General features: G+C 35.4%; 1 protein-coding gene across 1 annotated transcript; it reads left to right on the forward strand.

The window, feature by feature from the left end:
• Nucleotides 1–15,025: 15,025 nt before the first annotated feature.
• On the forward strand, nucleotides 15,026–33,397 carry LOC149558264 (toll/interleukin-1 receptor-like protein). Its single transcript, XM_089830719.1, has 2 exons — nucleotides 15,026–15,156; nucleotides 32,914–33,397. Exons 1-2 carry the CDS (start codon nucleotides 15,026–15,028, stop codon nucleotides 33,395–33,397), a joined length of 615 nt encoding a protein of 204 aa, XP_089686845.1.
• Nucleotides 33,398–72,089: the final 38,692 nt, after the last annotated feature.

Here is a 72,089-nt window from a genome sequence, read left to right on the forward strand (position 1 = left end):
CTTTACCATCTAACTGCAACCGCGCGCTAACCGCTACGTTGACTGCGATGATCACAATGACCACCATCCGTTAATCATCTTACTTACTGTGCTTCCAAAACCAAGCCCATTAGGACATGCGACACACGGGCGCTAACTCGCTATCATAAAATTCGCGCGGCTTCTCCATGGCGAGATAGCACCCGCTGCTGATCTTTGCAGATCTGACGGTGTAGAACTCGCCCCTGCAAAATGCTAGTCATGTCAAGAAGCTGGTCCCATGACATGTCCATGCCCTGACCTGGCATGTGTGGTGATTCTTGATTCATCGTGGACCTTCAAATCCACGACTGAACCCATCCTGTTTAGCACCACCTTAGCGACACATCCTGGCGAGACTTGACCCTACTGACACGTGGCAAAAGGGTGCCAAGTCATGATGCTAAAAACCCTGCAACTTCGCCATGGTGAGATGGCACCTGTCGTCAATCCTTTCCAATCCGACAGTCACAAAACTCCCCCTCCCGTGACCCTCCTTTTCTCGTGATTCGTCGAGCCTGTTGATACGTGGCGTCTACTTGTTGGTCTGTTGGTCACTTAAATCTAACTGCACTGGCAACATGGAATGTGGCCCCGCTAGGACACGTGGTGCACAGGAGCTATGTCGCCGATGTTAGCTCCCGAGCAGTTCTCGATAGCGAGACAACACCAGTCGTAGATCCTTGTGGATCCGACGATCGTGAAGACTTGCCATTTCTTCTGGAACTACTGGGCCTGCTGTATGTTGTGCACTGACTCATACACATGGCACTTCCCTGTTTGGTTCGACGAAACATCAGCTGGCAACCCAAGACCTAATCCGTAGAGTGACCACATGTCAGCTAGGCGCCATGTCGCTATGCAGAAATTGAGACCAAATTCCCATAGCACCATAGCAGCCACTGACAGCATGCCTTGAGATTTACGTGTGTCCCCATTCGATTCGCCACATCGACTACGCTTGCACAGTACCTGCTGGGACCCATCCATCTGATCATTTCTTGCCATGGTGAAATTTTCGCTTGGGCGCTATGTCGCTATCAAAAAATGCATGGGTTTTCCGTTGGCGCCATAGCGCCTCGCCGTGTTTTTGAAACCTCCGGGGCGTGAACTTATTTGCCCGTCGCCACGAAACCTCTGACCTGTCTACTCTGTGACCTGTGACCAGACCCATCCCACTCATTGCCATATTCGTAACTGCACCACACCTTGGACGACACCTGGCGATCCTTGGTGAGACCTGGTCCTATCGATCCACGTGGCGGATGGTCACCATGTCGCTATGATAAAATTTGCACATCTTCGCCATAGTGAGATGGTGCCATCTGTTGATGCGACCAAATCTGACGATCGTGAGGACTCATCATACCTCATGCTTCCGCCCTCCATGTTGATACACCTAGCATCGCTTTAAGACACGTCCCCACCTGACACACATCACCAGGGCGCGATGTCACTGTCATAACCCTCGTGCAACTCCTCCATGGCGCGATGGCGCTTACCGTTGATCCGAGCTGATCTGACGGTGGTGAACGTAAGCCCCGACTGTGTTAGCCGTGCCGACAGGAACTCTGACCTGGCACACTTGGTTTCTCCTGATTCGTCGCCGCAACACCTAACTCTGTCGGTCATCAACATTCACCACCGTGACTATTTCCACTCGGCACTATGTCACTATGGAGATTTTTTGACCGATTTGTGATAAAGACATAGCGCCAAGGGCGTTAAGAACCTTTTTCGACCCGTGGAATGCCGAACCCACCCCTGCAACGTGTCGACGGGGTGTCATCGCGCTATCATAAATATCGTTCATTTCCTTTATAGCGCGATGGCGCCAACCATTGGTACTGCTTAGATCTGACAGCCAGAAACTCGCGGGTCGTAGCATTAAATACTAATTCGAGACTAACCATTACACGAGCCACGCATTCAAATTTAAATCCTTGGTGGTAAAACCAGAGGTAACACTTCTGGTGACTCGCAGGGGGCATGAGCCTGCTCAATGCATGACCAGTGCATGAGAATGATCCATTGGGCCATGGAGTCAGAAAAGAGGGCCTGGAAGGTACAAAACTGAGAGCTGCAAGAAACCCTAACCCTTAATGAGAAATCAAAACATTAAAAAACCCTTGAACTCTGGCTCTGTCCCTACAACTTCGAAACAAAAATAGGACCTCCTCAGCAACCTGAGACTTGTCAAAACTTTGAGAACTGGTGACTCAAGAAGTGAGCCATGTGCATGTGCACTTATTGCAATAGGAACGAACGGGAAGCAGCTAGCCTAACTATGTACATGGATTCACAATCCTTCAGAAATAGGGCTTCAAATGGATCCCATTGACTGGAATGGGCAGAATTTCACCATTTGGCCTGCTTAGCTGGAACGCATTGGCCTATTTGCAACTGGAGATCAGATAAGGGCCACTCCATAGTGGATCAAATTTGGAGTCCCTTCCTGGTTTTGCTTTGTCTGAGTCCCACTTGAGAACTAAATCTCCTTCTCTGAAGATTCTAGCCCTTGACTTCTTATCAAAACTCTTCTTCATCTGCTGCTGGTGTATCTCCAGGGTTTGCATAGCTTTGTTTCTCTTTTCTTCCAGTTCAATCAACTCTGCCATTCTCACTGACATGGGACTATTTTCAACCAATTGTAGCTGATGAGCCAACTCCAAGGATGGGAATTCCAACGAGATTGGAAGTCTGGCCTCCCTACCATATACCAGCACAAAAGGTGAATTCCCAACAGATCTCTTGGGTGTTATCCTATCAGCCCACAGAGCAGTCCTTAATTTTTTATGCCAGACCCGCTGATTGTCTTCTATCATTCTCCTTATGATTTAGATCAGATTCTTATTGGAGGATTCAGCCAAACCATTACCCTACGGGTAGTAATTTGATGATGTGCTCAGATAGATATTGTGACTCATTGCCCATGCATAAATCTGGGTTCCAACAAAAGATTTGGCATTATCTGAGATGATAGTAGAAGGAGCTCCAAACCTAGATACAATTCCATCAAGGAATTCAACAACTGATGGCTCTGTAGCATCCTTCAAGGCAACTGCCCCTGTCCACCTAGTGAAATAATCGGTAGCAGCCAAGATCCATTTATGACCTATGCTAGATGGAGGATTAATGGGGCCTATGAAATCCAACCCCCACTGGGTGAAGGGTTGATCCACCTGAATGGGGTGAAGAGGAAGAGCTGCAAGTCTTTGTTTACCTGAGAAAAAGGCACATTTCTCACATTTTCTCACATACCTATAACAATCATGGAACAGAGATGGCTAGTAATATCAAGCCCTCATGATCTTCATGGCGGTTGTTCTTGCAGAGAAGTGGTCACCATCAGGGCCATCATGAAGTTCTTTAATCATCCTCTCAACCTGATCCTCTTCAATACATCTCAACAGGGTCCCATTAAAATCCCTCCTGAATAGGATATCATCAATCACAGCATAGGGAATGGATTGTAGTCTATATTGTCTTCTTTTAGCTCTGTCCAATCCCTGATGGTATCCATTCCCTGATAAAAAGTTCCTCATGTCATCCATCCAGCTCCTTGGGGCATTAACATTTCTTTCCTCCTGCTGCTCTGCAATTACCATAGCAGTCCCTTCATCTGAATCCTGACCTGATAACATTTCTTTACATAATCCTCTCCCTCTTACCAATTTGGTAATATGAATATCAACATCATATTCCATTACCCTAGTGATCCATCCAGCTCTCTTTTCACTAATGTCCTTGCTTAACAAGAAGTCTTTTACACTCACATGGGGCACCAACAAATGGATCCTATTGTGGGATAAGAGGTGTCTAAATTTCTTCAAGGCTCTAATGACTACAAGGGCTTGCTTCTCAACAAAGCTATACTTATCTTCATACTCCTTGAGTCCTTCACTAAAGAAGGCTATGGGCTGCTCCTCATTCTTGTCATTTGTCTGAGTCAAGACAACAGAAACACTTGACTCACCACCTAAAGTGTAGAGGATGAAATCTTTCTCAAAATTTGGGTTCATGAGAGTGGGAGCTGAGGCTATGGCTACCTTAATTTCTTCAAAACTCTCCTTCCCCTCCTTGGTCCATGAGAAGACCATATCTTTCTTAAGCATGGTTGTGAGGGGTTTCACCATGATGGCAAGATTAGGAATAAACCTTCTTACAAAATTTATCCTACCAAGGAAACTTTGCAGCCCTTTCTTGTGTTTAGGGAGAGGAAGGGCAAGTATTGCTTTTGGTTTTTCTGGATCAATGGTCAACCCATCCTTAGATACAATGTGTCCCATTAATTTTCCTTGGCTTGTAGCAAAGACACACTTGACTGGGTTGAGGGAAACCCCAAACTCTCTACATCTTAGAAATACCTATCTCAAATGATCAAGATGATCTTTTACATTCTTGGAATATACAGTTATATCATCAAGGTATACTAAGACAAACCTATTGATTAATCTTTTGAAAGCTACCTCCATCGCCTTTTGGAATGTGGCACCTACATTTGTTAGTCCAAATGGCATCTTGCAATAAGCATAGGTGCCCCATTTAGTAGTAAATGTTGTCTTATATCTGTCAGATTCTTTAACCAACACTTGGTTGTAACCAGAAAATCCATCAAGAAAAGAGAACCTCCTTGACCCACTGACCTTGGACAGAATTTGCTCCATAGAAGGGAGAGGATGGTGATCCTTAAGGGAAGCCTGATTAAGATCCCTAAAGTCCACACATAATCGGATTTCTCCATTCTTGTTCCTTACAGGGACAAGGTTAGCCACCCATGATGAGTGTTTGATAGGAAAAATTATGTTAGCTTCAATCAACTTGGATAGCTCCTTCCTCATTAAGGGTTCAATTTTGGGATTCACTAGCCTTTTTTTTTGCCTTACTAGTTTGACCCTATCAACTAAATCTATGGTATGCTGAAACAAACTAGGGTCAAACCCCTTTAAGTCATCATATGACCAAGCAAACACATCATTAAATTCTTGACATAGATGAATGAAATTTTCTTGCTCAACCTCAGAACATACCTTCCCCATGTTAAGAGATTTTCCATCAGCAATAGTAACCGAAGCATGATCATCCTTTTCTGCAGCTAGATTTATTCCTTTTCCCTTTGTCTAATCATCAGGATTAAAGACACTCTCCAAGGTAATGAGACCCTTGGGCAACTTGTTGGAACTAAGGTGAATGATCTGATCACCATACTGATCTTGCAGTCTTGACTGATTTCTTTCTGAAAATTCCACTTCATTCTGCAAGAAACTCACAATCTGCTCATCAGACTCAAACACCTGCCAATGAGTATTATTATTAGGAACAGCAGGCCTGATTACCACCCTTATTTGTTGCTTCTCCTCTTCCTCAAGACTCCCTGGCACATCATAAGATGCACCCACTACTGCAAGTCTATCAGCATATTTGTTTTCTTTCCTAGGAATCCTTTGGATATTAAATGCTTGGAAACCCTTAAGAAAATCCCATATATTTTTAAGGCTTGAATTCCCCTCTTTTGGGCAAGTAGGAGACCTTGGATCAAAGATTCATACTTGGCCACATTATTGGTACAACTAAATTGGAGCCTAAAGGAGAAGTAGTATCTTATTTGTGTAGGGGAGATCAACATAACACTGGCCCCTGCTCCATTTCTATTCCTTGAGCCATCAAAGTACATATTCCATATTCCACTCATGTCATCATTAGCTCCAACAAGATCAGGAACTTGAGCCTCCTTCTCTATTATCCAATATGTGCTAAGGCCTGTCTCAAGAGTTTTTGACATAGGTTCAAATTGACATGTATTTGCCCACTCATCTAAGAAGAAATCAAGAATCTCTACTATAGAGGTGGCATGCTCATTCACTATGTCATTTTCATCCATCTCCAAAATAGGGCAATTCATATTAATGAAGTTGGGGGTGTAGGGTTCAGTGTGATGAAGGGCTTGAGGTTCTGCTCTAATTGAAGCATTGGCCCCATATATGGTCTTAAATGACATATAAGACCAATCAGCAAATATGAATCCACCTATTTGGGCAGTGAAGTCTCTTGAAAGACAGATGGCAAAATAGGGCTTGACTTCAGCAACAGATATGTCTTGAATCATAGTACAACCAAGGCATGCATGTAGGGCCATTTCCACATTCTTAAGGATGCCTATAGTTTTGACAGTTCTCCCATCTAATTGTAACACATCCCTAATAATGGGCTCATATTTCATTCCTAAAGCATCAGCAACACACCTAGGCATTACTGAGCTACTAGCCCCTGAATCTATCATGCAATTATGGACTAACTTGGCCCCTATAATCAGAAAAACATAAAATGGAGGAGGTCTAACCTTTTTATTTGTCTCCACATCACCTGATGGTTGTACTAAACTAGTGTCACTCTCCATGGTAGATGACTGATCTTTGGGTTCAATCTTTTCCAATTCTTGCTGCAACATCCTTTTCTGCATTGGTATGGTGGAAACTGCATCCCACATGGAAATGCTTACATTGGTTTTCTTCATTTTCTCTACCACACTCAAGGGTGCATTAGGAATTTTAGCAGAAACTTTAGGGGCTGTACCCATGAGAGGTTGAGATGGAGCAACATAGGGATCACTTGCATCCTCCTTTCTTGGACCTTGCCTTTGCTGTTGTGAAGTGTTTGTCTACTCATTTGCTTTTTGTGTATGAGGTATAACACTCGAAGTTGAGGCCCGCTCAGGAGAAAGGGGGGTAGTATGTTCCATAACTCTCTTCTTGCTTCTTGTGTTATGAGCAACGGAATCCTGGTTTACATTACAATGCTCCTCCATCTGGTGATTCATAAAATAGCAATCACCCTGCCTCTGAACATATGAGGCCTCCTTGAGATGATCTTCCTTGTGTGATTGCTTTACTACGGACTCCTGGATAGTTAGGGCCAAATAAGATTCTTCTTTCTGACATAGGCAGTAGGTATAAGAATAGTTACATGAAGGACAGAAGTCTTGATCTTGGGCTAAGTTTTTTTGAGGAACTAAAGCTCTATTCTGATTTGAGCTTGAAGCAGCAGCATGACTATTTTTCCTATTCTGATCAAAAGGGCTATTCCAATCATTAGGAGGCCTACCACCACTTGGAGCCTGATGTTGTAATTGGGGAGGCTTTCCACTTTGGGCTTGCTGCCTTTCTAAGGCCACCACCTTGTTACTCATTTTTGTATTAGAGAAAAACTATCCTCTAATATCTTCCCTTGGTCCTTCAACTCCTTCCCCTGCTCTTGCAATTTTTTATCCAGAGTCCTCTCTCTTTTATCTATATTCAGCACTAGACCTTGGAGCATTTCCTTGAGTTCATCTATTCCGTTCGAGGATGTGGAAGCTTGGGGAACTGGAGTAAGGGCTTGTGATGTATAAATTGTAGGAAGGGGGGCTATCGCGGGTTGGTGGTCAGGCACATCAGGAAAGAAAGGCATAGGAGGCCTTGGAGCCAACTTTCCTCCTTGTATTAGGATGTTCTCAGCTTTTATAGTTGTCCCATAAGCATTCGGTGACGTATCTCCTCCCATAGTTTGGATTGTAGTGGCAATGTCACTGTTGAAAGCTCTAAGGTAATGCAAGAAGGCATTACCAGGGGTAGGTTTCACTATAGTAGGTATTCTATCCCATGTCTTTTGGAACCTGTAATTAAAATAGTCATACTTTCATGGGGGGCTCTTTTTATTGTAGTCAGCTGCTCTAGTAGTGACAAATGGTCACTCTTGTCCTCAAAATGTTTGCATAATCCTACTCCTAGTCCATCCCAATCAGTTATGGAACCATGAGCTAAGCCTCTGTACCACTGTAATGCTTTTCCTTTTAAAGATGAGGCTAGAAGTCTGACAGCAACATCGTCTTTTGTAATACCATGAATATTGCAGACATTCGCTACCTCTTGGATATGCTCTAAAGGGGAAATAGAAGTTTCACCAGTAAAATCAGGTATACTTTTTGGTGCAGATACTAGTATATCATGTCTTCGGGCTAACAATAGAGGACTTCCACCATTAAAGGTGGCAAAAGCATGAACTCTTGGCTGTGACATATAAACAAGTGTTCTATTGATGAGTGTTGATGGCAATCTAGGCTGAGTTCGAATAGTAGGGGGAGTAGAGACAAATCTTACAGGTATATCAACTGTTATTCTACCCCCAACCAGTGATAATGAAGTTCTAGTCCTTCTTCTCCTAGGATTTGAAAGAGAAAGCTCTTGATATTGAAATTTAACTCTAGAAGATGCCCTTGTTTCAGTTCTGGGCATGAATTACTGCAAACTTGGTCTGGAACCAGACTTTTGATGTTCAGAATCGCCAAGTACTTGAAGAATCAGCCTCTTAAAGGCTTGAAAACTGAAGCCAACACTACTTCTTCAGCATTTATCTCTAGAATTCTTTCTTCTTGACACCAGTAGACCTAAAATCTTTTGATATGCATCCCACCGAGCGTGCCAAAAATTGTTGTCACTTAGGTTTGCACCCTTGTCCAAGGCCTATGTGCGAGGAAAACCTAGTGAAACATGGAAACAACCTCCAAGCTATGGGACTTGAATTGTGAGGTTGAGTCTCTGGAGAAGGCCGGCTTCCTCTTACTGTCAGGGCACACCTATCTATTCTCAGAAGGAAAAGGGAGAAAGAGAGAACAAAAGCAAATCTACCTAGTCTAATCTAAGGCGGTGATGCACCAAAACAGAGTGTTCAGACTCATTTCTGCCCATATATGCACTACAGAACTAGGGTAACATCCAAAGTCATACATTCATTTAGACTTATATCAACCAACAACCACATACAGATCAGGAAACCAACTGAATAACACAAGGAACATAAGATTTCACTTGTATATTATTTAATAGGCCAAAGATAGATACAGTATGCAGACCATTGATCTCAACAATACGTCAATGAGAGGTAAAACAATACACATACACGTTGATGGCTAAAAGAGATGATACAGGATGCTTATCTAGCTCAGAGACAAAGGGATTTTTACCCTGCAAGTCTGCAAGCAGTAGCAGAGAAAATCAAGGAGAGTCGACCCTAAGAACAGATCACCAAATTGCCTTTATAGATCAGGCATAACTAAAGATTTCTGCATTACATTCACTTCTCACCTACTGGCATTAACTTTCCATCCTGAGAATCCAATCAAAGATCTGATTGAACATGGCCTGCATACCAAGAAATCTGATATCCCTTTGAGAAGGAGCCTCGAGAAGACAGCAACAGTGCCACAACATTCCCTGACATGGTAGATGGATTGACCAGATGGATGGAGTGTCGTCTGCACTTGGCATTCATTCTGAGTTGGTGGCAATTAATCACACCATCAGATTGTGGCAAAACCCAGATTTCTCATCATTCATGATTCGGGCATCCATCGAATCGATCAGTCAACAGGCTCGATGAGCCAACTGGGCCATCCAAGCTAATCACACCTTCGATCTCACTACCCTGGCAGTCTCTTTACATTTGACTGGATGCTTACCACCCTTTCTATGAGACTGGGTGCTATGTCACTATCGAAAAAGTCTTCGAAGATCTTGATAGCGTCATAGCGCCTAAGGGTTTCAACCTGACTGTGCCACCTTTACCATCTAACCACAACCGCATGCTAACCGCTACGTTGACTGCGATGATCGCAATGACCACCATCCATTAACCATCTTACTTACTGTGCTTCCAAAAACAGGCCCACAAGGACATGCGATGCACGGGCACTAACTCGCTATCATAAAATTCGCGCGGCTTCTCCATGGCGAGATAGCACTCACTGCTGATCTTCGCAAATCTGACGGTGTAGAACTCACCCCTGCAACGTGCTAGTCACGTCAAGAAGCTGGTCCCACGACATGTCCATGCCCTGACCTGGCATGTGTGGCGATTCCTGATTCGTCGTGGACCTTCCAATCTGCGACTGGGCCCATCCTATTTAGCACCACCTCAGCGACGCATCCTGGCGAGACTTGACCCTACCGACACGTGGAAAAATGGTGCCAAGTCACAATGCTAAAAACCCTGCAGCTTCGCCATGGCGAGATGGCGCCTGCTGTCGATCCTTTCCAATCTGACAGTCACAAAACTCCCCCTCCTGTGACCCTCCTTTTCTCGTGATTCACCGGGCCCGTTGATACATAGCGTTTCCTCGTTGGTCTATTGGTCACTTAAATCTAACTGCATCGGCAGCATGGAATGTGGCCCCGCCAAGACACGTGGTGCACGGGCGCTATGTCACCGATGTTAGGTCCCGAACAGTTCTCGATAGCGAGATAGCGCCAGTCGTAGATCCCTGCGGATTCGACGATTGTGAAGACTTTCCATTTCTTCTGGAACTACTGGGCCCGCTATACGCTGTGCACTGACTCATATACATGGCACTTCCCTATTTGGTTCGATGAAACATCAGCTAGCAACCCAAGACCTAATCCATAGAGCGACCACGTGTCAGCTAGGCACCATTTCGCTATGTAGAAATCAAGACCAAATTCCCATAGCGCCATAGCACCCACTGACAGCGTGCCTTGATATTTACGTGTGTCCCCATTTGATTCGCCATGCCGACTGTGCTTACACAGTACCGGCTGGGACCCATCCATCTGATCATTTCTTGCCATGGTGAACTTTTTGCTTGGGCGCTATGTCGCCATCAAAAAATGCATGGGTTTTCCATTGGCGCCATAGCGCCTCACCGTGTTTTTGAAACCTCCGAGACGTGAACCTATTTGCCCGTTGCCACGAAACCTTTGACCTGCCGTACTCTACGACCTGCGACTGGACCCATGTCACTCATTGCCATATTCATAACTGTACTACACCTTAGATGACACCTGGCGATCCTTGGCGAGACTTGGTCCTATCGATCCACGTGGTTGATGCGACCAAATTCAACGATCGTGAGGACTCATCATACCTCATGCTTCTGTCCTCCATGTCGATACACCCGACATCGCTTTGAGACATGACCCCACCTGACACGTGTCACCAGGGCACGATGTCGCTGTCACAACCCTGGCACAACTCCTCCATAGCGCGATGGCGCTTACCGCTGATCTGAGCTGATCCAACGGTGGTGAACGTAAGCCCCGACTGTGTTAGCTGTGCTGACAGGAACTCTGACCTGGCACACATGGTTTCTCCTGATTCGTCACCGCAACACCTGAATCCGCCGATCATCAAAATTCGCCGCCATGACTATTTCCGCCGGGCACTATGTTGCTATGGAGATTTTTTGGCCGATTTGCGATAACGACAGAGCGCCAAGGGCGTTAAGAACCTTTTCCAACCGTGGAACGCCAGACCCACCCCTGCAATGTGTCGACAGGGCATCATCCCGCTATCATAAATATCGTGCATTTCCTTTATAGCACGATGGCGCCAACCGTCAGTACCACTTAGATCTAATGGCCAAAAACTCACAGGTCATAGCATTAAATACTAATTCAAGACTAACCGTTGCACGAGCAACGCATTCAAATTTAAATCCTTGGCGGTAAAACCAGATGTAACAAGTATCAAATGAACAACTCCTACCACAACCATTGGAATGTGATCAAGTACTTGGTTCTCTTCCTTATATGAGCTTCCTAAAAAAAGGTCATGAAGAGAAGTGAGTTGATAAGCACTGGCCACCTTCAACATCATAGACTAAGGAGAAAATTAAGTTTGGGAAATAAGTCAATTTTTATTATTTAATACTTTTAATATTAGAATGAAACTTAGTGTGTGATATTTAAACCATCCTACAACTATGCTAAGCATAGAACTGCTTAAAATGCCCCTCTTTCATACAGGAGTTACACAGGCTTTGAGGATAACTTTTGGGTTGCTGAAATGCACCAAATTATGCAAAGGTGACCGTATCAGCTTAATAGAAAGCTAGTATTGCGGTTCAAGATGGAATTGGGAGGGAGGTACATGCGAACTGCTTGAAGGAATGCCATTGAAACGTGATAGGTATTCCACAAAATGATGAATGCGGATATGCCAAAGGAATCAAAGAACGATAGTTGATATGGATATGTCATGTTAGACAAGCATGCACAAGTTTGCAAACATGTGTGAAATATGATTCATCAAATATGGATATGCCATTAATCGGAAATGGAAGTCATCGAGTGACTTCGTCCAAATATCGATAGACATAAATCCAAATGTTTGAAACGACAACAACATAACAGTGAACTGTTTGATCTCATGGAACTTGATGTTATTGAAAGAGGCACAACCTCATTGGAAGAGATGGGAGTCTCAAACTTCACCATAATGGACAACGAAGATGTTATTGGCAGGTCAAATGAGTTATGGGTTGTGGATATCCTTCAGGTGTACATTAATGGAGGGTTTGAAACATGAGAAACATCATCTTATGAGGGGAAAATACAAGCAGCAGATGTAAATCTCCTTTTCCATGAGCAGAGACATATCATACTTTTCCTTGGTGAATTATGATGCAATTTTACCAAATTACTCCCAATGATGTCATCTAATTGGTAATGATGAATAGATAGGAACAAGAATATGCATTTTGTTAGAATGGAGTGGAAGTATGTGCACACACTATCCAGGCATTCAAGACTTTCAAATAAATTTGATTGATTATAGTGAGACCAACGTTTCCATCTATGCCAGATAATTGAATGATCAATGTGGCAACTAACCATTTTTTTGGTTCAAGCAAGTCACTAGAAGGAAGATATATGAGTTCATTGGCTTGTATGATGAACGACTAAGGAGAAAGGTTTTTTGTCAGAAATCAAATCTCATTATTGTCATCAATATTATGCAAAATGTCATGAGAACATAAACGAGGTTATGGCTTAATTATTACTCTTTATGACAGGCAACAACTGCAGCCTATGTGTTCATTCAAGTTGATGAAATTTCAAACAAATATGGGTGAATGCCTTCAAAAGACACCACTTCATGAGGTGTGATGATGTTTTCTTTATCAAGAATTCACATTTAAGTTATAAATTATCAGGTTCGGATGGAAGTTCAGAGTGAGATATCGGCATTCGATTAAGGCATAAAATCATTTCGTAAAGGTGATTGCCTCTATGGAAGAATGATCAAGACATGACTTGTTGGTCAAGGAGATCTTCTCTCAGATCTAATAAAGTGATGAAGCACATTTAATGTGTGTTTACGCTAGTTTTACCGCCAAGGATTTAGATTCAAATGCATGGCTTATTCAACGATTAGTCTCAGAGTTGGTATTTTAATGCTATGACTCGCGAGTTTCTGGCCGTTAGATCTAAGCAGATCAACGGTTGGCGCCATCGCACTATAAAGGAAATGCATGATAATTATGATAGCGCGATGATGCCCTATCGACATGTTGCAGGGGTGGGTCCGACATTCAGCGGGTCGAAAAAGGTTCCTGACGCCCTTGGCGCTATGTCACTATCATATATCGGCCAGAAAATCTCCATAGCGACATAGCGTCCAGTGGAAATAGTCATGGCGGAAAATTTTGATGACCGATGGAATCAGGTGTTGCGGTGACGAATCAGGAGAAACCACGTGTACCAGGTCAGAGTTCCTGTCGGCATGGCTAACACAGTCGGGGCTTACGTTCACCACTGTCGGATCAGCTTGAATCAATGGTAAGCGCCATCGTGCTATGGCGGAGTTGCGCGAGGGTTATGATAGTGACATCGCGCCCTGGTGATGCGTGTAAGGTGGGGCTGTGTCTCAAGGCGATGCCAGGTGTATCGACAAGGAGGGCGGAAGCATGAGGTATGACGAGTCCTCACGATCGTCGGATTTGGTCGCATCAACGGATGGCACCATCTCGCTATGGCAAAGATGTGTGGATTTTATCATAGCGATATGGCAACCATCCACCACGTGGATTGACAGGACCAGGTCTCACCAAGGACTGCCAGATGTCATTCAAGGTCTGGTCGCAGGTCGCAGAGTACGACAAGTCAGAGGTTTCGTGGCGGCGAGCAGACAGTTTCACAGCCCAGAGGTTTCAAAACACGACGAGGCGCTATGGCACCAACGGAAAACCAATGCATTTTTTGATGGCGACATAGCGCCCAAACAGAAAGTTCATCGTAGCGAGGAAGGATCAGGCAGATGGGTCCCGTCGGTACTCTGCAACGCAATTTGTCAGCCCAGCATCAAGATAGCAAATCAAATCAGGACACGTGTAAATCTCAAGGTACGCTGTTAGTGGGCGCTATGGCGCTATGGGAATTTGGTCTCAATTTCTGCATAGCGGCATGGCGCCTAGCTGACACGTGGTCGTTCTGTGGATCAGGCCTCAGGTTGCCAGCTAGTCTTCATCGAACCAAATAAGGAGGTGCCATGTGTATGAATCAGCACACGATGTACAGCGGGCTCGGCAATTCAATAGAGAAGGTGGGTCGTGGGCGGTCAAGTTTTGTGACCGTCGGATTGGAAATGGATCTGTGGCAGGCGCCATCTCACCATGGCGAAGTCGTAAGGTTTTTTGCATAGCAACTTGGCGCCCTTTCACCACGTTTCGGTGGGGTCAAGTCTCGCCAGGATGCATCGCTGAGGTGGTGCCAGACAGGATGGGCCCAGTCGCAGATTGAAGCATTCGCGGTAGGTCGAAAGTCTCACGACGGGCAGATTGTGTCATCGAAAAAGTGTACCAACGGTGATTAGTTTTATGGTGAATCAAGAATAGCCACGTGCGCTGAATCAGAATGCAGACATTAGGTGGCACCAGATCTCAGCACGAATAGCAAGTCTACACGATCGTTGGATCTACAGGGATTAGCGGCAAGCGCTATCTCGCCATGGAGAAACTACGTGAATTTTATGATAGCGAGTTAGCGCCCATGCGCCATGTGTCCTGGTGGAACCATGTTTCATACAGCTAGCACAGTAAGGACTAAGCGATCGTCAGACCAATGGGGAAGTGCCACATGTGCTACGGCCCCAGTGATTTACAAGGGAAGAGGTTGCAGAATGACGAGTCTCCATGATCGTCAAATCAAGGCCGATCGACGGTAGGCACCATCGCGCTATGGCGGAGATGTGCGAGGGTTATGTTGGCAACACAGTGCCTTGTCGACACGCGTCCTGTCGGTGCAGTCTAGGATTGGGTTTGGCGGTTAGTGTAACCGTCACCATCATGATAGTATTCAGGGTGGCACGGTTAGTCTAGTGAAGAGTGGTCGACCGCGGGAGGACCTCCAGGTGGTGAAATAAAGAACTGTAATTGGCCCGCATGGCCTAGTTGATGCATAGGGAGCCCGGTTGACCTTTTTTCCTCGATGGATTCATGAACCAGGAGGTGAGGATAATCGATTTTGTCGTGCGATCTAATCTCCATGATCAATCTTGACCTACCAGAGTAAATGTAAAACACAGAATGACACTCCACCTACCCGTTGATCCATCTACAAGGCTAGAGCGCAGTTATGATGCCATTTTCAATCTTCTCAGGACATTATTGGTGAAAGAGATCAAATTTTCGGGAGATTTTTTCCATGATTGTCTTCCATGGTACTCAATGGCAGGTAGTTGCAGGGTCATTTCAGCCAAAAAGATCTTAGTTATGCCTGAACTATAAAGGCAGATTTTGTACATTTTGTAAGTCGACTCTCCCTGATTTTTCTCTGCTACTGCTTGCAGAATTGTAGGGTAAAATTCCCTTTGTCTCTGAGCTAGATAAACATCCTGTATCATCTCTTTTAGCCATCAACATGTATGTGTATCATTTTACCTCTCATTGACGTATTGTTGAGATTAGTGGTCTGCATAATGTACCTATCTTTGGCCTATTCAATAATATACAAGTGAAATCTTCGGTTCCTGGTGTTATTCAGTTGGTTTCCTGATCTGTATGTGGTTGTTGGTCGATATAAGTCTGAATGAATGTATGACTTTGGATGTTACCCTAGTTCTATAGTGCATATATGGGCAGAAATGAGTCTGAACACTCTGTTTTGGTGCATCACCGCCTTAGATTAGACTAGGTAGATTTGCTTTAGCGCTCTCTTTCTCCCTTTCCCTTCTGAGAATAGATAGGTGCGCCCTGATAGTAAGATGAAGCCGGTTTCTCCGGAGACTCAACCTCGCAGTTCAAGTCCCACAGCTTGGAGGTTGTTTCCATGTTTCACTAGGTTGTCCTCGCGCATAGGCCTTGGACAAGGGTGCAAACCTAAGTGACAACAGTTTTTGGCATGCCCGGTGGGACTCATATCAGAAGATTTCAGGCCTACTGGTGTCAAGAAGAAAGAATTCTAGATATAAATGCTGAAGAAGTAGTGCTGGCTTCAGTTTTTGAGCCTTTAAGAGGCTGATTCTTCAAGTACTTGGTGACTCTGAACATCAAAAAGTCTGGTTCCAGACTAGGTTTGCAGTGATTCATGCCCAGGATTGAAACAAGGGTGTCTTCTAGAGGTAAATTTCAATATCAAGAGCTTTCTCTTTCAAATCCTAGGAGAAGAAGGACTAGAACTTCATTACCACCAGTTAGGGGTAGAATAACAGTTGATATACCTATAAGATCTGTATCTACTCCCCCTACTGTTCGAACTCAGCCTAGATTGCCGTCAACACTCATCAATAGAACACTTGTTTATATGGCATAGCCAAGAGTTCATGCTTTTTCCACCTTTAACGGTGGAAGTCCTCTTTTGTTAGCCCAAAGACATGATATACCAGTATCTGCACTAAAAAGTATACCTGATTTTACTGGTGAAACTCCTATTTACCCTCTAGAGCATATCCAAGAGGTAGTGAATGTCTGCAATATTCATGGTATTACAGAAGATGATGTTGCCGTCAGACTTCTAGCCTCATCTTAAAAAGGAAAAGCATTACAGCGGTATAGAGGCTTAGCTCATGGTTCCATAACTGATTGCGATGGACTAAGAGCAGGATTATGCAAACATTTTGAGGATATGCAAATACTACATTAATTACGCCGATTTCTCATTCGTACAAGTTATGAATTTCCTTAACTTGGTAAGATGTATGACAGTTGATTGATCTCTTTTCCATTTTGGTTTCTTTCTATTTTCCAAATTTTTGAGGGCCGAGGGGAGGGTTGTGAAGAGTATTCTTAATGAGGTACTGAATGGCAAGCGAGGAACTATAATAAAAATGGCCAAATGTCTAATTAGATTGGATGTGTACAAATCTAATCTGAATCTGTGTGAGAAAAAAGCTCTGGTAATGGGCGCAGCCATTAAATGCATAGGGAGGGTTGATTTGGCCTTTGATGTGTGCGCAGATACAGTTGGGTGATCTTTAGGTAAGGTTGATCAGTTTTTAGATGATCCTGTACATGAGCTTGACGTATGTTTCAATGAAGTTGAAATGGGTTTAACAAGTTCATTGAAATGGTTGATGGATTAGGATTGATGAGTCATGTAATAATCAGTTGGCATATTTGTGTACTCCTGATACAAAGATTTTGAAAGCTTAAATTTTAAATTGTCTACGTTCGAATCAAGTTATCAATTTTGCTATTTTTGGTGAGCTGTTTTGCGCTGTGTAGATAGTATTGAATGGTTTCATTTCGTTCACTTAGAAACTAATTTCCGTTCTCATTTGAGATTTTTCGGTCTAACAGTATTGTTTATATTCTTTGCCAAATATTTTAATAACATTTTTTTTTCAGATTTCATATTTCACTGAGTGGGATCTCTGAACATCTTTCTTCCTTCCTTACAAGGAGATGAAAGTAGAAAAGATTAAAAAAAATGTTGAATGAAAAATATATGTATTTAAATGAAATACCTCCATTAAAGATCTTAAAGAGGAAATGATTTTAGCAATAACTGTGTGATTTGATTGTGTTGATACTTAAGTTTTTTATTTACATAGTTTCCTTTAATCACTTATTGATTTTTTTTTGTTAAATGAAAAAAACTTGTATAGGTACTCTCTGTAATCTGGGCAGGTGTTAAACTTTTTGGGTCACTCTTAAATATCACTTACTAAAGAAGAAATTAAGGTTAGAAATATAAGTCAACTTTGACTATTTAACACTTTTTCTTAAGAATTAGAGTTTTAGTATATGATATTTAAGCTGACTGAAATGATTATTATGCTTGATCACATTCTGAAACCTGATTCTCTTTAAGTGCATGTTCTTACAAACAACGCTGGCTGCAAATTGATTGTGTAGGTTTACAAATAAGGAGCATAGACTCCATGTTTCTATTTCATGGTCAGTTGTGATTACAAATTTATAAATATTGAATGAAATTTATCAGAAAAATGACTTTTTTGCAGTCGTTTTAAGAAACATTTATGAATTACAACATATATGGTAAAATCTATACACCATGATATTGTGAATATTATTCAGGCAGAACACAAGAATTTTCTCTGGATGCACTATGCATTTCAACACAGAGATATCCTTTTGAATATTTGTTATTAGATTTACTTATCCAGGGAAAAATAAAATAAAATTGTGTAATCACAGAAAAAGTACAAAGAGGAAAGATTTCTAAACTGGAAAGCATCACTTAGGTCCATTTGATTCATAGAAGCTGAAGGAATTGGGTTATCAGACTTCTCATTAGCAATAAAGAATAGAAAATCAAAACTTCATTATGCAGTGTAAAAAAATTTATTGGACAAGTTTTAAGAGTTTTCTTTCAACACCAAGCTTACACATAAAATATATCTTTCCACTTATCTTTGGAGTGAAACAAATACTACAAGTAAAATCACAAAAATAGGAATGAAGATTTGCAAACCCTTGATTTGGCTAAATCAAGATTTATAGAAATCTTGATTTCTACAATTTCATGAACCAAACAGACTTAAAAGGAGAGGCCTTGGTAATTAATGGCTTTCAATGGTTGTGAGGCTTGGTAATTAATTGCTTCCAATGGTTGTGATAGAAATTGTTGATTTGATACTTATATTTATTAATTTAGTATCCATACTTATTGAGTTATTGTCCAATTCCGTTGACAACATTGCACCAATGGTTGTGAACTCAAAGTTGTTGGTACAATGATGACTACTCATAATTGAATGAAACATTCCTTTAGTTGTATGAAGTAATCAATGATGTGATACTGCATGAGTTGTGTAAATATGTGTATCATATTTGTACAACCGTTGCTCTCACTTTTTATTAGGGTTGTTTTAGACAACTTGACAAAAAAAATACTGATATAGCATCATAATAATGACAGATACTTAAAACCTTAATTATAAGCATACAACTTATCAACTTATAAGCTACTAGTGATTTGAAATTTTCATTCAAAATTTTGATAATTTTAATAAGACAAAGTTGAGATATTCAAATAGTGAATAACATTATTTCTTACAAACTTCAATTCAACAAAGAAGTGGCAATGCACTCCAAACTCCACCCCAAGCTCCAATTGACACATTGCAACTGATCGAAACTGTTTAGCTTCTTCCGTACAATGAAAATGTGACCTGGTAATTCTTCTATAAGATCTATTCGTTTTGAGTCACATCTAGACATAGGCATAGACTTATACTCTCACACTGCTTTTCAACAATTCATCGATGCCCTGCAATTTTCACTATGGTCTATGATAATTATATTGTACTAATTAATCTGCTTCCTATCGCTTCCTCATTTGTGATTGGTCCTCATTTTAATTTTCTTGCTATGGCTTCCAAATTTGTGATTAGCCCTCGCTATTTTGATTGGTCCTCGCTGTTTTAACTAGTGGTTTATTTGATTTTCCAGTTAAGGAATTCCGCCCACCTATTTTATCTGCGATTCCACATGTTGCATACATATTCTTCTCAAAGTGTTTATTGGTGCTACCAACAACACGGGTGGAATTTCTAAACCAGTTTACGCATTCCTCTAAGAATAAATGTCTTTGCTCTCCTTCTTCCGCTTGGATTTTTATCTATTTCAAAATCCACCTGCGACCTTATATCAGAAGGGGCTATGTCTCAGTTCCTCTCCCAGTTCTACGTCTGAGAGGGATTGCTCCATTTAGACGTCTGAGTGTAGATGGCTAACCAAGCTTCAATTCTTTTACCTTGTTTCCTATGTCCGATAGATTGTGAAAATTCTATCTTCTTGAGTCAAAAACAAGTTTACGTGGTGCCAAAAGGGAGCAATCCATCCGCCGGTGCCATATTAGGAAAATGACGGACGTCTCAGTCAACTGTGGGAGCGTCAACGATATAATCAGATATTTTGATCAAATACTCCTTAGATATGTTAAATTGTGAGATCATCAATGAAAGATTTATCTTGTGGAATGGCCTGCAGATCATCTTACAAAGTGCCTAGAAGAAATGAGAATCTCAAATCTAATGAAATCCGCTGATCAAACCAATGCTATCTCATGGATTGCATGATTATAACATGTCGCGTGGATAATGAGGTTGGAAAAATTATTTAATTTACAGTATTCACTGACAAGGCTTGGAATATTGTTAAGGATATATGTAATGGCCAATGTTTTCCTATTGGTTTGCGCAAAACTAAAGCACATGCGGAATGCAGGAGGAGTAACATGGCATAATTTGCCTCAAGATAGTGTTTTGAAGAAGATACCCGCGGTACTCTCCACGCTAGTACCCGTCTCCTTCTATGCCTTAGCCGCCTCTTAATGTGAGGAAGTTGCAGATAAGTATGTAAACCTGTAATAGTTCAAACAATATGAAGATGAAGGTTGTGCTGCAAGTGTTTGACAGAATGCATACCGTGTGTCATACCATGGAATGTGAGGAGTGAGTTAATTACTATTGAATTGGAACTATGGCAACCATGGGACTGTTTGTAACAATGAATGTCATAGAGGAGTTGCGCTGTCTCCATGAGGATATTTCATGTAAACAACATGTATGAACATATATTCAAAGCACGCGGTTTGGAAAGTAGAGCTGCTAAAACACAAAATGCATGTTCACAATTAGAATATACTTAGAAGCATTCACCAGAGATCACACGCACAAGAAATGCACGGTGATGTTGTATTATCACGGGTCAGATGAAGCATATCCGTGGATCCAAACAAAGCTTCTATGAGAGAGGGGCTATTACTTGAGCACAAAATCTTATGTGGAATTTTTTTTTTTAAATTTCAATTTTTTTTATAGTCGTTTATTTGGCAAGTTGTATAACTAAGGTTTCAAGCCTACATCATCAATTATAATGCCACATTAGCGCATTTTTTGCCAAATTGTCCAAAACAACCCAAATAAAAAGTAAGACCAATAGTCATGCAACATTCTTACTCAGTTGATGTGGCATCATATCATTGGTTGCTTTTTATAATTAAGGATACATTTCATTCACTTAGGTTAGTTATTATTGTATTAACAATTTTAAAGTCACAATTAGTGGTACAATATTGTCAAAAAAGTCAGACTTTAAGATAATAAATATGGATATTAAATCATTAAGTGTGGGTATCAAATGAACAACTCCTACCACAACTATTGGAACGTGATCAAGTACTTGGTTCTCTTCCTTATATGAGCTTCCTAAAAAAAGGTCATGAAGAGAAGTGAGTTGATAAGCACTGGCCACCTTCAACATCACGGACTAAGGAGAAAATTAAGTTTGGGAAATAAGTCAACTTTTATTATTTAATACTTTTAATATTAGAATGAAACTTTGTATGTGATATTCAAACCATCCTACAACTATGATAAGCATAGAACTGCTTAAAATGCCCCTCTGTCATAGAGGAGTTACGCGGGCTTTGATGATAAATTTTGGGTTGCTGAAATGCACCAAATTATGCAAAGGTGACCATATCAGCTGAATAGGAATCTAGTGTTGCGGTTCAAGATGGAATTGGGAGGGAGGTGCATGTGAACTGCTTGAAGGAATGCCATTGAAACATGATAGGTATTCCACAAAATGATGAATGCGGATATGCCAATGGAATCAAAGAACGATAGTTGATATGGATATGATATGTATACACACAAGTTTAGGCTTCATTTTCAAATTTAAATTTTTGCGTATATCAAAATAAACATGTGAGGAGATAATTAAAGAATGCCTTTTTCCTGTGAAAGGTTGGAAATGAACTTTATGATGCAAATCTTTGGATCTCTTGATCTCTAAGTTCACGTATGTCCTTTTCCTCTTCTTTCCTTCTTGATTTACCAAGTTCTCCCTTGATGAGGTCTGTAATATTTTTTCTATTCAAAGTTTTGCTATAGTTTAGGCTTAATATTTTTTTGTGTATTCAATTATCCAGAAACTCCTTATGCACAGGGTTTTAACATGATTGCATTAGTTCATGCAGTTGCAACTAGAATCTCTAAACAAGGTTCAAATATTAATTAAATCATTTCAATTATTTATTTTGAGAAAATCCATGAAACAAAATCTTCACATAAGAAACACATTAATTATATATATCATAACGTATCTTATGCAAAATAGTGTTACATATCCTATCACTAACATAAATCCATGTACAAAATTTTCCAATCATGTTACCAGGGTGACACTACAATACTCATAATCATAATAATTTATAGCCATTCAAGAATCTCAATATGCAAATAAACAAGTAATTATACTAAAATTGCCTCTTCGGTCAAAATAATCACGACATAGAATGCAAACATGTGAGACACTAAATCTTCCCCCACTAGGTATAGGATTACTCCTAGAAGCCTATACAAAGATATGGGTACACATCTATCAACTATGTGACATCCTCTCATGTAGAAGAAGTCTCATCATTTATATCTTATTGGATCATAATCTACTATATATTCGACCCTAACCTGCTATATATCATCACCTATGAGGGTTATACTCTAATGTTGAAAAATACTTATGGGCCCCAAAAATGGTTTACATTCTCCATCTACAAAGCACCTCAATTAAGAACATGCATCACATCAAGAATATACTATCTCAACAGAGAAACATGAGAAACACCATGGTTGTGTAATAACATAGGTGGAAATATCAAGTATTAGTAAAAAGACCAATCGTTTATAAGATATCAAAAGGTATAATAAAATGTAGTATTATCTTAGAGCCTTTCTCATATTGGATGGGGCTCTTTTTTCGATGAACTCTTAGAAACACTAGTTCACCAAAAAAAATTGACGATCAAGCCTATAATCATCTACATAAGTCATTTGTGAATATTCTTGAAAAGTAACCATAGTCTCTATAATAAAAACAACCTAAAGCTCAAAATCCTGAAGCACCTAAGGACAAAAGACTAGTCAATCCTCCAACTGATCAAAACTCAAAGGAGTATGATATGGTTTACCATAAAAAGCCAAAAAAGTTGACATGCCAAGAGAATTATGGTACCTATTATAATAGAAAAACATGAGGAACAATAAATTAAATATTCCAGCTCTCCAATCCTTATCTTTTATGCTTTTTGATTGATTCAAAACATCAACTATGTTAGCCTTAAAAAATTATTATTGGACACAAACTATTAATCTTCTAAAACTCAGTCATCACTATGTTCTTTCGCTTAGTCATCAATAGGTAGATAAATATCTACTATTTTGTTTTGCTCGGCTTACATCGGCTTGCTTGGTCATCACTATACCTAGTTCTCTTCTTCATCTTGCTTGGCCATAACTATCACTCACCTAATAATATTTTCTCAAATATATCTTGAGATTCTTTGAAATCCTAATCTCCACATCTTCAGAGAGATCATTGACCACCCTAGTGTTCAATCTTCTTGGAGGCATATACAAAGATTTTTGTAAACTCTCTACAAATAATCCACCTTGGATCAACCAAATCCAATCTTCACTCTGATACCACCTGACATAGTACAAGGCATGAGAATCCACAAAGGAGATGTCTGAGCCCCTAACAATTAACCAAACAATAGAAGAATAATAGTAACACACATATTTAGATCTAGAAAAACACCAATTCTCATAATATAATCATAAGATTTTCATTCAACATGCCCGACTATAAGGCCTTCCAGGTTACAACCAAATACATCAGTAATTACAACAATAGTTTTGCATGACCTTGCAAGATCCAAACCCTAGCTAGCCCATATTGGCAATCTAGTAGGAAGCCTCAAAAGTAATCTAAACTTATGATCACAAGCCACCAAACAACCTCCTTGTTTCCTAAACCCTACCTACTACATTTGATAACAAACTTAGCTTCTCTCAATTACTCCACGTTGAACTAAATAATGACATTTTTTTGTAAATTGGGTTTGTGCATTAAATATTGGTGTCAAAGTGTTATTTTCATGTGTGAATGTGATGGTTATGCATGCTATATTTTTAGAATATTTTATCTACTGGAAGTCGACACATATAGGAAACAAAGAGATAAGTAACTACATGAAAAGTTTATTTGCTAATGATATGCTATATAGACTAGGTGGGTATCTGAGACTGGTTAATCTGTTAGAAATTAATGAAAGTCAAATTGGTACATCTGAACCTAAGGATAACATATTCACCCCCACCCCCCCCCCTCAATTATTTTAAATCATTATAAAAATATTTCTTACGGCAGTGCATATATTTAGAAGAGAAAGACGTATAATATTTTGGCACATCTCTTTAAACAAATGGAATATATGTTTAATGAAGATAGAAAAGCGGTTGATAGTAGGATGCATGCAGAGTTCCGCATCTACTCAGTATTGTTGTACTTTTAAGTAACATGCATGTGCATTTTTTCTAGAACACGTGAAAAACTATATAAAGATTCTATGAATTGAAATCTACAATTTATGGACACCTCTTTGATCATCTTAACCGAAAAGCTCAAGGTCAAGATCTCAAGGTGCTTCTCATTCACAGCGATTCAATTCCAAAAAACTATTCAGACTCAAGAAAAAATGCATCCTAGCGAAAGATAACTCAAAACAACACACCCAAAAATATTTGCCATAACGGAGAATTACGACATAAGATTTCAAGTAGATCATGCATTTACATACACACAAGTTTAGGCTTCATTTTCAAATTTAAATTTTTGTGTATATCAAAATAAACATGTGAGGAGATAATTAAAGAATGCCTTTTTCCTGTGAAAGGTTGGAAATGAACTTTATGATGCAAATCTCTAGATCTCTTGATCTCTATGTTCATGTATGTCCGTTTCCTCTTCTTTCCTTCTTGATTTACCAAGTTCTCCCTTGATGAGGTCTGTAATATTTTTTCTATTCAAAGTTTTGCTATAGTTTTGGCTTAATATTTTTTTGTGTATTCAATTACCCAGAAACTCCTTATCCATAGGGTTTCAACATGGTTGCATTAGTTCATGAAGTTGAAACTAGAATCTCTAAACAAGGTTCAAATATTAATTAAATCATTTCAATTATTTATTTTGAGAAAATCTTTGAAACAAAATCTTCACATAAGAAACACATTAATTATATATATCATAACGTATCTTATGCAAAATAGTGTTACATATCCTATCACTAACATAAATCCATGTACAAAATCTTCAAATTATGTTACCAGGGTGACACTACAATACTCATAATCATAATAATTTATAGCCATTCAAGAATCTCAATATGGAAATGAACAAGTAATTATAAGAAAATTGCCTCTTGGGTCAAAATAATCACGACATAGAATGCAAACATGTGAGACATTAAATCTTCCGCACTAGGTATAGGATTACTCCTAGAAGCCTATACAAAGATATGGGTACACATCTATCAACTATGTGACATCCTCGCATGTAGAAGAGGATTCATCATTTATATCTTACTGGATCATAATCTACTATATATTCGACCCTAACCTACTATATATCATCACCTATGAGGGTTATAATCTAATGTTGAAGAATACTAATGGGCCCCAAAAATGGTTTACATTCTCCATCTACAAAGCACCTCAATTAAGAACATGCATCACATCAAGAATATACTATCTCTACATAGAAACATGAGAAACACCATGGTTGTATAATAACATAGGTGGAAATATCAAGTATTAGACAAAAGACCAATTGTCTATAAGATATCAAAAGGTATAATAAAATGTAGTATTATCTTAGAGCCTTTCTCGAATTGGATGGGGCTCTTGTTTTGATGAACTCTTAGAAACACTAGTTCACCAAAAAAAATTGATGATCAAGCCTATAATCATCTACATAAGTCATTTGTGAATATTCTTGAAAAGTAACCATACTCTCTATAATAAAAACAACCTAAAGCTCAAAATTTTGAAGCACGTAAGGACAAAAGACTACTCAATCCTCCAACTGATCAAAAATCAAAGGAGTATGATATGGTTTACCATAAAAAGCCAAAAAATTTGACATGCCAAGAGAATTATGGTACCTATTATAATAGAAAAACATGAGGAACAATACATTAAATATTCCAGCTCTTCAATTCTTATCTTTTATGCTTTTTGATTGATTCAAAACATCAACTATGTTAGCCTTAAAAAATTATTATCGAAGACAAACTATTAATCTTCTAAAACTCAGTCATCATTATGTTCTTTTGCTTAGTCATCAATAGGTAGATAAATATCTACTATTTTTTTTTGCTCGACTTACATCGGCCTTCTTGGTCATCACTATACCCAGTTCTCTTCTTCATCTTGCTTGGCCATAACTATCACTCACCTAATAATATTTTCTCGAATATATCTTGAGTTTCTTAATCTTCTTCTTAAAATTCTTCATTGACCTAGTAAAATTGTACTCAGTCAAGCTTAGTGTTTTACTCAATACGTCATCTTTCATCAACCCAAAGTAGGTCAACATGGTTCCCAATGATTGATTAAATATATTAAATGAAACTCACAAGTCACCTCTCAAAGAAAAACCAAACAAAAAACTCAATGAACAAAGGACCTAAGCATTACCAAATAGACAAGCCAAGTCACTAAACACACTCAGTGAAAGAAGTAAATAGTGAGTTGAAGAAAAAAGCAAAGGATCACTTGGTGAACATATGTACCAAGAAAAATCAACTTGGTAATAGAAGGTAGAAGTATCCACCAAATCAAAAGGTACAATGGATACTGAGTAGTAACTAAGAAACTTCAATTCAAATGAGTAGGATAATTAAAAAATCCAAGATACTCCTACATCATTACCATACTTTTCATGTGAAAACTGGCCCATTTATATACCCATCAAAACATTTTATTGAATCTACTTTAATGATTAAAAATATGTGGCATATTTGCAAATTCAATTATTCAAAATTTCAAATTTAGGGTGAACATCTAGAACTTCATCCCTACATTGTCAAGTAATTGAATTGACAGGGCAATTCAATTCATTAGGCAAAATGCCTCAAATTTGTAACTTATCCTATACTTTGTGATATGAACTTTTATTCACATTTCTTAACCATAACATCTGCTAACCACGACGCTAAGTGAGGAAAGCATACCAACATCATATTAAAACATGATGCTAACTACAATAAAAATTATGGTGAATCAAACATACTCTCTTAAGCTCGCTAAAAAGATAAAGTTGTATACTTGTAAATTTTTTGTTATATACTTAGTCATTTTCATACTTAACCAAAATCAAAACTTGACTTTTACTTCAAGTGATCTCACTAGATGAAAATATTTTCTTAAATGAAAACACTCATGTTCTTATACCTAGTCACTTGCCAACACTTTCCACCATGTCACATGATTCATTTTCCACCTGAAACATATGCATTCATTTTTAGATTTTGTGATTTTTCCTAAGCTCTTGGAAGGCTATTCTTTTCACCACGATATTTTTTCTTCCTTTCAGACATTTAAACCAATTTCCAAAAAACATTATCTAGACTAAGTTGACCAAGTCAACCTTTTCTTCGAAAAAGTCAACTAGGTTGGCTTTGTCCTTGGTTTTTAGGGAAAATCTTAGCCTAAGCTCTAATGGAAAAATTTTCTTCCAAGGTTTGGAATCACAATCCACCTTTACAAAACTTGAGCCCGAAAATGTCTATAAAAGAAATCCACTCCTCTCATTTTTATAGTCCATGATCTTTCATGCAAGAAACTTGTGATCAAGAAGCAAGTTTTTACCCATCCATTGTGCATTCAAGATATTCAAGTGCAAGCAAGCATCTATTATCAAGCATTTAATTCCATTGAGAGTTCAAGTGCAAGGAAAAATCAACAAGCCTTAATCCCTAGATGTATTCAAGGTGTTTCCTTTCATAGGTCTTTCTTCTTTCCCCATTTAAGGTCAAGCAAAGTAGTTTTCTACTAAAGAAGGAGATATACATTCATCCACAAAATCTTCTTCTCCCTCAATCCAACATTGTAGAAAATGAGTTTTATTTATCTTGGATGGATTAATTGAATAAATTTTATGGATACTCTCCCATTGGTTTCATGCTTGGTTTCCTACCGGTTTCTAATAATTTTTGGGCTTTAACAATGTGTGCTAATTTCATTCTCCACTTTTTGGTTTTCTCTACTTCAAGGTTGTAATCCTCATATCTTGTATATAACTACATATGATTTCATTTTATAATTTTTAATCATTTATCAAGGGTAATTTATTAGAAATTGTATTATTTATATATAATTTTTGGATCAATATAACTATTGAGATTTCATAGAGAATCTATTAATCTCTCTCTTTTAGGATAGCTATTTGATTGCATATAATCTTTGATATTTATAGGTTTTAAAAATAGACTTCAACATATTTCTCACCAATCTCATCCTACAATGTTTTTAGATTTAACATTTTAACATTTATATATTATATTCATCCATATCATCTTTGATTCACTTTGAAACCATCCACTTAAGCCTATTTATTCTTTGAAGAGGTCATCACGATACAAAACAAGAGTTGCGTTGATGTAGCATGAGTCCTTACCTTCTATTAAAAAGAAGATGGATTTGTAAAATTAATGCTATGGTTTAAATTTCATGTTGCAACATTCTTACCGCTTGCAAAGTTTTCATCATATCAGCATCTTCAATTCTCTACTTTCTATGCAAATGTCAATCTATTAGCATTGTTCTTGCCTGTGCTTTGAATTATTTGACATAAGAAAGAGGAGATGCTACCCACAAAATTAAAGGCTTCTTCTATGTTTTCCCCACTACCTTTTTTCTCACTTTCCCGATCTGTAGTTGAATGGTAATATTTGGTACACTTCTTCCATGCCTAGAATTAGATGGAGAAATCTAATTATTTCTTCCCTACTTTATCTTCATACAATTCATGTTAATGATCACTAAACTATTCTCTCATAGCTTGAATTATATTGTTAATGTAGTAAAGCAAGTGATTCCTTGCAATGGATTTAAATGTATTTCTGATAAATGCAGCCTCGTTCATCCTTCCTGAGTAATGACAAGGAAGAGATATAAGTTAAGTGTATTATTATTTAAATAAATGCTAGATTAAGAATTCATTAGATTTTTTTTGGTGCAAAATCGTGCAATTATTTGAATCAAATTATAGCTACCTAATCTTCTAAAATTTGTCTCTCTAGCCCTTTAAACTGCTCATTTGTGTTATTTTGGCATTGAACCTAGGAGCTAAATACTTATTTGCACATATCATATTTTTTTAGGTTTAAAAAAAATAGATTTCAAAGCTCTAAGTTTGAACAGTGAAGTTTAAACATAGTTCACAACATGCCATATATCTGAAAATTTATGATGAACAATATCTCTACGAGTTTGATTATAAATTCTTCTCTGAATATCTTTTATTTGATTCAAATAGATAAATTCTTCTCTAAACATCTTTTATTACAATGTTTGGCATAGTTTAATGAACTTAAAATCAATTTTAATTTTCATAACCCTAATTTTTAAAAATGATTTACTAAAGTAAAATCATACAAGAAGAGGATAACAATGTATAAAAACTAGTTAATTAAAATCTTTCACCTGTAATTTAGCCGCTCATTCACAAAATACATGTGAGAGTTTCCACTCAAGAAAACTCCTGCTTCCTTGCCTAGGGATAACATCGTAAACATTAGTTTCAAAATGAATAACTGCAGTATGAATTGCAAATGCCTAACAGTTCCAGCAGAAGAAACAAGTGCTTTGCCTGGTCATTTCTACATATGAGCCAACTATTAGGTGAAGCTAGGTAGTTAAACCTAGTGCTATGAATGGTAGCTACAAAAAGCTCCCATCGTTCCTGCTATTCTATGCTCACAACCAAATGAACTCAAAAATACAAGTCACTAAATTATATTAGAGATCATCAATGCAAAATGGCACATAATAGTCAAGGCTTACACTACTAGTTGCCAGGTTTTCTAACCTTACTAACTATCTCCCACTTGCTACAATTGTTTTCTTCAATTTTCAATATAAAAATGAAAAAGACTACAAGGAAAAGTTACCTCAGTCAATGGAAAAATAAAATCTAAAATCTAAAATTCCTTCTAATAGAAAAATGGAGAAAAAGATATGTTAAATTATTTTCGCACAGTTTTTGAAACATATATAAATAGAAAAATGCAATGGAGAACATAAGTTTTGGTGCAGTTGCATCTAAGTTTAAATAACATAAATTAGGCATTATAGATATGATATAATTATTTTCCTTGAATTTAAAGAGAACATACTAAGCATTAATTAGTAATATCTATTTAGTTTATAATTTTGAGTATTGAGAATATAAATAGAAATAAGCACCTCTTCTATTTTGTAAAGAAGCAGACGTTTGGATTTTGAAAGTAGAGCTGCAATGTTTCTCTAATATCTGGCCATCCCATGGACTTTGGTGGTTGTCTGCTTCCTCTACTGGTGCTTGTAGTGTCCATACCCCAGCACTCACTAGAAGTTACTTTACAAAAATCACTCACTGGAAATTACTTTAAAAGACTCTTGCATTTGAAGAAACCATTGGCATGAAGATCAATGCAATAAATTCATCCATTGACATCCACCTCAAAACATGCAACCAAATCAAATCAATATGTTTTTCATGCTATGACACGTTACAAATGCCCTAGATAGACATGTGGGCAACCATAGAAATTTAACAATCTAAGAAATGGAGAAATGAAAATCTCGAAGCCATCTATAAAATTTCACTTGATGTAAAATGTCAAAGATCATCTGGGACATGTGGACCATCTACAAGATGGGAGTTGGTAGCCCAAAAAAATTCATATAATATCTCAATGAAAAAATGAAAAAGACTACAGAGAAAAATACAAACAATCAATTAGAAAGAAGAAATAAAAAATTTAAGTACCACTTTAATACAAAAATCAATCAATTTTGATTCTTTGACATAAATAAATCAATCAATGTTAGTGCCAAGATCTCAAAACTTGGAACATACAATTACCAACACCATCCCACCAATTGTCTAAATTTATTATCTTTGAAACAATGTTTCTTCTTTCAAATATACTATCATTTGAGAAAGGGGTTAAAAATGAAAACATCTAAAGTTGACAATATTGTAACATATTGAATTATAGAATTTCAATATAACTTTTTACACTAACAATATCATCACCCTAACTTAATATTTATATAAATAATTTCAATGCTAAGTAAGTAGATAAATTATCTTTTCTTAAAAAAATTTCCATTCAATATTCCTCCATCATCATCAAATTTCCATTATAATATTTTCATACAACACTTTATAATAATTAGTAAAATATTTTATTTGATTAATTGATCTAAAATGTCAAATTTTGTTTCAATTCCACCAGTAAGACAAATTATGTTATATTTAAATGAGAAAATAAGAAAATATCATTCTTCCAATAATTCGGAAAAGCTTAGCAAGCTTAAGCAATCTAATTAGAAATTAAATCAATTTTATATCTTATTCCTTTATTCAAACAAGAATCTTTATATCTTTCCTCACTAGATCTCAAGAATCCATCCTTTTAGCTTATAATAATACTTTCTAAGCTTGACCTAACTCATACCATTCAATCCTAATCATCCACTATAATCAAATATTACCAACCATTCACATTCAAGAACACATTCATTCATTCATTAAGGTGATTCTTCAATTATAAAGTAAATATTGTTATTTGATAGTTTTATACTGTATTCAAAACGATACTCAGATTTTAAACTAAATGTTTGATTTTTTTTAATTGCTTAATGTTTGATTTTAAATTTTATAAATGAACTAAATTTATTCTTTCAAATACAGATGTAAATCAAGTATCTTTGATATGAAAAAATTGCTCTTTTAATTATAATGTGATTTTAAATAGAAATTGATACAAAAAACCTAGAATCAACCATAACCTAACACATTTAGTATATAATTTTAATATGACTTTGACACTTTGACAATATCCTAAATCTATAATAACATTTATAAAATGTTAAACATAATTCTTAGCTAAATTATGTTTATTTGAAATAATGTGTCAATATTTTTCTATTATCAAATTAATTAAACCGGTCGTATTTTTTAATTTTACTTACTTCCAAAAATCTCATCTAATAATTATTATTTAAATATTAAAATGTCAAATCTTCATCTAATTCCATTAATAAGATGCACTGTATTCTTATATATTAAGCCTAAGTACTTCCATTCAATGTCAAACCAATTTTATATCTTACCCATCTATTCAAAGAATACTCTCAATCAATCTCTTTAACCGTTTAACGCAACCCTCAATGTAAATCATCCTATTCAGTCTTAGCCGTTGATTCTAATAAAATCTCAACCCTCTCTTCTATCATTTACGTATTTATAAGTCAACTCTTCTCTTCAACGAACTAAAGAGGAGAAGAAAAGCACATCCATTTGATAAGGTGATTCTTCAATTAGTAATTAAATCTTGTTATCTAATCTCCTGTATTACTGTATGTATCTAAAATGGTACTTAAATCTAACTGTTGATACAGTTTTAATGTAATGCTATCAATTTTCTGCAATCTGCACTTTTCTTATCGTTGTTTCTAAATTTGATTGATCCTTTTATCATGCTTCGTAAACCATCTGTTCAAAGTTTATTTTTAGGACTCTAAATTTTGTATATGCACTAGGCACTTTACAGCTGCAACGATGACAAACAGAGATCCATGTGACAGATTTATTAATCATCGTAGCCCCAACGTGAAACATTCAATCGCCAGCACAATTTACTATACTCTTAATGCCGTTGGATTACGCCCTTTCCTTGATGCACACACACTTCTCCCCGGCCAGTGCATACCATCAGGAATACAAAATGCTATCAGAAGTGCTTCTCTTCATATTGCTATTTTCTCCCCCAGCTATGCCCAATCCGTCTGGTGCTTAGAGGAGCTGGTATATATTATCAGGCACACTAACACTCAAATCATTCCTATATTCTACCATGTTAAGCCTGCTGACCTCCGATTGATTGTTAATGGAAAAGGAGTCTATGCAGAAGCATTTTCAGAGCATCACAGAAAGGGAAGATTTCCCTGGAAAAGGATTGAGGAATGGAAATGGCCTCTTTATGAGGCTTCATTTATCTCTGGCCACGAAGATCATGACAATTAGTGAGTACCAAATCAATACTACATTAATTACGCTGATTTCTCATTCGTACAATTTATGAATTTCCTTAACTTGGTAAGATGTATGACAGTTGACTGATCTCTTTTCCATTTTGGTTTCTTTCTATTTTCCAAACTTTTGAGGGCCTAGGGGAGGGTTGTGAAGAGTATTCTCGATGAGACGCTGAATGGCAAGCGAGGAACTGTAATAAAAATGGCCAAATGTCTAATTAGATTGGATGAGTACAAATCTAATCTGAATCTGTGTGAGAAAAAAGCTCTGGTAATGGGCGCAACCATTAAATGCATAGGGAGGGTTGATTTAGCCATTGATGTGTGCGCAGATACAGTTGGGTGATCTTTAGGTAAGGTTGATCAGTTTTTAGATGATCGTGTACGTGAGCTTGACGTCTGTTTCAATGAAGTTGAAATGGGTTTAACAAGTTCATTGAAATGGTTGATGGATTAGGATTGATGAGTCATGTAATAATCAGTTGGCATATTTGTGTACTCCTGATACCAAGATTTTGAAAGCTTAAATTTTAAATTGTCTACGTTCGAATCAAGTTATCGATTTTGCTATTTTTGGTGAGCTATTTTGTGATGTGTAGATAGTATTGAATGGTTTCATTTCGTTCACTTAGAAACTAATTTCCGTTCTCATTTGAGGTTTTTCGGTCTGACAGTACTATTTTTATTCTTTGCCAAATATTTTAATAACATTTTTTTTTCGGATGTCATATTTCACTGAGTGGGATCTCTGAACATCTTTCTTCCTTCCTTACAAGGAGATGAAGGTAGAAAAGATTTAAAAAAATGTCGAATGAAAAATATATTTATTTAAATGAAATACCTTCATTAAAGATCTTAAAGAGGAAATAATTTTAGCAATAACTGTGTGATTTGATTGTGTTGATACTTAAGTTTGTTATTTACATAGCTTCCTTTAATCACTTATTGATTTTTTTTTGCTAAATGAAAAAAACTTGTATAGGTACTCTTTGTAATCTGGGCAGGTGTTAAAGTTTTTGTGTCACTCTTAAATATCACTTACTAAAGAAGAAATTAAGCTTAGAAATATAAGTCAACTTTGACTATTTAACACTTTTTCTTAAGAATTAGAGCTTTAGTATATGATATTTAAGCCAACTGAAATGATTATTATGCTTGATCACATTCTGAAACCTGATTCTCTTTAAGTGCACGTTCTTACAAACAACGCTGGCTGCAAATCGATTGCGTAGGTTTACAAATAAGGAACATAGACTCCACGTTTCTAGTTCATGGTCAGTTTTGATTACAAATTTATAAATATTGAATGAAATTTATCAGAAAAATGACTTTTTTGCAGTCGTTTTAAGAAACATTTATGAATTACAACATATATATGATACAATCTATACACCATGATATTGTGAATATTATTCGGGCAGAACACAAGAATTTTCTCTGGATGCACTAAGTATTTCAACACAGAGATATCCTTTTGAATATTTGTTATTAGATTTACTTATCCAGGGAAAAATAAAATAAAATTGTGTAATAAGAGAAAAAGTACAAAGAGGAAAGATTTCTAAACTGGAAAGCATCACTTAGGTCCATTTGATTGATAGAAGATGAAGGAATTGGGTTATCAGACTTCTCATTAGCAATAAAGAATAGAAAATCAAAACTTCATTATGCAGTGTAAAAAAATTTATTGGACAAGTTTTTAGAGTTTTCTTTCAACACCAAGCTTACACATAAAATGTATCTTTCCACTTATCTTTCGAGTGAAACAAATACTACAAGTAAAATCACAAAAATCGAAATGAAGATTTGCAAAACCTTGATTTGGCTAAATAAAGATTTATAGAAATACTGATTTCTACAATTTCATGAACCAAACAGACTTAAAAGGAGAGGCCTTGGTAATTAATGTCTTTCAATGGTTGTGAGGCTTGGTAATTAACTACTTTCAATAGTTGTTATAGAAATTGTTGATTTGATACTTATATTTATTAATTCAATATCCATACTTATTGAGTTATTGTCCAATTCCTTTGACAACATTGCACCAATGGCTTTGAACTCAAAGTTGTTGGTACAATGATGACTACTCATAATTGAATGAAACATTCCTTTAGTTGTATGAAGTAATCAATGATGTGATACTGCATGAGTTGTGTAAATATGTGTATCATATTTGTACAACCGTTGCTCTCACTTTTTATTAGGGTAGTTTTAGACAACATGACAAAAAAAATACTGATAGAGCATCATAATAATGGCAGATACTTGAAACGTTAATTATAAGCATACAACTTATCAAGTTATAAGCTAATAGTGATTTGAAATTTTCATTCAAAATTTTCATAATTTTAATAAGACAAAGTTGAGATATTCAAACAGTGAATAACATTATTTCTTACAAACTTCAATTCAACAAAGAAGTGGCAATGCACTCCAAACTCCACCCCAAGCTCCAACTGACACATTGCAACTGATCGAAACTGTTTAGCTTCTTCCGTACAATGAAAACGTGACCTAGTAATTCTTCTATAAGATCTATCCATTTTGAGTCACATTTAGACATAGGCATAGACTTATACTCTCACACTGCTTTTCAACAATTCATCGATGCCCTGCAATTTTCCTAAGCTATGGTCTATGATAATTATATTGTACTAATTAATCTTCTTGCTATCTCTTCCTCATTTGTGATTGGTCCTCATTTTAATGTTCTTGCTATGGCTTCCAAATTTGTGATTAGCCCTCGTTATTTTGATTGGTCCTCGCTGTTTTAACTAGTGGTTTATTTGATTTTCCAGTTAAGGAATTCCGCCCACCTATTTTATCTGTGATTCCACATGTTGCATACATATTCTTCTCGAAGCGTTTATTGGTGCTACCAACAACACGGGTGGAATTTCTAAACCAGTTTACGCATTCCTCTAAGAATAAATGCCTTTGATCTCCTTCTTCCACTTGGATTTTAATCTATTTCAAAATCCACCCGCGACCTTATATCAGAAGGGGCTATGTCTCAGTTCCTCTCCCAGGTCTATGTCTGAGAGGGATTGCTCCATTTTGAGGTCTGAATGTAGATGGCTGACCTAGCTTCAATTCTTTTACCTTGTTTCCTGTGTCCAATAATTTGTGAAAATTCTATCTTCTTGAGTCAAAAACAACTTTATGTGGTACCAAAATTGCAGAGGCATCGCTCAGAAATCCAATTTATTGCTTATTCGGAGCAATCCATCCGCCGGTGCCATATTAGGAAAATGACGAACGTCTCAGTCAACTGTGGGAGCGTCAATGATATAATTAGATATTTTGATCAAATACTCCTTAGATATGTTAAATTGTGAGATCATCAATGAAAAATTTATCTTGTGGAATGGCCTGCAGATCATCTTACAAAGTGCCTAGAAGAAATGAGAATCTCAAATTTAATGAAATCCGCTGATCAAACCAATGCCATCTCATGGATTGCATGATTATAACATGTCGCGTGGATAATGAGGTTGGAAAAATTATTTAGTTTATAGCATTCAATGACAAGGCTTGGAATATTGTTAAGGATATATGTAATGGCCAATGTTTTCCTATTGGTTTGCGCAAAACTAAAGCACATGCGGAATGCAGAGGAGTAACATGGCATAAGTTGCCTCAAGATAGTGTTTTGAAGAAGATACCTGCGGTACTCTCCACGCTAGTACCCGTCTCTTCCTATGCCTTAGCCACCTCTTAATGTGAGGAAGTTGCAGATAAGTATGTAAACCTGTAATAGTTTGAACAATATGAAGATGAAGGTTGTGCTACAAGTGTTTGACAAAATGCATATCGTGTGTCATACCATGGAATGTGAGGAGTGATTTAATTACTATTGAATTGGAACTATGGCAACCATGGGACTATTTGTAACAATGAATGTCATAGAGGAGCTGCGCTGTCTCCATGAGGATATTTCATGTAAACATGTATGAACATATATTCAAAGAACATGGTTTGCAAAGTAGAGCTCGAAAAACACAGAATGCATATTCACAATCAGAATATACTTAGAAGCAATCACGAGAGATCACACGCACAAGAAATGCATGGCGATGCTGTATTATCACGGATCAGATGAAGCATATCCGTGGATCCAAACAAAGCTTCTATGAGAGAGGGGCTATTACTTGAGCACCTTGACTTCGTGTTTATCAAAATCTTACGTGGAATTTTTTTTTTTTAAATTCCAATTTTGTTTAAAGTTGCTTATTTGGCAAGTTGTATAACTAAGGTTTCAAGCCTACATCATCAATTATAATGCCACATTAGCACATTTTTTGCCAAGTTGTCCAAAACAACCCAAATAAAAAGTAGGACCAATAGTCATGCAACATTCTTGCTCAGTTGATGTGGCATCATATCATTGGTTTCTTTTTATAATTAAGGATACATTTCATTCACTTAGGTTAGTTATTATTGTATTAACAATTTTAAAGTCACAATTAGTGGTACAATATTGTCAAAAAAGTCGGACTTTAAGATAATAAATATGGATATTAAATCATTAAGTGTGGGTATCAAATGAACAACTCCTACCACAACCATTGGAACGCGATCAAGTACTTGGTTCTCTTCCTTATATGAGCTTCATAAAAAAAGGTCATGAAGAGAAGTGAGTTGATAAGCACTGGCTACCTTCAGCATCACAGACTAAGGAGAAAATTAAGTTTGGGAAATAAGTCAACTTTTATTATTTAATACTTTTAATATTAGAATGAAACTTAGTGTGTGATATTTAAACCATCCTACAACTATGATAAGCATAGAACTGCTTAAAGTGCCCCTCTGTCATAGAGGATTTACGCGGGCTTTGAGGATAAATTTTGGGTTCCTGAAATGCACCAAATTATGCAAAGGTGACTGTATCAACTGAATAGGAAGCTAGTGTTGCGGTTCAAGATGGAATTGGGAGGGAGGTGCATGCGAACTGCTTGAAGGAATGCCATTGAAACGTGATAAGTATTCCACAAAATGATGAATGCGGATATGCCAATGGAATCAAAGAAGGATAGTTGATATGGATATGTCATGTTAGACAAGCATGCACAAGTTTGCAAACATGTGTGAAATATGATTCATCAAATATGGATATGCCATTAACCGGAAACGGAAGTCATCGAGTGACTTCGTCCAAATATCGATAGACATAAATCCAAATGTTTGAAACGGCAAAAACATAACAGTGAACTGTTTGATCTCATGGAACTTGATGTTATTGAAAGAGGCACAACGTCGTCGGAAGAGTTGGGAGTCTCAAACTTCACCATAATGGACAACGAAGATGTTATTGGCACGTCAAATGAGTTATGGGTTGTGGATATCCTTCAGGTGGACATTAATGGAGGCTTTGAAACATGAGAAACATCATCTTATGAGGGGAAAATACAAGCGGCAGATGTAAATCTCCTTTTCCATGAGCAGAGACATATCATACTTTCCCTTGGTGAATTATGATGCAATTTTACCAAATTACTCCCAATGATGTCATCTAATTGGTAACGATGAATAGACAGGCACAAGAATATGCGTTTTGTTAGAATGAAGTGGAAGTATGTGCACACACTATCCAGGCATTCAAGACTTTCAAATAAATTTGATTGATTACAGTGAGACCAACGTTTCCATCTACATCAGATAATTGAATGATCAATGTGGCAACTAACCATTTTTTTGGTTCAAGCAAGTCACTAGAGGGAAGATATATGAGTTCATTGGCTTGTATGATGAACGGCTAAGGAGAAAGGTTTTTTGTCAGAAATTAAATCTCATTACTGTCATCAATATTATGCAAAATGTCATGAGAACATAAACAAGGTTATGTCTTAATTATTATTCTTTATGAAAGGCAACAACTGCAGCCTATGTGTTCATTCAAGTTGATGAAATTTCAAACAAATATGGGTGAATTCCTTCAAAAGACACCACTTCATGAGGTGCGATGATGTTTTCTTTATCAAGAATTCACATTTAAGTTATAAATTATTAGGTTCGGATGGAAGTTCAGAGTGAGATACCAGCATTCGATTAAGGCATAAAAGCGTTCCGTAAAGGTGATTGCCTCTATGGAAGAATGATCAAGACATGACTTGTTGGTCAAGGAGATCTTCTCTCAGATCTAATAAAGTGATGAAGCACATTTAATGTGCATAAGATTTTACCAAATATTTGAAGTGGTACAAATCCATGTGAAGGGTAATGTTAAATTTGGGCACAAAGCACATGTTCGAGAAAACGAAATGTTGATGAAAGGAAGGATGGTCATTAGTCTCAATTATAGTGAATATATTCTAACACAAAGCTAGGGTAGATCCTTATCTAGAAAGTAAGGAGAAGATCCAAAGGCTATCATCAATATCAATCATTTTATATTCCTTTTAAAATGTTTGAGTCTCAAGCTATCTTGGTTAATTTTATCAAATTTAATTTATCTCTCCCAAAATGTATAGAAGGGAGTTAGTCATTAACTCAGAGAGGAGATAGTTATCCCTGAAGCCTATAAATACAAGGCTATTTATAATGTAAAGGGAGAGACACCTTTTAGCAAAGGGGAGCACTCTGCTAAAATATTTAGAAGAACTCTCAATAAATTATATTTTCATATTATGTGTCAAGGTTTTTGAGTTTGTATATTCTCAAAAGATAATGAAGAGTGCATTTGTTCGTATGTGCAAATAGTGCTTCTGAATTATGGTCCTTTGTTTATCATATGTTAAATCAATGATTCCTTAATCCATTCATGGATATGACTTAATTTGGTGCGGAGAAATGCATCCATCTCTTAGTATCTTGGTTTGGATGTGCTTGTATAGCTTATCACTTGGCATGTTGGGATCCGCCATACTGCTTTCACCATCCATACATGTATGTGTTCAAACTCCCTTTGAGTACTATAATCCTTTCGGAATCTTATATACTATTCATATGTCTAGTGTTTGAGTTTCTTTCATCTATTTATTTAGCTTTATGTTTTATCCTTTCATACTTTTAGATCGAAAAGTGCACAAAAATACAAAATATTCACATCATAAGAGGGAGTTGCTCCTCTCAAAAATACAGAGGAAGGTTGCAATCTGATAGAAATCAATTGTAGTCTCTCCTACTATTGACAAATAGTTGTCACTGTTCATAAGATAAACAAGATCGATTTTGAAGGTTCCTAATCGAAAGGTTCCTTTTCCAATTTTACAATGATTGTTTAGTAAACAACGAGCAATGTTTATGCATTCTTTGTTGATATTGTGGCGACTGACCATGTAGTGGGGGTTGATGCTGTGGCGCCTTCTCGCGGTAGTTATAGGAGGTGAGGGGCAGTGAAATTTTTTAATGCTTTTTCCAGTAACATAAAATCAAAATTGTAAAAACCCTAAAATGGTTGATTTTAGAGGTTGCCCTAAAATGTTGTTATAAGTGGCTGAGATGCATAATGCATTGTAACATTGGTAAACATTTTTTCTTGGATAATAGAAAGGTTGAAGCCTGTGTAGGTGGATGTAGCCCAGATTTTGGGCGAACCACATTAAATCTATATTATATGTGTTCTTTGTGTTTTCTTCTATTGTTTCTGCATATAACTGTTTATTCAAATTATATGGTTCCAGATCTATCAATCCCAAACACTACTCTAACCATAGATCTGAATTTGCATTTCACTACTAGAAGATCTGGAAAAGACTTCAATTTGGAGACTGATAAAGATTGAGTTGACCTCATTTCTAGACCTAAGATTCAAAATTTTCATAGCAGTACTCCACATGCAATGACTGCAACTACAGATATTGCAATAATCATTGAAACACTTGGTAAAAGTTTGTTGTGTTTGCTTGCAACTACTACAGGAAACCCACCAATAGTCCTACCTCTTGCATTTGGATCAAGAGCAAGAGCTTTATCTACAACCATTTGAGAGATTTTATTGAGACTCGATCCATTTAAGTCTGCATTTCCCTCAAATAATGTCTTATCCGAGCTTTGAAACGCACATTTCATTGGTTTCCTACCTTCCAATCTAATGTAAGATACAATAACTCCAATTAAATTTGTAACGTTCTCTAGTGTTGTGGATAAAATCCATGTCAGATTGTTGTTCAATAAGTTCAAGATTGCAAGGTGCTTTAGTTTTGTTAGTTTGACTGGTATAGGTCCATCCAGATGATTGTATGACACTCGTACAGTGTTTAGTAGAGTAGCTTTAACAATGAAACCTATGCTTAACCTTTCGTAGGCTTTAAAAAACACTCAAAAAGCCACAAGGATCTTAATGAGATACATAAGAATAGATGGAAAGGAGATGCACCATATTTAAGGTAAGCAAAGTGGCTATTCAGTCCTTAAGATGCATCAATGTAAAAGTATGATGTAAGGATAACTTGAAACATTACATACTAACAGAAAATTTGAGCTTGGAAAATATAAGTCAGGTTTGACTTTTTAACATTTTTAATTTAAAAATGAAGCTTCATGTATGATATTTAAGCCTTCCTAGAATTGAATAGCCTTTTCTACATTTCAGTCACTTCATATGACAAATATTGCTTGGATGCATTATATTATACTATGGGTATACCAATATTATGTATTGGGAAGATAAAAAGGAATTCCAATATGCTTATGACATCATATAGATTAACTTGGTGAGTTCACATTCTTACACTAAGACATCCACTCCATAAAGAGAGGTTTAGATCTTAAACAGAAAGTGTGCTTGAGAAAGGAAATGTGCAACTTACAGGAAATAGCTAGAAGCACGGTTTCCAACTTCTGCAGGAATTTGCTCAATAAACATATTATCATCTAATTGCAGTTTCGAGATGCTGTGCAGGTCAAATAAATTCCCTAGAATGGTTCCATACAACTTATTGAAGCTCAGATCCAATTATTTTATAAACCTGAATCCTCAAACTCTTGAGGAATTCTTGCCTCCAAAAAAGTTGTTTATAACTTCAAGTACCTCAAATTGAAGCATAGACTTATTTGAATTGGTATCCTTCTTCTCAACTTGTTATTTGAGAAATCCAATTCCTTCTTAAAATCATACAAATTGGTTGGGCCTCGAGTAGCATAATTATCCACAACCTATCTGTCATGGCACAGTTTGGCAAGTTGAATTTGCAAATAAACATCAGAGGGGTTAAGGGTGAGAGCCTTAGAAGCTTTCTTGAGAGCAGTGGTAGTGGATTCATAAGACCGACATTAGAAAATTGCCAACTACCACCCATAGATGCACAGAAAGTGAGTGGTTCGAGTAATAGCATCATTCCACCACTGAATCCATCATGTCTAAGAATGCAGAAGTGGCTTCAAATTCTAAACACATAGGATATGAGCAATAGTGGAAGCATGCATTAGCATTGGCATATTGAGGAAAAATTGAGTCCTGACAACTCGCAAGATAGTTGTGTGCCATGAAATAGAAAAATAAATGGAATAGTGGTCTAATAACATTGCATTTGGAAAGGGAATGGCAGGTAAATCTTGATCCTCAAAAAAGGAGAAAAAATATTGTGCAGTAATCATGGCATGATTGAGATGTTTTAAAATGCAGTTAGAGCTAGCTCAAAAGTTGGACCAAGTGTGCCAAACCCCACTATGTTGGTGGCAGACAGTTTTGCGATCAAAAAGGCCGAATTTAAAATGCATGTTAGTCAAGGCTTCCCTTTCCCTAGCTATTCAGCAAAAAGGAAAAATTTCATCTTTGTTAGAGGCCAGCTCAACCATATTGAAGTCACCACACATAACCGAAGTAGGTAGAGGCAAGTTGCCAGCCAGCTAGCCCCACAATTGAGATCTAAAGTTGACAATATTGTAACATATTGAATTATAGAATTTCAATATAACTTTTTACACTAACAATATCATCACCCTAACTTAATATTTATATAAATAATTTCAATGCTAACTAAGTAGATAAATTATGTTTACTTAAAAAAATTTCCATTCAATATTCCTCCATCATCAAATAAACCAAATGAGTCATATTATTTTATTATAATATTTTCATACAACACTTTGTAATAATTAGTCAAATATTTTATTTGATTAATTGATCTAAAATGTCAAATTTTGCTTCAATTCCACCAATAAGACAAATTATGTTATATTTAAATGAAAAAAGGGAAAATATCATTCTTCCAATAATTCAGAAAAGCTTAGCAAGCTTAAGCAATCTAATTAGAAATCAAATCAATTTTATATCTTATTCCTCTATTCAAACAAGAATCTTTATATCTTTCGTCACTAGATCTCAAGAATCCATCCTTTTAGCTTATAATAATACCTTCTAAGCTTGACCTAACTCATACCATTCAATCCTAATCATCCATTGTAATTAAATATTACCAGCCATTCATATTCAAGAACACATTCATTCATTCATTAAGGTGATTCTTCAATTATGAAGTAAATATTGTTATTTGATAGTTTTATACTGTATTCAAAACGATACTTAGATTTTAAACTAAATGTTTGATTATTTTTTATTTTCTTAATGTTTGATTTTAAATTTTATAAATGAACTAAATTTATTCTTTCAAATACAGATGTAAATCAAGTATCTTTGATATGAAAAAATTGCTCTTTTAATTATAATGTGATTTTAAATAGAAATTGATACAAAACACCTAGAATCAACCATCACCTAACACATTTAGTATATAATTTTAATATGACTTTGACACTTTGACAATATCCTAAATCTATAATAACATTTATAAAATGTTAAACATAATTCTTAGCTAAATTATGTTTATTTGAAATAATGTGTCAATATTTTTCTATTATCAAATTAATTAAACCAACCGTATTTTTTAATTTTACTTACTTCCAACAATCTCATCTAATAATTATTATTTAAATATTAAAATGTCAAATCTTCATCTAATTCCATTAATAAGATGCACTGTATTCTTATATATTAAGCCTAAGTACTTCCATTCAATGTCAAACCAATTTTATATCTTACCCATCTATTCAAAGAATACTCTCAATCAATCTGTTTAACCATTTAACACAACCCTCAATGTAAATCATCCTATTCAGTCTTAGTCGTCGATTCTAATAAAATCTCAACCCTCTCTTCTATCATTTACGTATTTATAAGTCAACTCTGCTCTTCAACGATCTAAAGAGGAGAAGAAGAGCACATCCATTTGATAAGGTGATTCTTTTTATCATGCTTCGTAAACCATCTGTTCAAAGTTTATTTTTAGGACTCTAAATTTTGTATATGCACTAGGCACTTTACAGCTGCAAGGATGACAAATAGAGATCCATGTGATAGATTTATTAATCATTGTGGCCCCGACGTGAAACATTCAATCGCCAGCACAATTTACTGTACTCTTAATGTCGTTGGATTACGCCCTTTCCTTGATGCACACACACTTCTCCCCGGCCAGTGCATACCATTAGGAATACAAAATGCTATCAGAAGTCCTTCTCTTCATATTGCTATTTTCTCCCATAACTATGCCCAATCCGTCTGGTGCTTAGAGGAGCTGGTATATATGCTCAGGCACACTAAAACTCAAATCATTCCTATATTCTACCATGTTAAGCCTGCTGACCTCCGATTGATTGTTAATGGAAAAGGAGTCTATGCAGAAGCATTTTCAGAGCATCACAGAAATGGATGATTTCCCTGGAAAAAGATTGAGGAATGGAAATGGGCTCTTTATGAGACCACGAAGTTCACGACAATTGGTGAGTACCAAATCAATACTACATTAATTACGCCGATTTCTCATTCGTACAATTTATGAATTTTCTTAACTTGGTAAGATGTATGATAGTTGATTGATCTCTTTTCCATTTTGGTTTCTTTCTATTTTCCAAACTTTTGAGGGCCGAGGGGAGCATTGTGAAGAGTATTCTCGATGAGGCGCTGAATGGCAAGCGAGGAACCGTAATAAAAATGGCCATATGTCTAATTAGATTGGATGAGTACAAATCTAATCTGAATCTGTGCGAGAAAAAAGCTCTGGTAATGGGCGCAACAATTAAATGCATAGGGAGGGTTGATTTAGCAATTGATGTGTGCGCAGATACAGTTGGGTGATCTTTAGGTAAGGTTGATCAGTTTTTAGATGATCCTATACATGAGCTTGACGTATGTTTCAATGAAGTTGAAATGGGTTTAACAAGTTCATTGAAATGGTTGATGGATTAGGATTGATGAGTCATGTAATAATTAGTTGGCATATTTGTGTACTCCTGATACCAAGATTTTGAAAGCTTAAATTTTAAATTGTCTACGTTCGAATCAAGTTATCAATTTTGCTATTTTTGGTGAGCTATTTTGCGCTGTGTAGATAGTATTGAATAGTTTCATTTCGTTCACTTAGAAACTAATTTTCGTTCTCATTTGAGGTTTTTCGGTCTCACAGTACTATATTTATTCTTTGCCAAATATTTTAATAACATTTTTTTTTCGGATGTCATATTTCACTGAGTGGGATCTCTGAACATCTTTCTTCCTTCCTTACAAGGAGAAGAAAGTAGAAAAGATTAACAAAAAATGTCGAATGAAAAATATATGTATTTAAATGAAATACCTCCATTAAAGATCTTAAAGAGGAAATAATTTTAGCAATAACTGTGTGATTTGATTGTGTTGATACTTAAGTTTGTTATTTACATAGCTTCCTTTAATCACTTATTGATTTTTTTTGTTAAATGAAAAAAACTTGTATAGGTACTCTTTGTAATCTGGGCAGGTGTTAAAGTTTTTGTGTCACTCTTAAATATCACTTACTAAAGAAGAAATTAAGCTTAGAAATATAAGTCAACTTTGACTATTTAACACTTTTTCTTAAGAATTAGAGCTTTAGTATATGATATTTAAGCCGACTCAAATGATTATTATGCTTGATCACATTCTGAAACCTGATTCTCTTTAAGTACATGTTCTTACAAACAACGCTGGCTGCAAATCGATTGCGTAGGTTTACAAATAAGGAACATAGACTCCATGTTTCTAGTTCATGGTTAGTTGTGATTACAAATTTATAAATATTGAATGAAATTTATCAGAAAAATGACTTTTTTGCAGTCGTTTTAAGAAACATTTATGAATTACAACATATATGATACAATCTATACACCATGATATTGTGAATATTATTCGAGCAGAACACAAGAATTTTCTCTGGATGCACTAAGTATTTCAACACAAAGATATCCTTTTGAATATTTGTTATTAGATTTACTTATCCAAGGAAAAATAAAATAAAATTGTGTAATCAGAGAAGAAGTACAAAGAGGAAAGATTTCTAAACTAGAAAGCATCACTTAGGTCCATTTGATTGATAGAAGATGAAGGAATTGGGTTATCAGACTTCTCATTAGCAATAAAGAATAGAAAATCAAAACTTCATTATGCAGTGTAAAAAAATTTATTGGACAAGTTTTTACAGTTTGCTTTCAACACCAAGCTTACACATAAAATGTATCTTTCCACTTATCTTTGGAGTGAAACAAATACTACAAGTAAAATCACAAAAAATAGGAATGAAGATTTGCAAGACCTTGATTTGGCTAAATCAAGATTTATAGAAATACTGATTTCTACAATTTCATGAACCAAACCAACTTAAAAGGAGAGGCCTTGGTAATTAATGGCTTTCAATGTTTGTGAGGCTTGGTAATTAACTGCTTTCAATGGTTGTTATAGAAATTGTTGATTTGATACTTATATTTATTAATTTAGTATCCATACTTATTGAGTTATTGTCCAATTCCTTTGACAACATTGCACCAATGGATGTGAACTCAAAGTTGTTGGTACAATGATGACTACTCATAATTGAATGAAACGTTCCTTTAGTTGTATGAAGTAATCAATGATGTGATACTGCATGAGTTGTGTAAATATGTGTATCATATTTGTACAACCATTGCTCTCACTTTTTATTAGGGTTCACTTTTTATTAGGGTTGTTTTATACAACTTGATAGAAAAAATACTGATATAGCATCATAATAATGACAGATACTTGAAACCTTAATTATAAGCATACAACTTATCAACTTATAAGCTACTAGTGATTTGAAATTTTCATTCAAAAATTTCATAATTTTTATAAGACAAAGTTGAGATATTCAAACAGTGAATAACATTATTTCTTACAAACTTCAATTCAACAAAGAAGTGGGAATGCACTCCAAACTCCACCCCAAGCTCCAACTGACACATTGCAACTGATCGAAACTGTTTAGCTTCTTCCGTACAATGAAAACGTGACCTGGTAATTCTTCTATAAGATCTATCCGTTTTGAGTCACATCTAGACATAGGCATAGGCTTATACTCTCACACTGCTTTTCAGCAATTCATCGATGCCCTGCAATTTTCCTAAGCTATGGTCTATGATAATTATATTGTACTAATTAATCTTCTTGCTATCTCTTCCTCATTTTTGATTGGTCCTCGTTTTAATGTTCTTGTTATGGCTTCCAAATTTGTGATTAGCCCTCGCTATTTTGATTGGTCCTCGCTGTTTTAACTAGTGGTTTATTTGATTTTCCAGTTAAGGAATTCCGCCCACCTTTTTTGTCTGTGATTCCACATGTTGCATACATATTCTTCTCGAAGCGTTTATTGGTGCTACCAACAACACGGGTGGAATTTCTAAACCAGTTTACGCATTCATCTAAGAATAAATGCCTTTGCTCTCCTTCTTCCGCTTGGATTTTTATCTATTTCAAAATCCACCCGCGACCTTATATCAGAAGGGGCTATGTCTCAGTTCCTCTCCCAGTTCTACGTCTGAGAGGGATTGCTCCATTTAGAGGTCTGAATGTAGATGGCTGACCTAGCTTCAATTCTTTTACCTTGTTTCTTGTGTCTGATAGATTGTGAAAATTCTATCTTCTTGAGTCAAAAACAAGTTTACGTGGTGCCAAAATTGCAGAGGCATGGCTCATAAATCCAACTTATTGCTTATTCGGAGCAATCCATCCGCCGGTGCCATATTAGGAAAATGACGGACGTCTCAGTCAACTGTGGGAGCGTCAACGATATAATTAGATATTTTGATCAAATACTCCTTAGATATGTTAAATTGTGAGATCATCAATGAAAGATTTATCTTGTGGAATGGCCTGCAGATCATCTTACAAAGTGCCTAGAAGAAATGAGAATCTCAAATCTGATGAAATCTGCTGATCAAACCAATGCTATCTCATGGATTGCATGATTATAACATGTCGCGTGGATAATGAGGTTGGAAAACTTATTTAATTTATAGCATTCACTGACAAGGCTTGGAATATTGTTAAGGATATATGTAATGACCAATGTTTTCGTATTGGTTTGCGCAAAACTAAAGCACATGCGGAATGCCAGAGGAGTAACATGGCATAAGTTGCCTCAAGATAGTGTTTTGAAGAAGATACCTGCGGTACTCTCCATGCTAGTACACGTCTCTTTCTGTGCCTTAGCTGCCTCTTAATGTGAGGAAGTTGCAAATAAGTATGTAAACCTATAATAGTTCGAACAATATGAAGATGAAGGTTGTGCTACAAGTGTTTGACAAAATGCATATCGTGTGTCATACCATGGAATGTGAGGAGTGAGTTAATTACTGTTGAATTGGAACTATGGCAACCATGGGACTGTTTGTAAAAATGAATGTCATAGAGGAGTTGCGCTGCCTCCATGAGGATATTTCATGTAAACAAGATGTATGAACATATATTCAAAGCACACGGTTTGGAAAGTAGAGCTAGTAAAACACAGAATGCATGTTCACAATCAGAATATACTTAGAAGCATTCACGAGAGATCACACGCACAAGAAATGCACAGCGATGATGTATTATCACGGATCAGCTGAAGCATATCCGTGGATCCAAGCAAAGCTTCTATGAGAGAGGGGCTATTACTTGAGCACCTTGACTTCGTGTTTATCAAAATCTTATGTGGAATGTTTTTTTTAAAATTCCAATTTTGTTTATAGTCGCTTATTTGGCAAGTTGTATAACTAAGGTTTCAAGCCTACATCATCAATTATAATGCCACATTAGCGCATTTTTAGCCAAGTTGTCCAAAACAACCCAAATAAAAAGTAAGACCAATAGTTATGCAACATTCTTGCTCAGTTGATGTGGCATCATATCATTGGTTGCTTTTTATAATTAAGGATACATTTCATTCACTTAGGTTAGTTATTATTGTATTAACAATTTTAAAGTCACAATTAGTGGTACAATATTGTCAAAAAAGTCAGACTTTAAGATAATAAATATGGATATTAAATAATTAAGTGTGGGTATCAAATGAACAACTCCTACCACAACCATTGGAACGCGATCAAGTACTTGGTTCTCTTCCTTATATGAGCTTCCTAAAAAAAGGTCATGAAGAGAAGTGAGTTGATAAGCACTGGCCACCTTCAACATCACGGACTAAGGAGAAAATTAAGTTTGGGAAATAAGTGAACTTTTATTATTTAATACTTTTAATATTAGAATGAAACTTAGTGTGTGATATTTAAACCATCCTACAACTATGATAAGCATAAAACTGCTTAAAATGGCCCTCCGTCATACAGGAGTTACGCGGGCTTTGAGGATAAATTTTGGGTTGCTAAAATGCACCAAATTATGCAAAGGTGACTGTATCAGCTGAATAGGAAGCTAGTGTTGCGGTTCAAGATGGAATTGGGAGGGAGGTGCATGCGAACTGCTTGAAGGAATGCCTTTGAAACGTGATAGGTATTCCACAAAATGATGAATGCGGATATGCCAATGGAATCAAAGAAGGATAGTTGATATGGATATGTCATGTTAGACAAGCATGCACAAGTTTGCAAACATGTGTGAAATATGATTCATCAAATATGGATATGCCATTAACCGGAAACGGAAGTCATCGAGTGACTTTGTCCAAATATCGATAGACATAAATCCAAATGTTTGAAACAGAAACAACATAACAGTGAACTGTTTGATCTCATGGAACTTGATGTTATTGAAAGAGGCACAACGTCGTGGCAAGAGATGGGAGTCTCAAACTTCATCATAATGGACAACGAAGATGATATTGGCAGGTCAAATGAGTTATGGGTTGTCGATATCCTTCAGGTGGACATTAATGGAGGCTTTGAAACATGAGAAACATCATCTTATGAGGGGAAAATACAAGCGGCAGATGTAAATCTCCTTTTCCATGAGTAGAGACATATCATACTTTCCCTTGGTGAATTATGATACAATTTTACTAAATTACTCCCAATGATGTCTTCTAATTGGTAACAATGAATAGACAGGCACAAGAATATGCGTTTTGTTAGAATGAAGTGGAAGTATGTGCACACACTATCCACGCATTCAAGACTTTCAAATAAATTTGATTGATTACAGTGAGACCAACGTTTCCATCTACGCCAGATAATTGAATGATCAATGTGGCAACTAACCATTTTTTCGTTCAAGCAAGTCACTCGAAGGAAGATATATGAGTTCATTGGCTTGTATGATGAACGACTAAGGAGAAAGGTTTTTCGTTAGAAATTAAATCTCATTATTGTCATCAATATTATGCAAAATGTCATGAGAACATAAATGAGGTTATGGCTTAATTATTACTCTTTATGAAAGGCAACAACTGCAGCCTATGTGTTCATTCAAGTTGGTGAAATTTCAAACAAATATGGGTGAATGCCTTCAAAAGACACCACTTAAAGAGGTGTGATGATGTTTTCTTTATCAAGAATTCACATTTAAGTTATAAATTATCAGGTTCGGATGGAAGTTCAGAGTGAGATACCGGCATTCGATTAAGGCATAAAAGCGTTTCGTAAAGATGATTGCCACCATGGAAGAATGATCAGGACATGACTTGTTGGTCAAGGAGATCTTCTCTCAGATCTAATAAAGTCATGAAGAACATTTAATGTGCATAAACTTTTACCAAATATTTGAAGTGGTATAGATCCTTGTGAAGGGTAATGTTAAATTTGGGCACAAAGCACATGTTCCAGAAAATGAAATGTTGATGAAAGGAAGGATGGTCATTAGTCTCAATTATAGTCCAATGGCTATCATCAATATCAATCATTTTATATTCCTTTTAAAATGTTTGAGTCTCAGGTTATCTTGGTTAATTTTATCAAATTTAATTTATCTCTCCCAAAATGTATAGAAGGGAGTTAGTCATTAACTTAGAGAGGAGATAGTTATCCCTGAAGCCTATAAATACAAGGCTATTTATAATGTAAAGGGAGAGACACATTTTAGCAAAGGGGAGCACTCTGCTAAAATATTTAGAAGAACTCTCAATAAATTATATTTTCATATTATGTGTCAAGGTTTTTGGGTTTTTATATTCTCAAAAGATAATGAAGAGTGCATTTGTTCGTATGTGCAAATAGTTCTTCTGAATTATGATCCTTTGTTTATCATATGTTAAATCAATGATTCATTAATCCATTCATGGATATGACTTGATTTGGTGCGGAGAAATGCATCCATCTCTTAGTATCTTGGTTTGGATGTGCTTGTATAGCTTATCACTTGGCATGTTGGGATCCGCCATACTGCTTTCACCATCCATACATATATGTGTTCAAACTCCCTTTGAGTACTATAATCCTTTCAGAATCTTATATACTATTCATATGTCTAGTGATTGAGTTTCTTTCATCTCTTTATTTAGCTTTATTTTCTATCCTTTCATACTTTTAGGCGAAAAGTGCACAAAAATCCAAAATATTCACATCATAAGAGGGATTTGCTCCTCTCAAAAACACAGAGCAAGGTTGCAATCTGATAGAAATCAATTGCAGTCTCTCCTACTATTGACAAATAGTTGTCACTATTCATAAGATAAACAAGATCGATTTTGAAGGTTCCTAATTGAAAGGTTCCATTTCCAATTTTACAATGTTTGTTTAGTAAACAGCGAGAAATGTTTATGCATTCTTTGTTGATATTGTGGCGACTAACCATGTAGCGGGGGTTGATGCTGTGGCGCCTTCTCGCGGTAGTTATAGGAGGTGAGGGGCGGTGAATTTTTTTAATGCTTTTTCCAGGAACATAAAATCAAAATTGTAAAAACCCTAAAATGGTTGATTTTAGAGGTTGCCCTAAAATATTGTTATAAGTGGCTGAGATGCATAATGCATTGTAACATTGGTAAACATTTTTGCTTGGATAATAGAAAGGTTGAAGGCTGTGTGGGTGGATGTAGCCCAGATTTTGGGTGAACCACATTAAATCTATATTATCTGTGTTCTTTGTGTTTTCTTCTATTGTTTCTTCATATAACTGTTTATTCAAATTATATTGTTCCAGATCTATCAATCCCTAACACTACTCTAACCATAGATCTAAATTTGCATTTCACTACTAGAAGATCTGGAAAAAGCTTCAATTTGGAGACTGATAAAGATTGAGTTGACCTCATTTCAGGACCTAAGATTCAAAATTGTCATAGCAGTAACTCCACATACAATGACTGTAGCTGCAGATATTGCAATAATCGTTGAAACACTCGGTAAAAGTTTGTTGTGTTTGCTTGCAACTACTACAGGAAACCCACCAATAGTCCTACCTCTTGCATTTGGATCAAGAGCAAGAGCTTTATCTACAACCATTTGAGAGATTTTATTGAGACTCGATCCATTTAAGTCTGCATTTCCCTCAAATAATGTCTTATTCGAGCTTTGAAATGCACATTTCATTGGTTTCCTACCTTCCAATCTAATGTAGGATACAATAACTCCAATTTAATTTGGAACATTCTCTAGTGTTGTGGATAAAATCCTTGTCAGATTGTTGTTCAATAAGTTCAAGATTGCAAGGTGCTTTGGTTTTGTTAGTTTGACTGGTATAGGTCCATCCAGATGATTGTATGACACTCGTACAGTGTTTACTAGAGTAGCATTAACAATGAAACCTATGCTTAACCTTTCGTAGGCTTTAAAAAACACTCAGAAAGCCACAAGGATCTTCATGAGATACATAAGAATAGATGGAAAGGAGATGCACCATATTTAAGGGAAGCAAAGTGGCTATTCAGTCCTTAAGATGCATCAATGTAAAAGTATGATGTAAGGATAACTTGAAACATTACATAGTAACAGAAAAATTGAGCTTGGAAAATATAAGTCAGGTTTGACTTTTTAACATTTTTAATTTAAAAATGAAGCTTCATGTATGATATTTAAGCCTTCCTAGATTGAATAGCCTTTTCTACATTTCAGTCACTTCATATGACAAATATTGCTTGGATGCATTATATTATACTATGGGTATACCAATATTATGTATTGGGAAGATAAAAAGGAATTCCAATATGCTTATGACATCATATAGATTAACTTGGTGAGTTCACATTCTTACACTAAGACATCCACTCCATAAAGAGAGGTTTAGATCTTAAACAGAAAGTGTGCTTGAGAAAGGAAATGTACAACTTACAGGAAATAGATAGAAGCATTGTTTCCAACTTCTTGAAGAATTTGCTCAATAAACATATTATTATCTAGTTGCAGTTTCGAGATGCTGTGCAAGTCAAATAAATTCCCTGGAATGGTCCCATACAAATTATTGAAGCTCAGATCCAATTATTTTATAAACCTAAATCCTCAAACTCTTGAGGAATTCTTGCCTCCGAAAAAGTTGTTGATAACTTAAAGTACCTCAAATTGAAGCATAGACTTATCTGAATTGGTATCCTTCTTCTCAACTTGTTATTTGACAAATCCAATTCCTTCTTAAAATCATACAAATTGGCTGGGCCTCGAGTAGCATAATTATCCACAACCTATTTGTCATGGCACAGTTTGGCAAGTTGAATTTGCAAATCAACATCAGAGGGGTTAAGGGTGAGAGCCTTAGAAGCTTTCTTGAGAGTAGTGGTATTGGATTCATAAGACCGCCATTAGAAAATTGCCAGCTACCACCCATAGATGCATAGAAAGTGAGTGGTTCAAGTAATAGCATCATTCCACCATTGAATCCATCTTGTCTAAGAATGCGGATGTGGCTTCAAATTCTAGACACATAGGATATGAGCAATAGTGGAAGCATGCATTAGCATTGGCATATTGAGGAAAAATTGAGTCCTGACAACTCGCGAGATAGTTGTGTGCCATGAAATAGAAAAATAAATGGAATAGTGGTCTAATAACATTGCATTTGGAAAGGGAATGATAGGTAAATCTTGATCCTCAAAAAAGGAGAAAAAATATTGTGCAGTAATCATGGCATGATTGAGATGTTTTAAAATGCAGTTAGAGCCAGCTCAAAAGTTGGACCAAGTGTGCCAAACCCCACTATGTTGGTGGCAAATAGTATTGGGATCAAAAAGGCCCAATTTAAAATGCATGTTAGTCAAGGCTTCCCTTTCCCTAGCTGTTCAGCAAAAAGGAAAAATTTCATCTTTGTTAGAGGCCAGCTCAACCATATTGAAGTCACCACACATAACCGAAGTAGCTAGAGGGAAGTTGCCAGCCAGCTAGCCCCACAATTGAGATCTTTCCACAGCATCATTGGGAGCATAAACATTAACTACCAGAAAAGAATGATTGTTAATAGAAAGAAAAAGCCAAATGATTATATGCATGGGGTCATAACCATGTGAGATAATAGCAGAATGAAGATGAGGTGACAGAAGAGTAACTACACCAACTCTACCTGAATCCTGCTGAGAGGAAAACATAATGCCATCTGGCCAAATTATGTGACATGCAGAGGAAAGCATGAAACTAGAGATCTTAACTTCTTTCATACAAAGAAAATTTAAATTACCAAGTCTATTATGGGTATCCCTAACATAGTACTTTCTTGAGAGGTCTGTAAGACCCCGCACATTCCATGATAAAAAATTCATGAAAATTCTTCCATATCTTCCTTGTCCTCAAGAGAGGAGTATCTCTTCTACAAGAAAGTTGAAACTTGGTTAAAGATAGAAGGAAAATTCTCTAGAATGATAGCTTGATGTTTCTCATCTAGTTTCTCAACACATCCAGGAGGACTACAAGAAAGCCACACATTCTGAGTCGCTATGGAGGAAGCAGCAAGAGGGGTGTGAATCAAAACCAAGATGTCAGCCCTAGTAGCCTCCTTAATCCCTTGTGAACCAAGGTTTGAAACCTATGAAACACCATGGTTTGGTTCCCAAAAAACTGTTTGCATGCCTACAATGCCCAGGGTTTGCACTCATGTTGAAATAGGAGGAACCGAAATGACATCCACATATTATTGTTTAGGAGCCAAGGGAGCCTTGCCCTTGTGCCCAATAGTAGTCCATTCTTCTTCTTTTTTCCCTTCTGTTAGTTTGACAAGGGCCTCTTTAGGCAAGAGTTTAACCCTCGACATAACCAAACGGAAATCCCTAATCTTATGTTCCATTGACTGACACCTATAACAGGTGTTAGGTAGGTTCAAATAAAGCACCTTCTAAGAGAAGGTTTGGGAACCAATTTGTATCTCCATAGAATCCATAAGATCCTTGGAGAGATCAACCTTAATGCAAATTTGTTTCCAAGGACGACTATTGAAAAAAAATTCATGTTTCTTTGTAATAACTTTGCCAAGAGTATTGGCAATGGACTCAATAGAAGGCCAACATGGCAAGGGTAAACCTAGGAACTCTATCCACATAGGAACCCTAAGCATTTTTTCATCAAAGATAGTGAAATCTATCAACCATCTTTGAGAAGAAAGAAAGGAAAAACACAAAGACCAAGGACCATTGCTAAAAACTACATCTACCTACAATGGGTTGGCAAAGAAAAATAAAAAAATCTTTTGGTAAGGTTTTGCACAGTGTCCAGTTGGACTCTAAGAGGAGTCCAACTCTTGTTAACCCATTCTTGGAGCATAGCTTTAGGAGGAGTCCTACCCACAAAATACCCTATTAAGGTATGTTGTTCTAACCAATCACAAGCAGCATCAAATTCTTGCAAAAGAAGGATAATATGAGGATTACCTCATGAAAAACCTTTGGGATGAACTTGCAAGGATGTTTGTTCAATGGAGGCACAATGGCTTTCCAAAGCAGCAATGTGAACACAAGTATCAACAACTAAGTCACCATTGGTTGGGGCCATTATAAACTAGCCTAAAAACTCCCACAATAAATGTGGTTTGACAAGTGGAAAAATACTGAAACTTAGGGGCCTAGTTCTCACCACAAAAATATATGGAAATAAACTTATTTCCCTTAGATCTTATATTATGTTATAGATAACACATATAACTAGAAAAATAAAAAATATATAAAAAAATTGGCTTTAGAACTATATTTTGTCTTTTATAACGATTCAAATTTCAACTAACCTAAAATTGACAATTTTCATCTCCCACCACATATTTCAAAACAAATCTATTCTAACCAAAAGAAAAACTATACATTCTTGAAGAGGAATCTCTCCTCTAAAAGGTCATGTGATTTTTAAATTTTTTTAATATGATTTAATTCTTTTTCCTTTCTCAAAATTGACATCTTCTCGAGTGCTAAAATACGTACTTGTAGAATTTGTTAATTACAATATGCCATATATAATTAAAATATTGTAAACTCTATATGATAATATTCTTTACTTTGAGCTCTATAAAATAGTATTTATATATTAAAAAATATAAAAAAAAATAGTAAGAGTTATTAAAATGTTAGTTTTCTGAAATAATTTTATTTCTTTAGTAACTGGATACAAATTAGTACAAAACATGCATTTAATAGACATTTCCAATTGGAAAAGTGTGAGACCATATATAAATTAGCTAGAATGAATTTTTCTAGATCATATATTTGAATAAAATTGATTTTTAGATAGAAACACTAAAATTTAGTTATTTAGATGTTGCCTTTACTTCTCAACAAAAAAATTTAGTTAAAATTCTGATGATCATACACCAGAATTAGCATATCACATACCACATGTATTTCACACTTTAACTTCACATTTCCAATCTTTCCTTTAGTACCTTTTTAATTACAATATTATTGCCTAGTAGACCTTCATGCTTTTAAACACTTTAAATTTTTTATTATTATAATTTTTTGTCTTAGGGTTAACATCTAGGATGTCTTCCCCAATTATTTAACTAATTATTTTGTAATACAAATAATTCCTTAACCCAAAATATCCATTTCTCTGTTATGCTATGTTCTCCCTATATATTGTTGTATTTGGTAATCTGCTTGTAACTCTATTTGTAGTATCTGTACTGACTTGCACTCTAGCATACATCATCATCATAGTCTATACTATCTTTCCTTAAGTACGCACATGCCAATATGACTTATGTGAATCTGGCCAACCAAAACTCTATCTATTTAACTAGATAATCTATATGATACATAGGCAATTTTCTGAGTATAAATGTCATAGCTTTATCCTCAAGGCTTGCCTTCTTCATACTGAAGATATTTTTTCATAAATGACAACATCCAATGTCTACCTTAGCTAGATTGCCAACACATTCTTCATCATCCCTAGCTCTAATATGAAATTTTATCTATCCTTCTTTGAAATCCTAGTCTCCATATCAACAGAGAGATCATTGACCACCCTAGTGTTCAATCTTCTTGGAGGCTTATACAAATATTTTTGTAAACTCTCTACAAATAATCCACCTTGGATCAACCAAATCCAATCTTCACTCTGATACTACCTGACATAGTACAAGGCATGAGAATCCACAAAGGAGATGTTTGAGCCCCTTATAATTAACCAAACAATAGAAGAATAATAGTAACACACATATTTAGATCTAGAAAAACACCAATTCTCATAATATAATCATAATATTTTCATTCAACATGCCCGACTATAAGGCCTTCCAGGTTACAACCAAATACATCAGTAATTAGAACAATAGTTTTGCATGACCTTGCAAGATCCAAACCCTAGCTAGCCCATATTGGAAATCTAGTAGAAAGCCTCAAAAAGAATCTAAACTTATGATCACAAGCCACCAAACAACCTCCTTGTTTCCTAAACCCTACCTACTACATTTGATAACAAACTTAGCTCCTCTCAATTACTCCACGTTGAACTGAATAATGACTTTTTTTTGTAAATTGGGTTTGTGCATTAAATATTGGTGTCAAGGTGTTATTTTCATGTGTGAATGTGATTTTTATGCATGCTATATTTTTAGAATATTTTATCTATTGGAAGTCGACACATATAGGAAACAAACAGATAAGTAACTACATGAAAAGTTTATTTGCTAATGATATGCTATAGAGACTAGGTGGGTATCTGAGATTGATTAATCTGTTAGAAATTAATGAAATTCGAATTGGTACATCTGAACCTGAGGATAACATATTCACCCCAACCCCCCCCTCTCAATTATTTTAAATCATTATAAAAATATTTCTTACAGCAGTGCATATATTTAGAAGAGAAAGACGTATAATATTTTGGCACATCTCTTTAAACAAATGGAATATATGTTTAATGAAGATAAAAAAGTGGTCGATAGTAGGGTGCATGCAGAGTTTTGCATCTACTCAGTATTGTTGTACTTTTAAGTAACATGCATGTGCATTTTTTCTAGAACACGTGAAAAACTATATAAAGATTCTATGAATTGAAATCTAGAATTTATGGAAACCTCTTTGATCATCTTAACCGAAAAGCTCCAGCTCAAGATCTCAAGGTGCTTCTCATTCGCAAGGATTCAATTCCAAGAAACTATTCAGACTCAAGAAAAAATTCATCCTAGCGAAAGATAACTCAAAACAACACACCCAAAAATATTCATCATAACAGACAATTAAGACATAAGATTTCAAGTAGATCATGCATTTACATACACACAAGTTTAGGCTTCATTTTCAAATTTAAATTTTTGCGTATATCAAAATAAACATGTGAAGAGATAATTAAAGAATGCCTTTTTCCTGTGAAAGGTTGGAAATGAACTTTATGATGCAAATCTCTAGATCTATTGATCTCTAAGTTCACTTATGTCCTTATATTTTATGCTTTTTGATTGATTCAAAACATCAACTATGTTATCCTTAAAAAATTATTATTGGACACAAACTATTAATCTTCTAAAACTCAGTCATCACTATGTTCTTTCGCTTAGTCATCAATAGGTAGATAAATATCTACTATTTAGTTTTGCTCGGCTTACATCGGCTTGCTTGGTCATCACTATACCTAGTTCTCTTCTTCATCTTGCTTGGCCATAACTATCACTCACCTAATAATATTTTCTCAAATATATCTTGAGTTTCTTAATCTTCTTCTTAAAATTCTTCATTGACCTAGTAAAATTGTACTCAGTCAAGCTTAGTGTTTTACTCAATAGGTTATCTTTCATCACCCCAAAGTAGGTCAACATGGTTCCCAATGATTGATTAAATATATTGAATCAAATTCACAAGTCACCTCTCAAAGAAGAACCAAACAAAAAACTCAATGAATAAAGGACCTAAGCATTACCAAATAGACAAGCCAAGTCACTAAACACACTCAGTGAAAGAAGTAAATAGTGAGTTGAAGAAAAAAGAAAAGGATCACTTGGTGAACATATGTACCAACAAAAATCAACCTGGTGATAGAAGGTAGAAGTATCCACATCATTACTCCTACATCATTACCATACTTTTCATGTGAAAACTGGCCCGTTTATATACCCATCAAAACATTTTATCGAATCTACTTTAATGATTAAAAATATGTGGCATATTTGCAAATTCAATTATTAAAAATTTCAAATTTAGGGTGAACATCTAGAACTTCATCCCTAGATTGCCAAGTAATTGAATTGACAAGGCAATTCAATTCATTAGCCAAATTGCGTCAAATTTGTAACTTATCCTAGACTTTGTGATATGAAATTTTATTCGAATTTCTTAACCATAACATCTGCTAACCACCATACTAAGTGAGGAAAGCATACCAACATCATCTTAAAACATGATGCTAACTACAATAAAAATTATGGTGAATAAAACATACTCTCTTAAGCTCGCTAAAAAGATAAAGTTGTATACTAGTAAATTTTCTGTTATATACTTAGCCATTTTTCATACTTAACCAAAATCAAAACTTGACTTTTACTTCAAGTGATCTCACTAGATGAATATATTTTCATAAATGAAAACACTCGTGTTCTTATACCTAGTCAATTGCCAACACTTTCCACCATGTCACATGATTCATTTTCCACCTGAAACATATGCATTCATTTTTAGATTTTGTGATTTTCCCTAAGCTCTTGGAAGGCTATGCTTTTCACCACGATATTTTTTCTTTCTTTCAGACATTTGAACCAATTTCCAAAAATCATTATCTAGACTAAGTTGACCAAGTCAACCTTTTCTTCGAAAAAGTCAACTAGGTTGGCTTTGTCCTTGGTTTTTAGGGAAAATCTTAGCCTAAGCTCTAATGCAAAGATTTTCTTCCAAGGTTTGGAATCACTATCCACCTTTACAAAACATGAGCCCGAAAATGTCTATAAAAGAAATCCACCCCTCTCATTTTTATAGTCCATGATCTTTCATGCAAGAAACTTGTGATCAAGAAGCAAGTTTTTACCCATCCATTGTGCATTCAAGATATTCAAGTGCAAGCAAGCATCTATTATCAAGCATTTAATTCCATTGAGAGTTCAAGTGCAAGGAAACATCAACAAGCCTTAATCCCTAGATGTATTCAAGGTATTTCCTTTCATAGGTCTTTCTTCTTTCCCCATTTAAGGTCAAGCAAAGTAGTTTTCTACTAAAGAAGGAGATATACATTCATCCACCAAATCTTCTTCTCCCTCAATCCAGCATTGTAGAAAATGAGTTTTATTTATCTTGGATGGATTAATGGAATAGATTTTATGGATACTCTCCCATTAGTTTCGTGCTTGGTTTCCTATTGGTTTCCAATAATTTTTTGGCTTTGACAATGTGTGCTAATTTCATTCTCCCCTTTTTGGTTTTCTCTACTTCAAGGTTGTAATCCTCATATCTTGTATATAACTACATATGATTTCATTTTATAATTTTTAATCATTTATCAAGGGTAATTTATTAGAAATTGTATTATTTATATATAATTTTTGGATCAATATAACTATTGAGATTTCATAGAGAATCTATTAATCTCTCTCTTTTAGGATAGCTATTTGATTGCATATAATCTTTGATATTTATAGGTTTTAAAAATAGACTTCAACATATTTCTCACCAATCTCATCCTAAAATGTTTTTAGATTTAACATTTTAACATTTATATATTATATTCATCCATATCATCTTTGATTCACTTTGAAACCATCCACTTAAGCCTATTTATTCTCGGAAGAGTCATCACGATACAAAACAAGAGTTGCGTTGCTGCAGCATGAGTCCCTACCTTCTATTAAAAAGAAGATGGATTTGTAAAATTAATGCTATGGTTTAAATTTCATGTTGCAACATTCTTACCTCTTGCAAAGTTTTCATCATATCAGCATCTTCAATTCTCTATTTTCTATGCAAATGTCAATATATTAGCACTGTTCTTGTCTGTGCTTTTTATTATTTGACATAAGAAAGAGGAGATGCTACCCACCAAGTTGAAGGCTTCTTCTATGTTTTCCCCACTACCTTTTTTCTCACTTTCCCGATCTGTAGTTGAATGGCAATATTTGGTACACTTCTTCCGTTCCTAGAATTAGATGGAGAAATCTAATTATTTCTTCCCTACTTTATCTTCATACAATTCATGTTAATGATCACTAAACTATTCTCTCATAGCTTGAATTATATTGATAATGTAGTAAAGCAAGTGATTCATACAATTCATGTTAATGATCACTAAACTATACTCTCATAGCTTGAATTATATAGTTAATGTAGTAAAGCAAGTGATTCCTTGCAATGGATTTAAATGTATTTCTGGTAAATGCAGCCTCGTTCATCCTTCCTGAGGAATGAAAAGGAGAGATATAAGTTAAGTGTATTATTATTTAAATAAATGCTAGATAAAGAATTCATTAGATTTTTTTTGGTGCAAAATTGTGCAATTTTTTGAATCAAATTATAGCTACCTAATCTTCTAAAATTTGTCTCTCTAGCACTTTAAACTGCTCATTTGTGTTATTTTGGCATTGAACCTAGCGGCTAAATTCTTATCTGCGCATATCGTATTTTTTTAGGTTTAAACAAAATAGATTTCAAAGCTCTAAGTTTGAACAACGAAGTTTAAACATAGTTCACAACATGCCATATATCTGAAAATTTATGATGAACAATATCTCTACGAGTTTGATTATAAATTCTTCTCTGAATATCTTTTATTTGATTCCAATAGATAAATTCTTCTCTGGACATCTTTTATTACAATGTTTGGCATAGTTTAATGAACTTAAAATCAATTTTAATTTTCATAACCCTAATTTGTAAAAATGATTTACTAAACTAAAATCACACAAGAAGAGGATAACAATGTATAAAAACTAGTTAATTAAAATCTTGCACCTGTTATTTAGCCGCTCATTCACCAAATACATGTGAGAGTTTCCACTCAAGAAAACTCCTGCTTCCTTGCCTTGGGATAACATCATAAACATTAGTTTCAAAATGAATAATTGCAGCATGAATTGCAAATGCCTAACAGTTCCAGCAAAAGAAACAAGTGCTTTGCCTAGTCATTTCAACATATGAGCCAACTATTAGGTGAAGCTAGGTAGTTAAACCTAGTGCTGTGAATGGTAGCTACAAAAAGCTCCCATCGTTCCTGTTATCAAACAAATGAACTCAAAAATACAAGTCACTAAATTATATTAGAGATCATCAATGCAAAATGGCACATAATAGTCAAGGCTTACACTACGAGTTGCCAAGTTTTTTAACCTTACTAACTATCTCCCACTTGCTACAATTGTTTTCTTAAATTTTCAATATAAAAATGAGAAATACTACAAGGAAAAGTTAGCTCAGTCAATGGAAAAATAAAATCTAAAATCTAAAATTCCTTCTAATAGAAAAATGGAGAAAAAGATACGTTAAATTATTTTTGCACAGTTTTCGAAACATATATAGATAGAAAAATGCAATGGAGAACATAAGTGTTAGGGTAGGGACTAATAATGATTTAACTTTGTAAATCAAATTGAAATACTTAATTTATAATATCGTGTATTTTAAGTCATAAATGAAAAAATTGATTTTTTCCATAATTGATAAATTTATTTTAAAAAATTATTATTCTTAAAAATGAATATATAAGCTATCCTATCATCTCAACTTTAAACAAACAAATTTCTCTTACAAGAAAATATTAAATCTAAAAAGTTAAACTAAGTAATATAATTTTTAATTTATCAATTTTATCATTCACAACATTGAATTTGATCTTTTCCAATCTAAATATTTATGTCCACATTCTAGACAATCCAACATATTTCCCAATTGAAAAACCAAGACAAGCAAAGAATTTTAAAAAAAAGAGAGTTCTTTAGCTAATACAATAAAGTGAATCTAATATGAAGAATACAAATCCTTGTAACATTCCTTAAAACTCAACCTAAATACATGTCATGCCTCTACAAAAGCTAAATAGAATGCAACCAAATAGAGGATTTAAAAACATTTGGCATTCCAAATTATGAATTATATATTAATTTCAATAGCCAAACTTACATTAAATTGCAGCCATACCATGTAGAAACATTCAAACGATAATCCTGTAATTAAAAGGCATAATAAGGAGTAGATTTCTTGAAACAATTAAGCTTGATTTTAGAATGCCATAACAAAGGACAAAACTAGATGCATTGGCATAAAGAAATGATTTTCAAGGAATTGTGCGCACAGGGAGCTATAAGAAGAAGACTTTCAAAGAACAAACAATGTACATGCTAATTTTGGTGCAGTTGCATCTAAGTTTAAATAACATAAATTAGGCATTATAGATATGATATAATTATTTTCCCTGAATTTAAAGAGAACATACTAAGCATTAATTAGTCATATCTATTTAGTTTATAATTTTGAGTATTGAGAATATAAATAGATATAAGCACCTCTTCTATTTTGTAAAGAAGCAGACGTTTGGAATTTGAAAGTGGAGCTGCAATGTTTCTCTAATATCTGGCCATCCCATGGACTTTGGTGGTTGTCTACTTCCTCTACTGGTGCTTGTAGTGCCCTTACCCCAGCACTCACTAGAAGTTACTTTACAAGAATCACTCACTGGAAATTACTTTAAAAGACTATTGCATTTGAAGACACCATTGGCATGAAGATCAATGCAATAAATTCATCCATTGACATCCACCTCAAATCATGCAACCAAATCAAATCATCATGTTTTTCTTGCTATGACACGTGACAAATGCCCTAGATAGACATGTGGGCAACCATAGAAATTTAACAATCTAAGAAATGGAGAAATGAAAATCTCAAAGCTGTCTATAAAATTTCACTTGATGTAAAATGTCAAAGATCATCAGGGACATGTGGACCATCTACAAGATGGCAGTTGGTAGCCCAAAAAAATTCATATAATATCTCAATGAAAAAATGAAAAAGACTACAGAGAAAAATACAAACAATCAATTAGAAAGAAGAAATAAAAAATTTAAGTACCACTTTAATACAAAAATCAATCAATTTTGATTCTTTGACATAAATAAATCAATCAATGTTAGTGCCAAGATCTCAAAACTTGGAACATACAATTACCAACACCATCCCACCAATTATCTAAATTTATTATCTTTGAAACAATGTTTCTTCTTTCAAATATACTATCATTTGAGAAAGGGGTTAAAAATGAAAACATCTAAAGTTGACAATATTGTAACATATTGAATTATAGAATTTCAATATAACTTTTTACGCTAACAATATCATCACCCTAACTTAATATTTATATAAATAATTTCAATGCTAAGTAAGTAGATAAATTATGTTTTCTTAAAAAAAAATCCATTCAATATTCCTCCATCATCAAATAAATCAAACGAGTCATATTATTTTATTATAATATTTTCATACAACACTTCGTAATAGTGAGTCAAATATTTTATTTGATTAATTGATCTAAAATGTCAAATTTTGTTTCAATTCCACCAGTAAGACAAATTATGTTATATTTAAATGAAAAAATAAGAAAATATCATTCTTCCAATAATTTAGAAAAGCTTAGCAAGCTTAAGCAATCTAATTAGAAATCAAATCAATTTTATATCTTATTCCTCTATTCAAACAAGAATCTTTATATCTTTCCTCAGTAGATCTCAAGAATCCATCCTTTTAGCTTATAATAATACTTTCTAAGGTTGACCTAACTCATACCATTCAATCCTAATCATCCATTGTAATCAAATATTACTAGCCATTCACATTCAAGAACACATTCATTCATTCATTAAGGTGATTCTTCAATTATGAAGTAAATATTGTTATTTGATAGTTTTATACTTAGATTTTAAACTAAATGTTTGATTTTTTTTAATTGCTTAATGTTTGATTTTAAATTTTCTAAATGAACAAAATTTATTCTTTCAAATACATATGTAAATCATGTATCTTTGAAATGAAAAAATTGCTCTTTTAATTATAATGTGATTTTAAATAGAAATTGATACAAAACACCTAGAATCAACCATAACCTAACACATTTAATATATAATATTAATATGACTTTGACACTTTGACAATATCCTAAATCTATAATAACATTTATAAAATGTTAAACATAATTCTTAGCTAAATTATGTTTATTTGAAATAATGTGTCAATATTTTTCTATTATCAAATTAATTAAATCGACCGTATTTTTTAATTTTAATTACTTCCAACAATCTCATCTAATAATTATTATTTAAATATTAAAATATCAAATCTTCATCTAATTCCATTAATAAGATGCACTGTATTCTTATATATTAAGCCTAAGTACTTCCATTCAATGTCAAACCAATTTTATATCTTACCCATCTATTCAAAGAATACTCTCAATCAATCTCTTTAACCGTTTAACGCAACCCTCAATGTAAATAATCCTATTCAGTCTTAGCCGTCGATTCTAATAAAATCTCAACCCTCTCTTCTATCATTTACGTATTTATAAGTCAACTCTGCTCTTCAACGAACTAAAGAGGAGAAGAAGAGCACATCCATTTGATAAGGTGATTCTTCAATTAGTAATTAAATCTTATTATCTGATCTTCTGTATTACTGTATGTATCTAAAATGGTACTTAAATCTAAAAGTTGATACAATTTTAATGTAATGCTATCAATTTTCTGCAATCTACACTTTTGTTATCGTTGTTTCTAAATTTAATTGATCTTTTTATCATGCTTCATAAACCATCTGTTCAAAGTTTATTTTTAGGACTCTAAATTTTGTATATGCACTAGGCACTTTACAGTTGCAATGATGACAAACAGAGATCCATGTGACAGATTTATTAATCATTGTGGCCCCGACGTGAAACATTCAATCACCAGCACAATTTACTGTACTCTTAATGCTATTGGATTATGCCCTTTCCTTGATGCACACACACTTCTCACTTACTAAAGAAGAAATTAAGCTTAGAAATATAAGTCAACTTTGAATATTTAACACTTTTTCTTAAGAATTAGAGCTTTAGTATATGATATTTAAGCTGACTGAAATGATTATTATGCTTGATCACATTCTGAAACCTGATTCTCCTTAAGTGCTTGTTCTTACAAACAACACTGGCTGCAAATCAATTGCGTAGGTTTAGAAATAAGGAACATAGACTCCACGTTTCTAGTTCATGGTCAGTTGTTGATTTGATACTTATATTTATTAATTTAGTATCCATACTTATTGAGTTATTGTCCAATTCCTTTGACAACATTGCACCAATGGCTGTGAACTCAAAGTTGTTGGTACAATGATGACTACTCATAATTGAATGAAACATTCCTTTAGTTGTATGAAGTAATCAATGATGTGATACTGCATGACTTGTGTAAATATGTGTATCATATTTGTACAACCATTGCTCTCACTTTTTATTAGGGTTGTTTTAGACAACTTGACAAAAAAAATACTGATATAGCATCATAATAATGACAGATTCTTAAAACCTTAATTATAAGCATACAACTTATCAACTTATAAGCTAATAGTGATTTGAAATTTTCATTCAAAATTTTGATAATTTTAATAAGACAAAGTTGAGATATTCAAATATTGAATAACATTATATCTTACAAACTTCAATTCAACAAAGAAGTGGCAATGCACTCCAAACTCCTCCCCAAGCTCCAACTGACACATTGCAACTATAGCTTCTTTTGTACAATGAAAACATGACCTGGTAATTCTTCTATAAGATCTATTCATTTTGAGTCACATCTAGACATAGGCATAGACTTATACTCTCACACTGCTTTTCAACAATTCATCGATGCCCTGCAATTTTACTAAGCTATGGTCTATGATAATTATATTGTACTAATTAATCTTCTTGCTATCTCTTCCTCATTTGTGATTGGTCTTCGTTTTAATGTTCTTGCTATGGCTTCGAAATTTGTGATTAGCCCTCGTTATTTTGATTGGTCCTCGCTGTTTTACCTAGTGGTTTATTTGATTTTCCAGTAAAGGAATTCCGCCCACCTATTTTATCTGCGATTCCACATGTTGCATACATATTCTTCTCGAAGCGTTTATTGTTGCTACCAACAACACAGGTGGAATTTCTAAACCAGTTTACGCATTCCTCTAAGAATAAATGCCTTTGCTCTCCTTCTTCCGCTTGGATTTTTATCTATTTCAAAATCCACCCGCGACCTTATATCAGAAGGGGCTATGTCTTAGTTCCTCTCCCAGTTCTACGTCTAAGAGGGATTGCTCCATTTAGAGGTCTGAATGTAGATGGCTGACCTAGCTTCAATTCTTTTACCTTGTTTCCTGTGTCCGATAGATTGTGAAAATTCTATCTTCTTGAGTCAAAAACAAGTTTACGTGGTGCCAAAACTGTAGAGGCGTGGCTCAGAAATCCAATTTATTGCTTATTCGAAGCAATCCATCCGTCGGTGCCATATTAGGAAAATGACGGACGTCTCAGTCAACTGTGGGAGCGTCAACAATATAATCAGATATTTTGATCAAATACTCCTTAGATATGTTAAATTGTGAGATCATCAATGAAAGATTTATCTTGTGGAATGGCCTGCAGATCATCTTACAAAGTGCCTAGAAGAAATGAGAATCTCAAATCTAATGAAATCCGCTGATCAAACCAATGGATTGCATGATTATAACATGTCGCATGGATAATGATGTTGGAAAAATTATTTAATTTACAGCGTTCACAGACAAGGCTTGGAATATTGTTAAGGATATATGTAATGGCCAATGTTTTCCTGTTGGTTTGCGCAAAACTAAAGCACATGCGGAATGCATGAGGAGTAACATGGCATAAGTTGCCTCAAGATAGTGTTTTGAAGAAGATACCCGCGGTACTCTCCATGCTAGCACCCGTCTCTTTCTATGCCTTAGCCGCCTCTTAATGTGAGGAAGTTGCAGATAAGTATGTAAACCTGTAATAGTTCGAACAATATGAAGATGAAGGTTGTGCTACAAGTGTTTGACAGAATGCATATCATGTGTCATACCATGGAATGTGAGGAGTGAGTTAATTACTATTGAATTTGAACTGTGGCAACCATGGGACTGTTTGTAACAATGAATGTCATAGAGGAGCTGCGCTCTCTCCATGAGGATATTTCATGTAAACAACATGTATGAACATATATTCAAAGCACGCGGTTCGGAAAGTAGAGCTGGAAAAACACAGAATGCATGTTCACAATCAGAATATACTTAGAAGCATTCACGAGAGATCACACGCACAAGAAATGCACGGCGATGCTGTATTATCACGGATCAGATGAAGCATATCCACGAGCAGAGACATATCATACTTTCCCTTGTTGAATTATGATGCAATTTTACCAAATTACTCCCAATGATGTCATCTAATTGGTAACGATGAATAGACAGGCACAAGAATATGTGTTTTGTTAGAATGAAGTGGAAGTATGTGCACACACTATCCAGGCATTCAAGACTTTCAAATAAATTTGATTGATTACAGTGAGACCAACGTTTCCATCTACGCCAAATAATTGAATGATCAATGTGGCAACTAACCATTTTTTTGGTTCAAGCAAGTCACTAGAAGGAAGATATATGAGTTCATTGGCTTGTATGATGAATGGCTAAGGAGAAAGGTTTTTTTTTCAGAAATTAAATCTCATTATTGTCATCAATATTATGCAAAATGTCATGAGAACATAAACAAGGTTATGGCTTAATTATTACTCTTTATGAAAGGCAACAACTGCAGCCTATGTGTTCATTCAAGTTGATGAAATTTCAAACAAATATGGGTGAATGCCTTTAAAAGACACCACTTCATGAGGTGTGATGATGTTTTCTTTATCAAGAATTTACATTTAAGTTATAAATTATCAGGTTTGGATGGAAGTTTAGAGTGAGATATCGGCATTTTATTAAGGCATCAAAGTGTTTGGTAAAGGTGATTGCCTCTATGGAAGAATGATCAAGAGATGACTTGTTGGTCAAGGAGATCTTCTCTCAGATCTAATAAAGTGATGAAGCACATTTATTGTGCATGAGCTTTTACCAAATATTTGAAGTGGTACAAATCCATGTGAAGGGTAATGTTAAATTTGGACACAAAGCACATGTTCGAGAAAATGAAATGTTGATGAAAGGAAGGATGGTCATTAGTCCCAATTATAGTTTATATATTTTGACAGAAAGCTAGGGTAGACCCTTATCTAGAAAGTAAGGAGAGGATACAATGGCTATCATCAATATCAATCATTTTATATTCTTTTAAAAATGTTTGAGTCTCAGGTTATCTTGGTTAATTTTATCAAATTTAATTTATCGCTCCCAAAATGCATAGAAGGGAGTTAGTCATTAACTCATAGAGGAGATAGTTATCCCTGAAGCCTATAAATACAAGGCTATTTATAATGTAAAGGGAGAGACACCTTTTAGCAAAGGGGAGCACTCTGCTAAAATATTTAGAAGAACTCTCAATAAATTATATTTTCATATTATGTGTCAAGGTTTTTGAGTTTGTATATTCTCAAAAGATAATGAAGAGTGCATTTGTTCGTATGTGCAAATAGTGCTTCTGAATTATGATCCTTTGTTTATCATATGTTAGATCAATGATTCCTTAATCCATTCATGGATATGACTTAATTTGGTGCAGAGAAATGCATCCATCTCTTAGTATCCTTGTTTGGATGTGCTTGTATAGCTTATCACTTGGCATGTTGGGATCCGCGATACTACTTTCACCATCCATACATATATGTGTTCAAACTCCCTTTGAGTACTATAATCCTTTCGGAATCTTATATACTATTCATATGTCTAGTGTTTGAGTTTCTTTCATCTATTTATTTAGCTTTATGTTCTACCCTTTCATACTTTTAGGCGAAAAGTGCACAAAAATCCAAAATATTCACATCATAAGAGGGAGTTGCTCCTCTCAAAAACACAGAGGAAGGTTGCAATCTGATAGAAATCAATTGTAGTCTCTCCTACTATTGACAAATAGTTGTCACTATTCATAAGATAAACAAGATTGATTTTGAAGGTTCCCAATCGAAAGGTTCCTTTTCCAATTTTACAATGTTTGTTTAGTAAACAGCGAGCAATGTTTATGCATTCTTTGTTGATATTGTGGCGAATGACCATGTAGTGGGGGTTGATGTTGTGGTGCCTTCTCATGGTAGTTATAGGAGGTGAGGGGCGGTGAAAATTTTTAATGCTTTTTCCAGTAACATAAAATCAAAATTGTAAAAACCCTAAAATGGTTGATTTTAGAGGTTGCCCTAAAATGTTGTTATAAGTGGCTGAGATGCATAATGCATTGTAACATTGGTCAACATTTTTGCTTGGATAATAGAGAGGTTGAAGGCTGTGTAGGTGGATGTAGCCCAGATTTTGGGCAAACCACATTAAATCTATATTATTTGTGTTCTTTGTGTTTTCTTCTATTGTTTCTGCATATAACTGTTTATTCAAATTATATTGTTCCAAATCTATCAATCCCAAACACTACTCTAACCATAGATCTGAATTTGCATTTCACTACTAGAAGATCTGGAAAAGGCTTCAATTTGGAGACTGATAAAGATTGAGTTGACCTCATTTCTAGACCTGAGATTCAAAATTGTCATAGCAGTAACTCCACATGCAATGACTGCAACTACAGATATTGCAATAATCGTTGAAACACTCGATAAAAGTTTGTTGTGTTTGCTTGCAACTACTACAGAAAACCCACCAATAGTCCTACCTCTTTCATTTGGATCAAGAGCAAGAGCTTTATCTACAACCATTTGAGAGATTTTATTGAGACTCGATCCATTTAAGTCTGCATTTCCCTCAAATAATGTCTTATCCGAGCTTTGAAACACACATTTCATTGGTTTCCTACCTTCCAATTTAATGTAAGATACAATAACTCCAATTAAATTTGGAACGTTCTCTAGTGTTGTGGATAAAATCCTTGTTAGATTGTTGTTCAATAAGTTCAAGATTGCAAGGTGCTTTAGTTTTGCTAGTTTGACTAGTATAGGTCCATCCAGATGATTGTATGACACTCGTACAGTGTTTAGTAGAGTAGCATTAACAATGAAACCTATGCTTAACCTTTCGTAGGCTTTAAAAAAA

Source organism: Cupressus sempervirens, chromosome 5 (assembly GCF_028749045.1).
Source record: "Cupressus sempervirens isolate cs-2001-9-10 chromosome 5, ASM2874904v1, whole genome shotgun sequence".
NCBI lineage: Eukaryota > Viridiplantae > Streptophyta > Pinopsida > Cupressales > Cupressaceae > Cupressus > Cupressus sempervirens.

What these genes read in the sequence shown, in the direction of transcription:
- LOC149558264 (XM_089830719.1), top strand. Translation starts at nt 15,026, where the DNA reads ATGGCGGAGATGTGCGAGGGTTATGTTGGCAACACAGTGCCTTGTCGA. An exon ending in ATAGTATTCAGGGTGGCACG is followed by an intron (nt 15,157 to 32,913) that starts GTTAGTCTAGTG and finishes TATATGCACTAG; the next exon opens with GCACTTTACAGCTGCAACGA.